Here is a 72089-nt window from a genome sequence, read left to right on the forward strand (position 1 = left end):
CATCTCCCCTGCACTCCCAAGGCACCCTTTGCTTCCCACTGCGGCAGCACTTGTCACCCTATATTGTAATTGCTTGTTTATTTGACTGTCTCCCCACCGAATCATGTGCTCCTAGAAGGTAGGAACTGTATTTTTTGTTTCTAAATCCCAAGCACTTAACCTATGCCCCCAAATAAGTGATAGTCAGCCTCTATGGGAAAATCCACAATAATATGGTAAATGATGTCCAAAAAATCCTATTGTGTAACGTGTAGTCCCTCTTTAGTAAAGTTAATGAAATGACCATGTGGACTTTGTCCATGGGACCCGTTTGAAATTCTGGAGGCATTCCAGGAATCTGGCTATGCGAGCCAAGTTCTTTCTGGTGGGCTGTGGGTGGATGACAGTTCTTCAGTCTGGCTTAAATGTTGATGGAGATGGTTTTGGGTCTGCAGACTGGAATTTCCAGGACCGTGGAAAGGATTCCAAGAACTCCCAGTGAGAGTCTGTCCAATGAGGGCAGCGTGGGCTGGGAGAGCGCTGAGGATGCGAGCACCCACCCCACCCCCAGCACGGGGCTGCAGACCATTTCCAGTGCTGCCTTATCCCCCACCTTTCGTATCATCCGTCTACGGCATCCTCCAAGAGGATCAGAACTTCAGCTCCTGGATTTCCCTGGCGGCACAGGGGTTAAGAATCCGCCCGCCCATGCAGGGGACACGGGTTTGATCCCTGGTCCGGGAAGATTCCATAGGCTGCCGAGCAACTAAGCCCATGCACCACAACGACTGAGCCTGCGCTCTAGAGCCCGCAAGTCACAACCACTGAGCCCGTGTGCCACACCTACTGAAGCCGGCATGCCTAGAGCCCATGCTCTGCAACAAGAGAAGCCCGCGCACTGCAACGAAGAGTAGCCCCTGCTCGCCATAACTAGAAAAAGCCCATGCGCAGCAACGAAGACCCAACGCAGTCAAAAAAAAAAAAAAAAAAGAACTTCAGCTCCATTTGAGACTGTGAGCCGGTCAGAGGACACAAGCTAATCACCAATCCCATCATGGCTAAATTTGCACATGGTATGGAGTTATTTACTCTGTTTGCAGAAAGCATGAAGGATTAGTCGAAGCAATTTAAGTCTTGTCCCCCTTGAAGAGAACATACAAGAACAGAGGAACAATCCCACTAGTCCCTGATTCTGAGCATCCCCCACGCACCCTTTCATGCTCACTGGGACCTCGAGCTGTGGGATGCACATTCTCGGCGACGCTAGCCCATAAAGCCAGCCTCTTGCATCATGTCTCATTCCAGAGACCTTAAGGCTCTGGCTTCTAAAGATTCCTAAAGCAAGGATGGTGTAGGTGTGGGGAAACTATTTACCTCCTTTGTTTACTGTACCAAGAACTTCAGGAACATTAGTTTACTTAATCCCTACAAAATCGTGTGAGTTAATGCCCATTTTGCAGATGATAAAGTGCAGGCTCATAAACATTAAAGAATTGGTCCTGTGCCAAGGACCGGAGATCAGGATCTGCATGGAGACCAGTCTGATGCCAAAGCCCATGATTTTCCAATATGCTCAGCAGGCGGGGTTCTGGAGTTAAGCTGGGAGACCCGCCAGCGACGTGCCCTTGGCCATCCTTCTTACCTGCTTGGTGACACCATCTAAAGCACTTAGAACACCCTGTCAGGGCTTAGTAAATGGGAGCCACTGTGGTGATTGTGATATATGCCTGATAACCTAGTGACCATATTTTCCAAAGCTTTGGACAAACAGTCTGGCAAGTAAAGATGAACTGAGGGGTTGGACTGGGTGACAGGCCAGCATATTAGATACCAGCATGGTTCAGAAAATGACAAGTATACCTCTGTTTTAGGCAACACTGACTGGCATTTTCCCTCCATTTGTGGCCCATACCATGTATTCACTTTTTAAGCTACAGAAAAGCATTAGGATAATAACTTGAAGAGTTTTTTTTTTTTTTTTTCCTACAGTAACCTCTAAATCCCACTCCTCATCAGCATGCTGGTAGACACATCTATTTAATATGGATTCTTTCTCTTTTTTCCTCCCAGTGCTTCTCCCCAACACTCAGACTTGATTATTCTGTGTTTTCATTAAGAACATTTTCCATTTGCCAGTCCCCAAAACAACTCTCAATGTGACGGCATCATTTCCTGCAGAGAGAAGTCTTTCCATTTGCAACCAATCACAAGGCTGGATTCACACAAGAATTAACTTCCAACCCTTATTCCTCAAATATAAATGGGAAGGTCAAAAGCCAACCCTAGAGATAGTCTCCTGCCCACTTCAGCATCTAAATTCCAGGGATTTTTATAATGTCCTGCTGGTGATTTTTTCCTCTGTTTCTGTGTTATTCCTCTCATGCTCTAATTTGGTAAAAAAAAAAAAAAAAAAAAATTCTAGCAGCTTGATAAATGTCTCTTGAGAATCTTGCAAGGATAACGTTAGCAGCCGTGCCTGAGAAAGCATGGTGTGATGATTAATTTTATTAGGATGCATTATTTTGATATAGAGAGATCTAACTTACTTAATAGAAGTTAGCTAGTTTATTAAGAACCAACAAAAAGCCACAGACTAGACAGATGATGAGTAAGGCTAGGTCCATGACTTTGAGAAGCTCAAATCAAAAGTCTGGGGAGTAAGTAGACACGTTCAATGTCCCGTGGAGAGAGCTACAGGAGAGGTAGAAACTGCAAGCTCTATGAGACAAAGGAGAGAGCCACTCAGCAACACCAGGAAAAGAAGGAAAGCTGCTGTGATGTAGAATAAGAAATATTTGGTCTTCCTCTCCTTCCTGGCTCGCAGCTCCTAACACCCTTGGGATTTCCTAAGCAGTAAGAACAATGGAAGCATCTTTTGTTTCAGACTTTTGTCCTTGTTTCTTGAAATAGCTCCAGAGCCATAAAAGTGACAGGAGGGTGTCGTTATTGATAACAAATCCATTTCAACCACACCTGAGTTCACGGTAACACGGTGACTTTTGGAAAGTCACCAGTGATGGGGGCTGGTTGCCAAGGGAGCCAACACTGATTAAAGAGCTGGAACTTTCAGCCCCGCCCTTGACCTCTAGGCAGGGAAGAGCCCTGGAGATTGAGTTCAATCACCAATGGCCAAAGGGTTAATCAATTATGCGTATGTAATGAAGTCTCCATAAAAACTCAAAGGGACAGGTTCAGAGAGCTGCCAGGTTGGTGAACCAGAACACATCCATGTGCCAGGAGGGTGATGTACCCCAAACTCCACATGGACAGAAACTCCTGTGTTGGGGACCCCTCCAGATCTCACCCTACGTATCTCTTCATCTGGCTGTTCATTCACATCCTTTAATACTCTTTGTAATAAACTGGTAATCTAGTAAGTAAACTGGATTTCTGAGTTCTGTACATCACTGTAGCAAATTAATCAAACCTGAGGAGAAGGTCTGGGAACCTCAGATCTATAGCCAGTCAGTCAGAAGCACAGGTGAAATCCTGGGCTTGTGATGACATCTGGAGTGAGGACAGTCTTGGACTTGAGCTCTTAACCTGTGGGGTCTGCATCTGTCTCCAGGTAGACGGTATCAGAATTGAGTTAAATGTGTGGGACACCCAGTCTGTGTCTGCTGATTGGAGAACTGCTTGGTGGCGTGGGGGAAAAAACACATCAGAGCTTCACAGAAGAGGCAACTTTCAATGAGCTGAGCTTGAAACAGGAGCAGGAATTTGCTCTGGTGGATGTAGGAAGACTGAGAGAAGCTGAGGAGTGGAGAAGCAAATGTAGGGAATGAGAAAGTGTAAGGACACCAAGCAGACTCTGTGATAACCTATATTTAGCTAAATAAGATGGCCGAGTTTTCTTGGGAAACACTATGGAGGTTCCAACACTGAGACAGACCCACAAACACTGAAGAATCATCTCTTTAAATGAGAGTGATGGACTAGATTAGGGTTACACAAAAACGTAAGTTACATATAAAGACTCCCCGTAATGGGAAAAATTTTTTTGCAGACACACTGTTGACCTAACATACTTTTACCATGTCTTGTACAAACATAAAATTAGGTACAATTTCTTATAAATATTAAACAACTATAAAGTCATATTCATAAAGTGAATAGAAATAAAACTCAAAAGGCGGGGCTTCCTAGGTGGCGCAGTGGTTGGGAATCCGCCTGCCAGTGCAGAGGTCATGGGTTCGATCCCAGCTCCGGGAGGATCCCACATGCCGCGAAGCAACTAAGCCCGTGTGCCCAAAAAACAAAAAACTCAAAAGGCAATAAAATTCATTAATTTAAAATAATAAGTAATGTTGTTTGGCAGAAACTAAATTGCTATCTCCAACACAAATAGAGTGCTGAAGGCTACAACCCACTTACTTTGGAGTTTGAGATGTCTATACCTCTGTGTGTTACGTGATGATGAAACTCTCATATCACTTTTCTCTTTTTAAATTATAGGAAACTTTTATTCATTCAGTGTGCCATGACAGTATTTCATCTTAACTTTATGAAATGCATAAATTCATCTATTAAACCTGACTCTGTTCTTTTTCATTAGCCATCTATTTTAGTATGTCATTTCCATGATGTCAAATCAAAGTCTTCATTTACTAAAAAACTTTAGAACAAAAATCATAGTCTCTCAAAGTGTCATTCAGTTGTAAGTTATCATTGGAAAATAAGTCTTGTGTTTATTACTGATGAAGGATTTAGTATGAGTACGGAAAGGATCCAGCTTGGTAGCTGTCATTGTGACATTAAGACTGAACCTACTCCCAGCCAGACAAGACCAAGTGCAAGTTTCCTTTGGGTGGTCCCTTCAGCCCCCATCCTGCAAATATAAACACAGTTCTAGGAGCACCTGGCTAAAGGTTTGCATCCAGATGCCCTGAATATTTTGCTAATATATTTATATCATCATCAAAATGAGAAGACAAAATTTTAAATCTCTTAAAAAACTTGTAGACTAAGAATATGTTTGTGGACCCCAGGAGACTGGTGAACACAGTCTGAGTAAAGCTGGACCAGATGATCTTGAAGATCCTTTCCACCTCTGATGTGCCCCGCCCCCCGCCCCGCCTCCCCATTATTCTAAAGGTCAGGAATGATAAACACCAACCTAGACAACTAGGATGAGCCCTTCACCCTCAGGTTATCCACATTTGTCTTCTGTGCTCTCCTCCTTCCTTTAATGCCCAGATCTTCCTTACTCCTGGGGATCTCAGAACTCTGTCCTCACTAAAACCTGCTCCTGGAAAAGAGAAGGATCTTGGCCCTTTCTTCATGTCTGAGTGTGGATTTAATACGCATAATTTCTTCCAAAAGTGATACACATTAAGCCCGAGCCCTGCGTTTTCAGGGTTTCCTTTTCACCTCTTTTATTTTTAAGCCCCTACACAGGCATTATTGAATATCAATAAATAAGTCTCAGGGAAAATTGTTTGGTGGGGGAAGAAAGAGAGGCTTGGAGGCATACCAGGGAGGTGGCGAGCCCTGGGGACATTTCAAACCTGAACATCTGGCGCTTGAATCACATGAGTGATGACAGTGAGAGTCGCACAATTATAAACTGGGCAGATTTGAAAATTGATCCTGAATCAAACAACCACTCATTTTCCTGGTCCCCTCTGGCAATCATCCTTTCAAACTATTCAGGGCTTTAAAATATGAAAATAATAAACTCCTGGCAACCCCCTCCTTTTCTCTTCTCTTTCCACCAGCTTCCCACCCCCACTCCCTGCAGAAGCCCTTCTGGTTGGCCATCCATATTCAAATTACACTTTTCAAGCTGTCCCCTCAGTAAGTTCAAGTAGAGTTGATTTCCACCCCACAACTGCTGCTAAACCATAATTGCCTGCTGTATCTTTTGCCCCCCTTTTGAATAAGTGGTGTTAGATTTGCCACTTTGGCTAATCCTCAGGAATCTGACCTGTCACTATACAAACTTCTAAAAATATCAGCTTGCACTTCACAGTTTCCGTTTTGGTTTCATGTAATACCTCTTCACTGTTTTATTTGAGCCTGCTAAGCTGCTTTGAAGGGGGAAAAGTTGCTAGCTAGCATTGCCTGTCATTTGCTGTGTTTGCTTCTTCTCGAAAGGCCTCAAATGAGAATGCGGGTCTCTTGGTAGTTGAATAAAAATGAGAAGAATGAAACAGAGGAAAAACTTATTGACACACACGTTTCCCTTTGGTCTCTGTGATCACAGCAGAGAACACATCTCCCTTCCATCTCTCAACTAGCACACTCTGGAAATATAACAGTAATAGAAAGAATCCAGCACCTACCTAAGAGCCAGGCACTGTGCTAATGGTACAAACTGTGCAAAAGGTGGCCGGTGCAGATGGTTAAGAGAGATTCTTGGTGGGGCTGAGGGTAGGTGGGAATGGCAGAGTTGCAAATAGGAGTCTGAAACCATGCTGGGCAACTAGGGCAGCTCTTTACGTGAAAACAACAGTCTGCCCAATTTGGCTGTCCATAGCGGGGATGAGGCATGCCCCTTCAGATTATGAGGTTGCTTCTGTGAAAGCAGATCTAAGCTGGTGAGGGGAGGCACTGCGAGACAGAAGCTGGCCATCGCCCTCCCCACGTATGTAGACTACCTATGGTCCTCTGTAGCCTCTTCCTGGTCTTAACTACTAAAGGGAAGAAATGGGGGTATTCCAGTCTGTCCCAAAGAAGCTCACTGAATGACTCCTAGACTGGACTCTGCTTTCTCAAATTATCTTTGCCAGACAACTTCCCATGTGGATTAATTCATTGCACCTCCACTGGTCTCCACGGCAGTGTGGAAAGAACAGTCCAAGGTGGGATCTGGAAGCATGCTGGCTCCCTAGGCTAGGTTAAACTCACACTGCAGGTTCTGTGCTGCATAATGGGCAAGACCACTGTGTCTCCCCAACCCACATCATGCCTGAAGATCCCACCACATCTCACAAGGTGTGACGATAGCTGGCATCCAGGGCCAGCCCTGGGAACGCCTCCCTGGTGACCTAAGTTCTGACCTGAAGGCCTTGCCATGGCTGCCTCCTTCTCTAGGCCCATCCCTTTTCAGTGAACTTACCCATGATGGGCTGCCCACATGGTTGGAAGGGTCCAGTGTTTTTGTCTTTTATATTCAGTTCAACAAATAATTTCTGGCAATCTCAACATGGACAAGCACCAGATAGGCTAAATATAAAAATATGATGAGTGATGGACATTATAACCAATTTTACAGAAATAAAAAGGGTTATCAGACAGTACTATTAAGAAGAACAAACAAACTGGATCACCTAGATAAAATGGACAAATTCCTAGAATTGCACAACCTATCAAGACTGGACCATAAAGAAACGGAACATTTAAACAAACCAATAATCAGTAAGATTGAATCAATAATAAAGAACCTTCTAACAAAGAAAGGCCGAGTACCCGATGGCTTCACTGGTGAATTCTAATAAGCATTAAAAGAAGAATTAACATCAATCTTCCTCAAACTCTTCCAAAAATTTGAAGAAGAAGAATCAATATCTACATTCATTCTATGAGGCCAGCATTACCCTCATACAAAAGTCAAACAAAGGCACTACAAGAAAACTATAGACCAATATCCCAATAGATAAATATTGATACAAAAATATTCAACAAAATACAGAAAAGAGAATTCAACAGCACCTTAAAAAGAACATAACCAGGACCAAGTGAGACTTATTCCTGGGATGCAAGGATGGTTCAACAGATGAAAATCAGTCAATGTAACATACCAGCCAAATTAGCAGAATGAAGGGAAAAAATGACTTGATCACCACAATTAATGCAGAAAAAAAATCTGACAAAATTCAACACCCTTTATGATAAAAATATTCAACAAACTAAGAACAGAAGGAAATTATGTCAACATAATAAAGATCATATATGAGAAGGCCAAAGCTAATATCATACTCAATGGTGAAAGTCTGAAAACCTTCCCTTTAAGATAAGACAAGGATGCCTGCTTTTGCCACTTCTATTCACATAGTACTATATGTCTTAGCCAGAGCAATTAGACAAGAAAAAGAAATTAAAAGCATCTAAATTGGAAAGGAATAAATAAAACTATCTCTGTTTTCAGATGACATAATTTTATATATATAAAACTCTAAACATTACACACACACACACATACACACACACACACGGTTATGACTAATAAATTCACCAAAGTTGAAGGATACAAAATCAACATACAAAAATCAGTTTCTAAACACTCACAATGAATAATTCAAAAAGAAAATAAAGAAAAGTAAATTTCCAATAACATTAAAAGACTAAAGTACTTAGGAATAAACTTAACCTAGGAGGCAAAATACTTATATACTGAAAACTACAAAACATTGTTTAAAAAATTAAAGAAGACATTTTAAATATTTAAAATGGATAACCAACAAGGACCTATTATATAGCACAGGAAACTCTGCTCAATATTATGTAACAACCTAACTGGGAAAATAAATTGAAAAAGAATAGATACGTGTATATGTATAACTGAATCATTTTGTTGTACAACTGAAACTAACACAACATGGTTAATCAACTATAGTCCAATATAAAATAAAAAGTTAAAAAATTAAAGATTACACAAATAAATGGAAAGACCTCACATATTAATGGATTGGTTAAGATGTCACTACTACCCAGAGTGATCTATAGATTTAATACATTCCTATCAAAATCCCAGTGGCAATTTTTGCAGAAATAGAAAAATCCTTCCTAAAATTCACATAGGATTTCAAGGAACCCTGAATAGACAAACAGTCTTGAAAAAAGAAAAACAAAGTTGTAGGTCTCACACTTCCTGATTTCAAAACTTATTACAAAACTACAGTAATCAAAACAGTATGTTACTGGCATAAAGATAGACATATGGACCAATGGAAAAGCACAGAGTCCAGGAATAAACCCCTGCATATATGGTCAAGTGGTTTTAAGGATGCCAAGACAATTCACTGGGGAAAGGCCAGTCTATTCAACAAATGATGTTGGGAACATAGGATATTCACATGCAAAAGAATGAAGTTGGAACCTTATCCTACACCATATACCAAAATTAATCAAAATGGGTTAAAGACCTAATTGTAAAACCCAACACTATAAAACTCATAGAAGAAAACAAAGGTGAAAACTTCATAACATCAGATTTGGCAATGATTTCTCAGATATGACACAAAAAGCACAGGCAGCAAAAGAAAACTAGACAAACTGGACAATATCAAACTTCAAAACTTTTGTGCAAATATGGGCACAATTATTTAAATGTAAAGGCAACCTAGAATGGGGGAAAATATTTGCAAACCATATATGTGATAAAGGGTTAATATTCAGCAATGAAAAATCAAATAATTTGATTTAAAATGGACAAAGGACTTGAATAGACATTTCTCCAAGGAAGATACACAAATAGCCAATAAGCAAAATGAAAAGATGCTCAACATCACTAATTAATAGTGAAATGCAAGTCAAAAGCACAGTGAGATACCACCTCTCACCCATTGATAGCTACTACAAAAAACAAAAACAAAAAAAACAAACAAATGAAAAAAAAAAAAACCAGAAAGTAAGTATTGGAAAGGATTTGGAAAAATTGGAATCTTTGTGCACTGATGGTGGAAATGTAAAGTGGTATAGTTGCTATTGAAAACACTACAGCAATTCCTCAATTCATTAAACATAGAATTATCATATGATCCAGCAATTCAACCTCTGGTATACATAAGAATTGAAAAGAACTGAAAGCAGGGTCTTGAAGACATATTTGTACACCTATGTTCACAGTAGCATTAGTAACAAAAGCCAAAAGGTGGAAGCAATCCAAGTATCCATCATTGGATGAACAGTTTAATAATATGTGCTATATACAAATAGTGGAATATTACTCCACCCTTAAAAAGAAGGAAATTCTGACACATGCTACAAACCTTGAGGATATTATGTTAAATGAATTAAGCCTATCACAAAATGACAAATACGGCATGATTCCACTTATATGAGGTACCTAGAATAGTCAAATTCGTGGAGACAGAAAATAGAATGGTGGTTGCCAAGGGGTATAGGGAGAAGAAATGAAAGTTGGTTAATAAGTACAGTACAGCATTTCAGCTGAGAAGATGAAAAGAATTCTGGAGATGGATGGTGGTGATGGCTGTACAACAATGTGAATATACTTAATGCCACTTAACTGTATGCTTAAAATGGTTAAGATGGTAAATTTTATGTTATGTGTATTTTATCACACTTACAAAAATTTAAGAAGTCTATACTCATAAAAATATAAGACATAAGCTGTGTCCTTGAGAAGCTTATGATAGAGGATATAGATGAAAAAAACAGAAAATTCCAATAAGATGAAGTAACGAGTTGTTAAGAGGGGATTTTTTTCTAATGTCCTGCAGTTGTGGGCTAGGCCCTCTAGACACAATCAAAGGCACCAGGATTCCCAGACCCTAAAGAGATCCACTGGGGGATGCCCATGGCTGGGACCAGCCACTACCCCATAGAGCTCATCAATCAAGAGGTGTCAGAGCAACTCACCTCCCACCCTACTCCTGTTGAGGAAAGGGAAGGAGCAGTGGTCAGCCTTGTGAGGAGAGTGGGGTTTGTGGAGAGTTCTTCCGTCCCCTTTGGAGAAGAAAGTGGTACTTGCCCTCCTGTAGGCTAGACCTACCTGATCCTGAACAGCATCAGGTGCGTACACTGAGAAAGCTTGCAAAGCAAAGGAGTCCTGCCTCTTGCATCCCAGCTGGGGTTCCTGCAAGTCCTCTCTGGAGCTCCCATATGAGCAGAATACGGAGAGAGCTGTATCTGGGTTCTCTAAAGTTTAGAGCATATGGAAATGCTTCTCATCCTGAAATTTTGAAGGTAGGAGGTCCCTTCAAGACACCTGAGCCATCAGGGTTTGAATGTGATGTCATGTGCCCAGAAAGAACATGGAGCAAATTCCTCCTCCTCTCAGTTCTCATAGAGACTTGGAGGTGAGGAAGAGGGTGCAGTGGTACCCATAGCTCCAGGTGAAGAAGCTGAGAGCTTAGCAGAGAGGCAGAAGTGATGGGCAGCCCAGGCTCTACTGGGCCAACCCACAGAACAGGTGGGGTGTGCAATGCTAGTAGGGCTGATAGCCAACACGGAAGTCCTCAGCAATAGAAGGCGGCTGGGGTGAGCATCCCCCAGAAAAGAAATGTTGCCATCCACTATTCCAAGAGCACAACTTCAGCAGAGGCATGTAGCAGGAGACTGAAGCAGATCAAAGCAGAGCAAGGCAAGAGACACGTTTGTACCGTGCCTGAGAGGAGGCTCTTTCAGAGCAGTCTGCTTGCTCCCTCTCTCCTCCTCCCTTGCCCATGCTGTCAGGGAAAATGCACCTCAGGGAAAACGCACCTTGATGAGTGCAGAGGGGGCGAGTAAAGAGCAGCGCAACCCTGTTGCCACCCATGGTCCCCAAGCCACAAGCCTCACCTCTCCGTGTTGGTGGGGAGTCAATGGGGGGGATGGGAGGACCTTTGGACCATATGTGAGGCTGAAGTTTTAAATGGAACCAGACTAAGTCTTCATAACTAAAAAGGATTAGGTTATTGTGATAATTTTAGACAAAATGCCATTAAAGGACCCATTTCTCAGTGAGAAGAGGCATGGGCATTCAGTACAGAATATTTGAGAGCAGCCAGTGGGGAAAGGTAACATTATGCTAGGTCTCTCCTCAGGGGAAGAACTTACTTCGCTGACCAGTTATACTAAGATAGTGTAATGCACAGCGTGCTGTAGGATGCAGAGGAGAGTTACTTAGGATGCCTGGAGTAGCAAGAGAGGCATTGTAGAGGAGCTAGTGCTCAGACCCTGAAGTGTTTGGCTCAGCGCAGTCTGCCTGGGTCTGTCAGAGCCCCTCTTCTTTTCCAGCACCTCGTACCTTGTGCTTCGGGTCCCCTCGACAAAAGGGGTGCACCCCTCATTCTCTCTGCAAGAGCCTTTACTATGCCTAGTGCGGGAGTAAGGCTGCCCACACCAACCACACTACTCATAGCACCTTAATCGTAAGCACTCTGCCAGCAGTATTACCCCCTCTCGCATTTTCTCTATGGCTCCCTGCCATGTCCCAAGTCACAAAGACATAATAACCCCTCCGCACCCCCTCTTCCAGCTCAGGCAGCCTTTCTTAGTTATACTCACAAGTATGCACAACACCTAATGCTTAGAGCAGCAGAAGGAGCCCTCTTGAAGGTGCACATCCTGTCAAGCTCCTGGATGATGCACAAATACAATAAAATACAGCATCATGTGGTCAGTGAACAAAGCACTTGTTGGGGCTGGGGAGTGAGAGAGAGCTCATATTTGAATGAGATCCTGAAGGACAGTAATCAACACAGGAGTTATCATAGTAGTAGAAACAATAATAATATTAATCTTAGTCGCTCATCTTTATTGAGAGCGTCAACGTGCCAGGCATGGTGCTAAGTACGCGTATTTTCAACATATCATTTCTCATTTCTCAGAACAATTAGCTCCCTAATAGAGACTATGCAAGTAACTGCAGATTATTTATACATAGCGTTCACAGGTCCTCTTTCCTGGTCTAATGTTAAGTATTTTATTAAAGGTTTTTCCTGATGAAGAAATTTAAATTTAGAGTGATTGAATAACTTGACCAAACATTACCTAGATAAAAGAAGCAACTTGTCCTGGATTACAAGGCATTAACATATCATAGTATTTTGACTGAAAGGAGGAAGTCATTTATAACCAAATATTTAAATTCTACCATGTAAACCCCAAATTAACAACATTGGTTGAGGAAGACATTTTCACTTATCTGCAAAACCGAAAATCCTACAACGTTTTCTAGGATGTTCTCTGGAAAAGGAATTTGCAAACATTTGCTTCAGTTTCAAATGAACTTACATGTAATATCAATGTAATGTAAGTACATGTAATATGAATCTTCTGCATTACTTTTACGATAATTTTTAAAGCACTGATATATATTTTAAACCTTTTACTTTTTCAGAAATGCTCTGACTAGGAAAAAATTAACACACAAAAATGGACTTTACAAATTCCAGTTTAATCACAATGTTCTATAACTGAGAACTAGGATCACTGAAAAGAAAAACAGGCATTACTGTTATAATCTAGCTTGTGTATAGGGGGTTTTAAAAGTTTCACACTCGTATACTTTGTTCTTTGGGCATTTTCATATCTCACAATCAAGATTTTTGTACCAATTAAATAAAATTAAAATTCAGAATACCAGCCCTACCTATTTTATGGTGTGGTTTGGGAAATAATAATACGAATAATAGTTACAATGAACATTTGTTTAGTGCTTGCTATGTGCAATGTATATATCTTAAATTCATTTGATACTCAAAAAAATCCTATGACGCAGGTACTATTATTATCCCCCTTTTACAAATAAAGAAAGCAGGTTCCAAGAAGCTAACTTGAGCTAAGTAAGCAATGGAGACATTTGAAATGCAGGCAGGCTGGCTGCCAAGCCCAGGTTCTTAACTATTAACCATAAAATATGATAGTATATTTTTAAAAAATCAAGAGTTTCTTGACCAGTTCTCAGCCAATCAAGGCACCAAGAAAATATCTGAAATATTAAAGTCCCTCTCTTTAACAACACCTGAAGGGGTTAAAAGTCACTGCAATCAAATATTGCCTCATTGGAACTTGGTAACCACTACATATGGGTTCCAAAGGCCCTCTGAAAAGTTAAAAGCATTGCACAAACGTTAGTATTACTAATTTTATTGGCTTGAAATACCAGTCTTTTTTAATAGTCCCTGAATAAGATGATATTGATACTCCAAATTCAGAACTGAGTTTAGATTGTCCAAATATCATTCAGTGTAAAATTCTTTTGGAACGCCTTACATTATTTCTCCTTATCCTTCCAAAACTAAAATTCTTAGACTCTATGATGTAAGTCAGAGAGATGATACCATGGCGGGGGTGGGGGGAGGTTTTATAATTATTTTCTCCAAAAACTATGATTCTCTGCCAAATCACCTACCATTCAAGATTGAGGTCATTATGATTTTTGGCTCTTTCCTCAAATCCAATACATCCTCCCAGAATGAAGACTCACCATTGATGATATGCAAAGGAATGTGACAAGTCCCCCAAGACCATTTTCCAAAGAAAGCACGGTCAATGTTAAGATCAAGATGGTGTCAGCATATAGCTGGTCTCTGTAAGTAAGTACATTGAAGTCAGCGGTATTCATCCAAAATCTTCTGTTATTTTATTTTGTAAAAAGAATTCATAGTACTTAGCATACACACCTCATATATTTGTCCCCACATAGCCCCATTAATAATCCAGAGTCATGCCACCTTCTTGTACCAAACCTCTTGGCAAACGATCAACAGTATGCTATGCTCAGAGTCAGAGCAGCAGGCTGACCTGGTGAACCCCCACCCTACCCCCAGCTCCTCGACATTTAATATCCCGAGCTACAAGACAGCTAATGGTGCTTGTGTTAAAAACAGCCAGGACAAAGGTCAGCTAGTGAAGAATGTCCCTAGGACCCTACTTAGCACAGCTTAGTGTGCTGATGCAGAAGGGCGTGATGATGAGAAAGTAAGACCACAACTGTTTGAGCCCTGTTATCTGAGCCAATGTAAACACCCAACCACAAATACTTCCCCTTCCTCCTCCAGGATCCAAATGTCAATTGCTTCCAGCTTCAAAGTTCTGAATTTCTACCACACCTCCCTTTGATTCGGGCCTGCTTGGAAAGTGAACAACATGCCTGACTCCATCTGTGTGGCAAAACTGAGTCTCTCTAGCTAAGTTGTTAGGAGGTACTTCGCGTGCCCCAAACCTGGATCCCCGCAATATAATGCACCCTAGAGAAAATTCTGGCCATCTATCAAACGACCACACAAACAACAGGTCAGCCTCTGAACAGGCCATCCTCTAGGTGGGCGGGACCCAGGACAGATCAGACCAAGTCCCGGGGTCTGACTAGGTGGGCTCCAAGGAACACAAAAGATGCCACTCTGCTGAACTTAGCAGTTACTCACACAAGGGCTTTACCTGGGAACTGTGACAAAGATAAAAAAATACCAGCTTTTCCCTGTTCCCTTCCCAGCCCCACATTCAATTGGCCAATAATATTGAACAGTGTTATATTTCCATCTCCTTTCATTAGTAAACGTACCCCCAGACCTTTAGCTTACAAAGCAATTGAACTAATGATCCATTATAACCAGCTTGCTGAAAAGTCCACCAGCTCTGAGTGCTTTTTCATGGGTATAGGTGCTCCAGAAATTTTTTGGCCATCTTTTTTTTGGCATTTTAAGGACTTTTATATCACTCCATTTGTTACCAGTGCTGCAACACTTCAGTCCAGCACTTGAGTTTGTTTTCGGTGTAAGGTATCTCCCTTTCCCTTCCCTGCTCCAGAAAAGTTGCTCTGTTCCCAGGCTCTGCCGGTGAGGACACCCATGAGATTTTTCTGGTGGGTGCTAGGTTTGGACGGTTCCTCCCAGGTGTTTAACAGATTGTTAAAGCGGTAATGAGGGTGGAGGGGAAGAAAGCTGGAGGTGGAAGTGGAGGCAGAGCCCTTTAAATTAACGATACTGGGCTGACTCATGACTCTCCTGGGTGGCACCTTCCAAGTTGAGACTGAATTCTTCACCTTGTCCACCTCTCCTCCACCCAGATACAGCCTGTCTCCAGCCCCATCCTTCTTTCCACTGCTCTAATTTTTGTTTCCATAACAGGCTTTTTCTTTTTCTTTTTTTTTTTTGGTTCCAGCTCTCAGGCCATATTTTCATGATACATAATTCCCCTTGGGTTCATAGGTTGGAATTTGACCTCTGGATTCAGAGGGCTCTGGTTCCTGGCAAGTACGAGAACGCTTCTTGTGAGAGCAACTTAGTGAGAATTCACGGTGCTGTGGCCGACCGTTCCCAGAATTCCTGCAGATCTGCATGTTAACTCCATGTGTTCTCATTTTCAGAAGTGAGAAACTGGCTGACCACAGCCTACTTTCACAGGCAAATGGAAAGCAGCACAAGAGGAAAGGATTTAGGTTTTAGAGTCTGTTGGGCTGGGATCCCAATTCTGTTTGAACCACCAATTAGCTGTGTGCCACTGGGAGCATGGTTTCTATTTCCTCATCCCTGTGCCACTGGGAACACGGTCTTCATTTTCTCATCCACAAAGTGGGATGAATCACAGCCTCTTCAAGAGCTGCTCTGGAGAAAGAGTGGGATAGTGGACATATGACATTGGGCTTGTTTACTTTTCTCCAATGGAACATGCTTTTCTCTGGTAGCATGTGGATCATCCCACATGCTACCCCTTTGTCTAGAACGTTCTCAGCTTGCTCCCAACTCAGAACCCACTCCTGTACTGACTTTTAGTCACCTTTTAGGCTTTAGTTTATATACTGCTTTGTCAAAGAAGCCTCTCCTCCCCCACTCACCAGACTAAGTCAAGTATCTCTTGTTCTATTCCTAGAGTCATCTACATATTCTATATTTTATTCAGATTTCCCTAATTTTCACCTTATGCCCTTTTTCTGTCCCAGGATCCCACCTGGCAAACCATATTACATTTGGTCGTCACATTTCCTTAGGCTCCTCTGGACTGTGATGGTTTCTCAGACTTTCCTTGTTGTTCATGACCTTGACAGTTTTCAGGAGCACTGGTTAGCTATTTTATAAACTACTCGTTAATATGAGTGTGCCTGATGTTTTAATCATGGCTAGACTGGGGTTATGGGTTTGGGGGAGGAATTCTCATCACATCTTCTCAAGGGGACATGCTATCAATATAACTTACCGCTCTTGAGGTTGACCCTCACCACCTGGCTGCAGTAGTCTTTGTCAAATTTCTCCATTGTAAAGTTGTTTTCCCCCTTTCCATACTCTGTTCTTTGTAAGGAAGTCACCATGTGCAGCCCACATTGAAGGATTGAGGAGCTATGCTCCACCTCCTCAAGAGGCGAATTTCTACGTAAATTATCTGGAAATCTTTTGCACAAGAGAACTGTCTCTTCTCCTCCATCTATTAATTTATTCAATCATTTGTTTTTGTCCTTATGAACTCGTGAATATTTATCTTATGCTTTATGTTATAATCTAATACTATGTTATTTATTTGGGTGCTCAAATTGTTCCAGCTTTGGCCCAAGAGAATCCTTTTGGGTTGGCTGCTATGTCCCTTTAACAAGTCCTTATCCTTTTGTGTGTGTGTCTGTGTGTGTGTGTGTGTGCACGCGCGCGCGCGTGCATGCATTTCATTATTTACTGGCACTACTACATACTTCAGGCTACATATTTCTAGAATCTGCCATTTATCCAAAGAGCTCCGACTCCTCTTGTTTGAGAAGGTATCAGATACCATGGTCTGTGTGCTGAATGTGTTCATTGCTTACAGAGCAAGGAAATATACATGTGTACCCTAACCCATGTGTATACATAAGCTGTAAATATTTCTATATTTATAGACATCCATTCCTACTTATGTGAAACTAACATGAGTTTGTACTGATGTCTCCAACTCAAATTCAGTACCACATAGATCATTCTAATCTCCTCCTTCCTTGCTTTTTTGAACCTTCCAACAGTCAGAACCTGGATCACATTACCTGCCATATATTCACTTAACTGTTCAATTCCAGAGTACGATGTATAGTGGTTTCAGAATTGTTAACCCATACCCCTGTGGGAAACAACTTTATCAAACAGATGCCAGTGCTTACATGCTGTTCCTTAGTCTTACAGTGTCCACTCACTTCCAAAGCTACTTAGGTCAGCACTTCCCCACCCCACTTCCTTCAGTGAGGTTATCTTATACATTTATAATATCGTTAGACCCTTTTGTCCTCACTTGCATTCCATCCTAGGACCCCTTGACCCCCTAAGTAATTTTTTAAAATTTGCATATATTAAGGTTCACTGTACTCTAAAGCTCTATGGGTTTTAACAAATGCATACTGTCACACGTTCACCATTACAGTATCACGTAGGATAGTTTCACATCCTAAAGAATCTCCTCCCATGTTTGCCTATTCAACCTTTCCCCTTCCCCAAGTCCCTGGCAACCACTGATGCGCTTACCCTCTCTTTACTTTTGCTTTTTCTAGAATATCACATCAGTGAAATAATACAGTAGTTAGCCTTTTCATACCAGCTTCTTTCACTTAGCAGTATGTGATTCTCTAACTGTTTTTAACAGCTCACCATTGAGGGCCATCTAGGTGTCAGCTAACGCTCTTGGCAGATTGACTATACATTCACAGTTTGCCTCGGGTAATCCATGTTTATACCTGTTACCCTTGTATCCTATCCATCTTAGTATTTTAGTGCAAAACAAGTGTCCCAGTTTGGAAAATAAATTACATTGTCACTCTAGTTCTAGGTTACGAGAATATGTCAATGAACAACATAGTCTCTGCCCTAAGGAACTTGCATTCTAATGGGTGGAGACAAATAGTAAATAAAGAAGCAAATAAATAATTTCATATAATATTATGAAGGGAAAAAAGCAAAATATTTACTGAACTAAATAATCTGGGGGATACTTTACCTAGTGTGGTCAGAGAAAACATCTCTGACAATGGTATAGTTGAGTCAAGACCTTGCAAAGAGCCAGGAAAAGAACCTCCCAGGCAGAAGGAACAGCAGATACAAAGGATCTCAGGCAGAAAAAAACCTGCCATGTTTAAGGACTAGGAAAGAACTAGGGGAGAATGGAATAAGATGATGTTGGTGAAATAAGCCATGTTAAGAGGAGCTATGTTACATGCTTTTTTCTAAAGGCACTGAGAAGTCATGATGGGTCTTAAGCCAGGAAATAATATGATATGATTCATATTCTAAAAGATCACTTTGTCTGCCATGTGAAGAAGAGACTGGAGTGAAGCAGGCATGAAATCCTGGAGACCAGTGAGAATTTGCTGTGGGAAAGGCAAGAAGTGATGGTGGCTGAGACTTCAGTGGTGGCAGTGGGGATGGAGAAAAGTGGGTGGATTCAAAGTTTACGTTTTTAGGTACTCTGATGGATTGGATATTGGGGTTAAGGAAAAGTGAGAAAATATTCCTAGACTTTTATTAGTTTAGCAACCGGCTGGTAGAATCATTTAGTGAGGTAAGGGAACAATTGAGAAGGGACAGTTCGGTTGGTAGGCAAGGATTCATAGTTTGTTTGAGTTGTCTATTATATGTCCATATCAAGTGGATATGTTGTCAAGGAGGCAATTAGACATACGAGTTTGGAGCTTAAAAGAGGATTCAGAGCTGAGGATTAGCTTTGAGAATCCTCACTGTACATTATTTAAAGGTATGGGACTGGATAAGGTTTCATAAGGAGAGAGTATTGGTAGAAATGGAGACTCAGGAACAAGCCCTGGGAACTCCAATATTTATTAGTCAGATTACAGAAGAGCAGCCAGGAAAATAGGAGGAAAACTAGGAGTTTTGTTTCATCAAAACCAGAAGAGAAAAGTGATTTCAGAAAGATAGGTAGTTAAGTTTCTTGAATGTTGCAAGAAGTAAAATATGGTGAAAAGTCTATTGGATTTGGCAACATGGAAGCCATGAGGGTCTCTGACAAGAGCTATGGAGATGAAAGACAGGATAAAATGTGTTGAAGGTGAACTTGAAGAGGAACTGCAGATGATTAAGTTTATTTAACAAGACCATAAATTCCATGATGGTGTAGACCATTAGGTTTTGGTGTCTGCTCTATTTCTAATGCCTGCAAATGTATTTAAATATCTCCACATCCTCATGAGTGTTTCCAATTATCACTGGGTAAGCTATTCATAATAAAGATATAAGCTAAATGCTGCTCTGAAAGTTAACTATTAGAATGATCTACAAAGGGCCTCTATTTTAGTTACACTGCTTTTATTTCCTTTTTTTTTTTTTTGGTAATGTCACCCAGGTAGAAGAAAATTGGCAATCCCCCAAAATCTTCATTTCCTTCATAATCTCCAGTGCTCCATTTAAGGAAGTCTAGAAAATCATGGGTGTTCTTATTCTATTACACTGGAGCATTCCAGTTTAAGAGAGAGGCTGGCTATTTAAAATAATAAATTGAGAGTAATAATCCTGATTTAAAATCCCAAGTCATATCAGCAAAACCAAGAAGTAAAAGAGGAGGAATTTATATCCTAAATTCCTCATCTAAAGTGGGAGGAGACAAGTGATCATATTTCACTTTTAACCTCACATTTAAGAAAGTACAAAATAAAATAAACTTTTGGGTTGACTTTCAGGCCTCCTGACTGTTGTTGCCAAATGTTTCCTGGGCTAAGGAAGGTAAGAGAAAGCAGAGCTTTAAGACCAAGAAAAGAACCAAGCCAGGCTGAAGCTGTGACATCTCCAGTTTCACTGCAGAGTAGAAGTTCTAGGCCTCCAAAATAAGACATGGTTCTGGGTGGCCTAGGGACAATTATTTCAAGGCCACTAAATGGAGAATAAGCCCAAAGAAAAACAGTGAGAAAAATATCCACTCATTCAAAATGAGCCTAAATATATAATTTCCAAAAATATTCACAAAAGATAGGAAAAAAGTCAACAAAATCAACAATCAGAATATGAATTCACTACAGATAGAAATAAATAACAGAAAAATCTGCAATAGACTTCAAAATAAGTATGTTGAGTCTTCAAAGAGATAAATGAAGAAATATCTACAAATAAGAACAAAATTATGAAATATAAAAAGAACAAGTGGATTTTTTTAAAAAAATGAAATCATTAAGTTGAAAAATACAGTTTAATAAATTCAATAATGGGATAATCTCTTGACTGGACATAATCAAATGAGAATTAGTGAATTGGAATAAAGTACAAAAACATTTTCTCTAAATACACATAGAAAACTAGAGAAATTTTAAGAAAGAAAGAACTGTTGAAAGATAGATAACATATTAAGAATTCTCAACTTCCATTAACTAGGAGATCTATAAGGAGAAATTAGAGGAATAGATGGAGAAGCAATATTTGCAAAAACAATTGTTGAGAGTTTTCCAGCAGTGAAGAAGGACATGAGTCCCTGGACCAATGCACCAATACTGAGTAAAATAAAGAAAATAAAACCAGTGAAACTGGAGAGTCCAAAAATAAAATTTCTAAGAATATAAATGTCAAAAGTGAACCTTTAAACTTTTAGAAAGAAAGTGTAGATGAATGTCTTTCCGGCCTTGTGGTAGAGTATGATTTCTTAAATAATACACTAAAAGCACCAACTTTAAAAAGAAAAAATTGAGAGACTCAACTACATTAAGACTGTTAAAACTTATGCTCAGAAAGAGACACTTTAAAAAAGTGAAAAATCAAACTACAAACTCGTAGAAAATACTCATATAGCCAACAAAATATTCCAACCGAGAATATATCTTTAAATTTCTGCAAGTAAATAAGAAACAAACAACTCAATAGGGGGAAAAAGATTTCCTGAATTCCATCAAAAAGGAAATCATATGGCAGTAAAAAAGTAAAGAGATGTCCAACCACACTAGTAATCAGGGAAATGCAAATTAAGACAAACTGAGATGCCATTTTTTACTAATTCCACTTGTAAAAATTAAAGAAATCTGATTATACTGAGTTTCAGCAAGACTATGTATCAATGGCATCCCCATGTGTAATTTTGGGGAGTGTAAATTGATAGTTATTTTAAAAATTAATTTGACATTGTCATGTAAAATTGAACAACCTTATCCCCTGCAACTCAGCAATTCTACCCCCAGATATCCAAGAAAAAGCTTTAGTACATGTGTCTCAAGAACATGTACAAAAATGTCACAGCAGCTCTATTCATGATATCAAAAAATTAAAACATCCTAAATGTCCATTGATAGGGAAAGTTAAATTGTGTAAATTTATACCATGGAATATTTCATAGCAAGGAAAATGAAAAAACTACAACCACATACAATGGCCTGGATGAATCTTAAAATATTATATGCAAAAACCAAGTTCCAGAGAACTATATACGAGGGTGAGTCAAAAATTATCTGCACTTTGGCTGTAGAATTTATTTTAATTAATTTTTGGAAAAAACAAATACATCAACTACCTCATCTTTTGACATAATCTCCTTGCTTTTCAATACACTGTGTCCATCTGTCAACAAGCTTTTGTATTCCCTCATTAAAAAATGTTTTAGGCTGACCTGTGAGCCATGAATGTACTGCTGTCTTCACTTCTTCATCAGAAGTGAATCTTCATCCTCGTAGGACTGCTTTCAGGGGACCAAACAGGTGAAAGTCTGATGGAGCAAGATCAGGACTATGGGGAGGATGCTTTAACACCTCAAAACGAAGTTTCTGCAGAGTGTTGACACTGTGGGCAGAAGTTTTCGGACCTGCACACCCTCAGACCACAAAAAGCGAATCACTGCTCTTCTTCCATGCAAGTCATAAGTGGGGCATCCATTTTTGCTCACACCGCAGTTACAAATGAACTGATGTAACATGTTCACACCTACACAGCAGTGACTAGGGAGACTAGCCTTGAACAGAAAGTGCTAATAGACAGTGCAGCCGACAGAAGTTTTAATATAACTGGAGTGTGGATAATTTTTGACTCACCCTCGTATATTAAGATACCCATTTTATAAAATTTAAAATCAAGCTACATCAAGCAATACATTGTAGAGGCCTAGATAAATAGATGACAAAACATGTTGTAAAGCAAGGGAAAAGTAAACACAAAATTCATATTAGGGATTATTTCTGGGAGGGAGGGAGATGGAGGGATAGGATGGGGAAAAGCCCATTAAAAGATGTATTTTTTTTGTAATAATTTAGTTTTTCATTCTTAAAGATTCCTCAGATATTAGATATTAAGTACTATATATCTATATCAACTATATCTATAAATCTATTTCTGCACTGATATTGTTATACACTGATATTTATCTTTATAGAGATGGGGAAATGATAGGTAGGTAGATAGACAGATAGATAGATAGATAGATAGATAGATAGATAGATAGATAGATAGATGATAGTTGATAGATGATAGATGGATAGATAGATGATGATTAGATGATAGATAGATAGATAGATAGATAGATAGATAGATAGATAGATAGATAAAAATATATAGCACTTAGGAGTTATGAACCATGAATGATGATCACTCCAAATCGCTATCCCAGAGATCCAAAAAGAGGGGAAAAAAAAGAGTAAAAAGCTTTCGGAGAAAAGTGAGGAGGAAATAAGACATTTCCAGCCATACAGAGACTCAAATTATTTTCATCTCTCAACCTATGTTGAAGGAACCACCAAAGAGTGACAAGTGACCCTAGAGAAAAGGAGTGAGTTATAAGGAACAGTGGTGAGGCCAGAAATTGATGAAGTATGTTTATAAGCTTAATAAAATAATTGACTTAATTTTTAGTATTTTTTTTTAAAGGTCAACCTAAAACCGCAGACAGTAATAACAAGGGAGATGGTGGGAAAAGTGCGCTGAGTGGATAACTCCAGCAATCTAAAACCCTTCCAGCTAAAGATTCCTGAAGAGTTTTCATTAGAAAAAGAATAGGTATACATATTTAAAACAACAGCTACTAAAAGGTTATATATAAAAATTATAATCTCCAAGTCAGAAAGGAGCTGAGATGAGGGGAAGAGAACATATAAAGGCCAAGAAAGAAAGTTATAAAGAAAGATTAGTAATGTATAAACAGGAGATAGCTATATATAATAAAGCTTTTAAACATCATGAGAACATTATTAACAGTTTAACCAATAAACTGTGAAAAAGAGGAAATGAATAATTTTCTAGAAAAATCTAAATACTCAAAATTATCTCACGAAGAAATTTTAAAACCTTTTAATATCTTTTAAAGTAATTTAACTGCTAAACTGTTTCTTCCCCCTCACAAAATATTCCCAATCTAAATAGTTTTACTGCCTAGTTTTTCTAGTTTGAAGTAATAGGTATTCCCTATCTTATATAAGGAAGTAATCCAACTCATTTTTTAAGATTAATATAAAATTGACCCAAACTGGGCAAAAATAAAACAAGAAAAAAACTATATAACACAATGTCATTTATGAGCATAGATGCAAAAGTTTTGACTATTAGCAAGTCAAATCCAAGCATATATTATTCCAAGAACACAGGGATGTTTCAATATTAGAAAATCCACTGATGTATTCCTGCCACATTAATTAACAGATTAAAGAAAGAAAACCAAAAAAAAAAAAAAAAAAAAAAAGGAAAGAATGAGAAAAAAAGAAAAGGAAAAGAGAAAAAAGGAAAACATACGATCTTTGTAATAAATGCAGGAAAAGCATTCAACAGCATTCATGATTTAAACAAAAACTAAAAACTCTCCTAGTTTTGAAACTAAGGATAGAAGGAAACTTTCTTAAGCTGATAAAGGACATCTATCCCAAACCTAAAGCAAATATTATTTGTATTAATGTCAAGAGCAAGTCAATGATTCTCAATGTCAGTTTTACTGTTAATATTGTATTAGAGAACCTAACAAATACAATAAGACAAGAAAAAAATAGTTTAATAATTGCAAAGGGAGATGCATCACTGACATTATTTCTACACAGACATAATTCTCTACATAGAACATTTAATCTACAAACTAATAAAGATTCGCCATGAACACTAGGTAAAAGATCAATATATAAAAATCATAGCAGACAGGATAACAACACTAAGAAGCATTGCTGGCCTCCTCTTGTGAATGCATATGCCATAGAAGGTAGGAGGAGATTGATGAATCAAGGTAGTTAATATTAAAAACAAGCAAACAAGGACAAAAACAAAGAAAACCAAAAAATCCTTCTGGGCCACAGTATGTGATTGGGTCCTGATGATATGAGAACAGGCAATTAACATGAAAAGAGAGCTAGGTGCCACAGATAGAATTAGGGAAAGGATTTTTTTAGCTTCTCTCTCTCTTTTTTTTTTTTTCTCTCCAGTGTTAGTCTCTTCACTTCTGCAAGGCAGAATGTCATATATGATGCCATATTTAACAACAAATACAGCCGCATCAGTCAAGCACTGGCTCCAGCAATGAGGGGACAGATTAAAATCAAGGTAGTGCATCTACCTGCCTGGAGTGGAGTGCAGCTAACAACTAAGGCTTGTTGTACATTAGAATTAGATCTCCAGAATTGATTCATCCTGCATGACTGAAATCCTGTACTCTTTAACCAACATTTCCCCATTTCCCCGTCTCCCAGTGCCTGTCAGGCACCATTCTACTCTCTGCTTTTGAATTCGACTTTTGTAGATTCCATATATAAGTGAGATCATGCAGTATCTGTCCTTCTGCATCTGGCTTATTTTGTTTTAACATAATGTCCTCCAGGTTCGTCCATGTTGTAGCAAATGGCAAGATTTCCTTCTTTTCTAAGGCGGAATAATATTCCATTGAAATTTGCTAAGAGGGCTGATCTTAAGTGTTCTCCCCATGCACCCCAAAATTTAAACTATGTGAGGTGATGGATGTGTTAATTGACTTGATTGTGATCATCTCACACTGTATATGTATATCAAACCATCACATTGTATACCTTAAATATATACAATCTTCATTTGTCAGTTACACTTCAATAAATCTGAAAAACAAAAACAACTAAGGTTTGTTCCTGAGTGTTCCTGCCCCAATACTCATCCCCATCTCAATAGCTAGGTGATTACAGCTCCTGAAAAGGCTGAGTGGGGCAAAGATAGAGACAACCTAGAGCTGAAGCATTTTCTCGGCAGGAAGGGCACAGGCTGGGACCTGAGCTTTAATCACAAACCAAGGTGGTTGAATCAGAGCCTTTAGGAGACTGAGAGGCGGCTAGATGCCAATAACATGCCATCTCCACAACCTTTATGAAAAGGAGTGCAGCCCGAATGAATTAAACTGAAGAGAAAGTTATGGGACAGAGCAAGAATTTAAAGGCATCAATTATCATCAGTGAGATAAGGGAGGTTGTTCACAACATAAAAGAGGAACATAAAAGAGAGACATGTTCAACACTGAAGGAGGAAGAAGTCATAAAGAAAAATTATCTAGACATATTAGGTATGAAAAATAAAATGGAAAGAGTTCAATTGATACCCTGAATAGCAAAATGGTTATTATTTTAAGGAGACTGTATTAAACAACTCTCCCAGATGATACCAAGAATGTATTAAGAAAACAAAAAATATATATATAAAAGATACTTAGAAATGCCAGAAGAAGAGATTAAAAGTTGAGAGGAAATAATTAAATGACTGTGAATTTTCCATATTTCAAAAAATATAACTTTAGATTAAAAAGAAGTGCAGAGCAAACATAAAAAAACCCCACACCAAGGACCCACATCTTAAATTATAAAAATTTTAAACATCAAAACCAAAGAGTTATTTCCAAAAGCTTCCAGAACAAAGAAGCAGATCACTTACAGAGGGATAAGAATCAGTTTGACATCAGATTTCTTAATTGTAGCACCAGAGGCAGATGGCAACAGAGAAATATTTTCAAAATGTTAAAAGGAATTATTTTCAAGCCTAGAATTTTATACCTACAGAAACCATCATTTTTAATAAACATGTACTAACAATATTTTTATGCATGAAGCATTTTGCTGCAAATATCTTTTTGTAAACTCTCTTAGAGAAAATATTTCATCAAGAAAAAAAAGTTCAAGAAGATAGTGTAAAATAAATGAAGGATTTACTGAAATAGGCTTACCATATATCCATTAAAGCCCAGGATTAAAATTCTAGATAATGCAAACAAAATGAAGAGGGGAATGGTCTAAGGAAAGAAAGAAAAAAATTATAAACAATTTTACATGTAAGCATATATGCACAAACTCTAAAGGAAATATTAGCTACCTAAACCCACAAGTATGCAACCTAATCAGTAGAGTTCATCCTAAGTAAGGGTGATTTAACATCAGAAAGTCTATCAATGTAATTTACCACTTTAAAAGTAGATGCAGAGAAAGTCCTTTATAAGGTTAAATTCAAATATTTATTTATGATTTTTTTAAAAGCCTCTTAGAGGACTGAGAATAAAAGGGAACATCCTTAACTTGATAAAGATTTTATGCCAAAACCAAACATCAAATATTTTATGCCAAAAGCAAACATCAAACTCAATGGAGATTCTTAGGAACATATTCCCTTTAAGACTAGGAATAAAAACAAACATTTTCTTCAGCACTACTACTTCTAACATAGCACTGAATGTAAAAGGTAGCAGATTAGGAAGGGAAAAATTAAAACTGTTATTCTTTTCCTTCGATATGATCATCTACATGGAAAATCTAATAGGAACTGTTAGAACTAACAAGATAATTCAGCCAGAGTTACAATATTCCTCTATGACACCAATAACCAATCTGAAAATAAATTAGAAAATAAGGTATCATTCGTAGCAGCACCAAATTTTATAAAGTATCTAGAATGCACACAACTTTTAGAAATTTACAACTCTCAGGATATAATGGAAGATTTTAATAAAATAGAAAGACAACACACTCATAGATGATACAGTATTCCATGATATAAAGATTTTAATCTGACCAAATCAGTCTATATATTCAATGCAAGGCCAGTAAAATTCCAGCAGGACTTTTTTTAGAAGCTCAACAAGCATTTTAAAAATTATATGGAAGAATGAAAGTTCTTGAATAGCTAAATTTTGAAAAATATAAAGGGTCATGAGGGAATTTACTTTATCAGATATCAAGGCAAAGAGATATAAGTAGAAAATAAAGCGCTCAAAATTTTACTCTTGTATACATGTTTTTGATTTATCAAAGAGGTGATACCACAAACTGATATCGAAAGGATGGATTATTTAAGCACTGAATGGTGTTAGAAAACTGGTTTACAATATGGAGGAATCCTACCTCATTCTGTTTGCAAAAATATATTCCAAATGGATTAAACGTCAAAATGTAAAATGTGAAACTATAAAGTTAATAAAGAACATCTTGGAGTAAATTTTACCTACCGGTGGGGAAAAGCATCTTAAATGGGACCCCCAAACTACAAACTTTAAGGTGAAATTTTGATGACTTTGTATCAAAATGAAAGGATTCTGTTAAGTGAAGTACACCGTGCATGCAGTTAATTGCTGAGTGACAACTGGAAGAAGTTCAAAATCCAAAAGATCAATATCTAGTATTTTAAAAAGGACTCCTAAAAATCAGAAAGAGAACAGCAAATACTTGTAGACGATATATAATACTTAAGAATGCTGAGAAGTAAGTGCCTTATGTCTTACAGGAGAGTTCACCAAATTGGCCAGTTACAAAATAAATATACACTATGTCAGCAATATTCTGTTAGAAAATATAATGAATTGAGTCCATCCATGATATCAACAACAACAAAACAAGATTCCTATACATGAGTGTAATAAGCAAATTGCTTGATGCATAAAGAAAACAACTGATGAAAGAACAGTTGGAATAAAATCATGTCTCATTGGGTAGACGGGATTTTGCAAGTTGTCAGTTCACCATTATTTAATTTAAGAATCTTATTGAGACACCAATCAAATCCTAAGAGGACTTTTTTGGGACTTGAGTAAATCCTTTAAAAAGTTTATCTGGAAAAGTAAATAGATGAGAAGAGCCAATAAAATGTCTAAAAAGAAAAAGAAGAATATGTCTTCAGTATAAACTATGAATTGACTGAAAGATTAAAATTTTAAAAATGAAATAAAAATCAAATAAAATATTAAAAAATGAAATATAAGCAGAAGCACATTAATCTGTATATATGTAAAGGCAGAATTCATAAAGGAAAAGAATGACATTTTGACAACATGGAATGGAAGCATTCTATACGTAAAAAATCAACATAAAGTTCAAGGACATACAAAACTGGGAAATAATTATTGTAATATATGACAAAAGATTCACATTTTTTAATACATAAATAGCTCTTACAAACATTAATACAATAAAAGGACAAAGGATATAAATGGTCAAGAGGCAAAAAAAGAAATTAAAAGGGCTTAATAAGGGAATTCCCTGGCAGTCCAGTGGTTAGGACTCAGCACTTTCATTGCTGTGGCCCAGGTTCAATCCCTGGTCAGGGAACTGAGATTCTGCAAGTCATGCGGCAGAGCCAAAAAATAAAAGGGGGCGGGGGGTCACTTATATAAGATGGAAGAAAATTTAACAAATGTTCTCAGATAAATGTAAACAATGATGTATAACTTTTTATCTATAAAACTGGTGAAAAGGGTAGGGAGGAATAGAAATGTTCACAGTATTAATAAGGGTATAAATGTATTAAAAAATAAAACAAAAAACCTTCTGGTAATATGTGTTTGAAAATCATGAGACTGTGCACACCCACACTCTTTGACCGGGTAATCCCATGGCTAGAGTTTACCAAACTACTGATATAATGAGAGAGATGCTAAAGCTTTGGCTACAGGGCTGTTTATCACAGAGTCATGTGTAATTATGAAATGTTCAAAACAAGCTAGATGCCCAACAATAACAAACTGACTCATAATAGGTGGATGTGATAGAAGATGTACAACCATCAAAAGTTATGTTCTATTAAAAATGCTTAATTACATAGGAAATACTCTAAGCATATTAAGAGAAAGAAACCAAATTAAAGATGGTATTATCCTATACTTAGGAAAAAGAACCCATAAGAATATATACCAATATATTAATGGATTTATACTACAGGATGAAGCTTATATGTGATTTTAATTTCACCTTTGTGCTTCTCTGCACTTCACAAATTTTCTATAAGGAATATATTTATTCTGCAATCAGAAATTTGTAATAAAAGTTAGTTTTATAAATTACATTGGAGCAACGGAAATATAAATGTATTTTCTGCTTCCATCAATATATTCACATTTAAATATACTCAAGGAAAATGTAGTATCAGGAAGCATTAATAATTTATTATGTAGTGAACCTGGAGAAGTATGAACATTTCACTTGGCTTCTATTTTTATTGTTTATTCTACTAATTGGCACAGAAGTTCTACCTGGGACCAACAGCCACAAACTCCAAGCTATGGATTAATTAGCCCAAACTTTGAAAGTTCTTTGGACAAGCTGATTCTTAGCCTCTTATTGTCCCTTGAACACATGCTTCATTGTGTTGGCACATTCGGTATAGTTACAAAGGATTTACTGAAGGGTATGTGTAAAAGCAACTGGAAAAGAGTTATTCTCAACCACTTTATACATTCATTCATTCTTGCCTTCAGTTATTCATTCATCTCTATCCTATTGTTTCATTTTATAATAACTTATTACACATTTATTATATGTCATATGATGGGCTTGGAACATGGAAGGACTGAAAATATAAGTGAAACACAATCTCTACCCTCTTAAAGCTTTAGCTCTCGTAGGTGTAATAAAACATATATGTGAATAGCTACAACACAAGTAAGAAGGAATGTTATATGATCAGTACATATAACAGATTGATATGTCCTTAGAGGTACAAGTTTTTCTGTCTGGGTAATCGGAGAAACAATTCTAATTGCACAAAATGCTATTTGAGTTGAGTCTTAAAGCATGGATGGGATTTTGACTGGTAGACTGGAGAAGGAGTACATTCCAGATGGAAGGAATGGCTCAGTAGGTGGGACTGTCTGATGCATGCCCAGGAGATGAATAGCAGATGTTTGGTAAAAGGGAAGGATGTGAGATCATTTTGGAAAGCTAAGTAGTGGCCAGCTTGTGGAGGATCTTAAATTCCAGGATAGTGTTTGACACAGATTTGGTCAACAGTAATGAACCCATGAAGGTTTTTGAACAAGGAAGTCATGTCATGATCAAACTGTATTTTAGGACATTTACTCTGTTATCAGTATGCAGTTGGGATTTCAAACTCAACATGCTTAAAATTGCATGTAGTAATTCTTTTTCTTCTTCCTCCTCTCCCACATGCTCTTCTTTCTCCATTTCCTATCTCAGTTAACAATCTTCATCTCTGCAGTAGCCAAAATAATAAGTTAGGGGTCATCCTTGTACTTAAAACCTACCCACCAATAACATCTAATAAATCACCAAATTTCACACCCACCATATGTCAGACACTATGCTTGACACTGTGCTAGGCTCTTGGAGATACAATGGTAAAGTTTATAGCCTTTAAATGAGTTGGGCTTCAAAGGCAGACTTACTGATCAAAAATAAAAGCAGTTTGAAATGGCAGGACTAGAGTTCTAGAATGAGGGCAAGGTGTGAAGATGTAGATTTAAATTTCCATATAGAAGTGATAGTTTAAGTTAGGGGATTATATATGAGATTAGCCTGGTAATGAATATACAGAAAGAAGAGAAAATGGCCAAGAACTAGATTTACTTAGTGAGAAAGAGGAAGCAAAAACATAAAGGGGTCAGAGAAGAATTAACTGGAGAAACAAAAGAACTAGGTCTGTGTGGTGTTGGACTGAGAAAAAAGCTTCAAGAAAAGGGAAACAAGCAACAGTGTGAAACACTCCCAAAAGTTCAAGGAGAACAAAGAAATAACAAAAAGTTCATTCAATGTAAAATAGGAGGGCACAGACTGTCATCCACCAAGAGCACGGTTTCTCTACAGGAGCAGCTGCAGAAGTCATGTTGGAAGGGACAAAATGATGACTATGAGGAAGCAGACGAGTCACATGTCTGTTAAGCTGGTGGTGTTCTTCCTAATACAACTCTAAAAGATTATGGCTTTCCTATGAATTTGATTGGAATTCACTGAATGCCCCCAAAGCTATACCTGAAATTTTGAGTCCTCTCTGTATTTTGGGCCATTGTTGGGCTGCTTTGGGGACAAGGCTCTCATGGTTCTTAAAAGTCCTTTGTCAAGGTGAGAGGGTCTTGAGACTTCCCTGGTGGCGCAGTGGTTAAGAATCCACCTGTCAATGCAGGGGACACAGTTTTGATCCCTGGTCCAGGAAGATCCCACATGCCACAGAGCAACTGAGCCCATGCGTCACAACTACTGAGCCTGTGCTTTAGGGCCCGCAAGCCACAACTACTGAAGCCCACGCACCTAGAGCCCATGTCCTGAACAAGAGAAGCCACTGCAATGAGAAGCCCACGCCCCACAACGAAGAAAGAGTAGCCCCCACTCACCATAACTAGAGGAAGCCCGTGCACAGCAACAAAAGACACAATGCAGCTACAAAAAAAAAAAAAAAAAAAAAAAAAAAAAAAAAAAAAAAAGGTGAGCGGGTTTTCTAGGCACCACTTTAGATTGTCCTGAGCTCTAAAAAAACTGTCTTATAGCCACACCAATAGTTTGATTTTTACCTAATTTCCTACTTTAAGATTTTTTACTGGAAAAGACTGGGGATAAAAAATAGTTTTATTTAAGTTAGTTTTATTTCCAAGTTAGTTTTATTTTCCATTACTGAGCTGAATTTTCCATTACATGCCCTAATTTCTCCTTGAAAGCCAAGCAGTTCCTTCCTCAGTTCATTTATCACTCTATGTATCTTATATATAGCTAAAAATTGGCATTGATACTTTCAGCATTCTGCCTGGAAATCTCTTTGTTCACACCCACAAGTTAATTAAATACATTTCTAGCTTCTAAATTGCTACAGGTATGAAATTTGCCAGTCTTTCCACTATTAGCTAACATGAATCTTTCTCCAGCCTCCAACAGAACTTTCCTGTGATCGTCAGTCTTCATTATCTGTTCCTTTCTACAACCTTCCTGCCTCCTTCTGCCACCTGGTCCCCAAGCTATTGGCACACGTTTAAGGTTTTTGTTATACAGCACCCCACCTCCAGGTAGCAATTTCTCTTTCATTTAGCCTTTGCTGTATTACAAAGCACCCCAAAGGTTTATGGCTTAAAACAATGATGATTTATCCTTTCTCACAATTGTATGGTTTGTCTGAGCATCCCCTCTTTGGTTTAGTCTGGGATTATTCATGAGGCTTGATTCAGCTGGAGGGTCGACTGGGCTGGGAGGTTCAAAATGTCCTCACTCACAAGTGTGGAAGTTGGCTCTGGTATTTGCAAATATCACTTCTGCCACATTCTCTTGGTCCAAGCAAGTCACAAGACCAGGCTTTATTCAAGGGAATGAGAAAAAGGCTGTCTCTGGATGTCAGGAATGGCAAAGTAACATTGTAAAGGGGTAGGCATATTAGGATGAGAGGAATCAATCACATTTTTGAAAAACAATTTTGAATTGTGATAAAGTCCTATTTATTTATTTTTATCCCTAGTGAATGCTTTTTGTGTTATGTCAAAAATACTTTGCCTGTCCCAAGGTCAAAAGATTTATTTTTCTAAAAGTTTTATAGGTTTCACTTTTATGTTCAGGTCTATGAACTACAAGCGAATTAATTTTTCTGTACTGTGTGAAGAACAGATCAAGGTTCATTTTTTCATGTGAGTATTCAATTGATCCAACACAATTCGTTAAAAAGATCATCCTTTCCTCATTCAATTAACCTGGCAGCTTTGTCAGAAATCAATTGCCTGTACATGTGTGGACCTATTTCTGGACTCTCTATTCATTTCCATTGATCTATTTATCTGTCCTCCTGCCAATACCACACTGTCTTGATGGTTATAGCTTTGTAATAGGGCTTAAAATCAGGTAGAGTAAATCTTCCAATTGTGTTTTTTTTTTCTTCTGTTTTTTGGCATGTTTAAATCCTTTACATGTCCATATAAATTTTAGATTCATACTGCCTAGTGCTATATAAAAATACTGTTAAGACTTCATTGGAAATACGCTAAATCTGTATGATCAATTTGGAAAGAATTGAAATTATAACAAAACTAAATCTTCCAATTTACAAATGTAGTATATCTCCCCATTCATTTAGGTTTCTTTTTGTTTCTCTCTGCACATTTTTTTGTTTTATTTTCAGTAAGGAGGTCTTGCACCCTCTGCATTAAATTTATTCCTAAGTATTTTATGTTTTCTTCCATGCTATTGAAAGTGATTTTTAAAATATTTCATCTTCCAATTGTTTGTTGCTCACATGTGGAAAAGACAATTAATCTTTGTATACTGCATTCATATATACAAAGAGAGAATATGCTAAACTCACTTATTAATTATATTCAATTTATGTAGCTTCTTTAGAATTTTCTACACAAATACAGCTTATTTTCTTTGTAGACAAATAAATACAGTTTTATCTCTTCTGTTCTAATGTGCATACTGTTTATTTCTATTTCATGTCTTAATGCACTGGCTATGACCTCCAGAACAATTTTGAATTGAAGTAGTGAGTTCATACATCCTGGCTATGTTTCCAATACGAGCGGAAAAAAACCTTCAATACAACACAAGTATGTGATAGCTACAGGCTTTTTATAGCTTTCATAGGTGCCCTTGATCAGGTTGAGAAAATGTCTTTCCCTCTCTAGTTTTCTGAGAGTATTTATCATGAATGGGTGCTTTTCTGAATCAATTTAAATTATTACATAATTTTCTCCTTTATTCTCCTAATGTGGTAAATTATATATCAATTGATTTTTTTAAAAAAGCTGAACCAAGGTAACATTTGTGATGTAATTCCCACTGTTTCATATTGCCTTATCATTTTTGTATATTGATGGATTAGATTTGCTAACATTTTTTAAAGGATTTGCCCATCTATGGTCACGGGGCACAATGGCCTGAAATTTTCTTTCTCACATCTTGTCTGGATTTGATATTAAGATAATCCTGGACTCAATAAATAAGTTGAAAATTGTTCTCTCTTCTATTTTTGGAAAGAGCTTGATTAGGATTTATATTATTTTTCTCAAATGTTTATACAATTTACCAGTGAAACCATCTGTTCTTGAAGCATCTTTGTGGAAAATTCTGGGTGTAAAGAATTGATAAATTACATCTAAGTCATCACAATTTTTGACCCATAGTTGTATATAGTATCCGTTTATTTTGTAATCTGAGCATCTGTAAAGCTATCCTATTTAAAAAATTCCTGGTATTTTTCTCTTTTTTTTCTCATCAGTTTAGCTAAAAGTTTATTAGTTTCATCAAAGGCAACTTTGGTTTTGTTTATTCACTCTATTATTTTTGCCCTTTATATTTATATCTGTTTTCAACTTAATTACTTTTTTCTACTTATTTTGAACTTAATTTGTTTTTTATCCAATTACTCATAGCAGAGGCTTAGGCAATTGATTTTATCACATTCATTTCTAATATGACTATGTATTAAAGCTATACATTTCCCCTAAGAATTATTTTAGTTGCATTCCACACATTATGATATGCTTTCATAATTTTTCAGTTCAAAATATTTTCCAATTTCTCTTTTAATCTTTTTTTTAGAATGGGTTTTAAGATTTTATGAAATGAAATATTTCATTTCCAAATTTTGATGAACTTTCGAGATAGTTTATTTTTCTGGATTTCTAGCTTAATTATTTCAGGTTCTAGAAACATACTCTGCATGATTTTAATCCTTTAAAATGTATTAGACATGGCATGGCCCTGTATATGTTCTACTACTGAGAATTCCATATGCATTTGAAAAAAATGTGTATTATGTGGTTATTGGATATAATGATCTCTAAATTTCAACTAGGTCAAGATGGTTGATGATGTTGTTCAAATTTCCCATACTCTCACTGATTTTTTTCTACTTGTTCTAGCAATTACTGATAGAGGGATACTAAAATATTTAACTGTAATTGTAACATTTTCTATTTTTTCTTTTAGTTCTGTCAATTTTTGTTTTTTACATTTTGAAACTGTTATTAAGTGTGTACAGGCTAGGATTGTTATGTCTTTTTTTCCTCCTATGGTAAGAATTTTTTAATTTAATCAAGATTGTAATATGACAAAATATAAAGGTGAACATATTTTGTTACTTTTCAAACATATTATAAAGATGAACATGATATTATATGAACAAAACTATTTAAAATACCATATATAGTATAACTTAGATAAAGAGATAAGTGAAAAATGAATAGATGAATAGACACATAACATCAGCATGGTCATCTCTTAAAGACTGATGCCTCTAGAAATAAACACTTGACTATATATGAGCTTTTGACTAATTTAATTGAACACATTCCACGACTAACAGAAAAACAATGGCTCAACCAATAGGACTGTGATATAGTGTATTAATCAATGAAAATCATTTCAATAAACTTCTTTTTAATAGCTTTATTGAGATATAATTTATCTACCATATAACTCTCACATTTAAAGTATACAATTTAATAGGTTTTAGTACATTCACATAGTTGTGCCAGGATTGTGTCTTTTTCTCTTCATAAAATTACCCTCTCTATCTCTGGTAATGCTCCTTGTCTTTAAGTCAATTTTATCTGATATTCATATAGCCAAACCAACTTTCTTATTCTTAGTATTTGCCTGGTATATCTTTTATCAACCTTTACTTTCAGCCTTTCTGTGTCTTTAAAGTGCCTCTTATGTAAACAATATAGTTGGGCCTTCTTTAAGCAGCCTGAAAATATTTTCCTTTTAATTGGAGTTTTTCATTTAATGTATTTATCAATATGGCTAGGTTTAATTCTACAATTATTCTAATTTGCTTTATTTGTCCCTTGTGTTCTTTGTTCCTTTTCTCATCCTTTCCTGTCTTCTTTTGGGCTAACCAGTTTTAGTCCAATTAATCAGTATTCCATTCTATCACTTCTACTGGCTTTTCAGCTATACTCCTTTGTATTTTTTTAGAGCTGTTGTTTTAGACTTTATACTATGCATCCTTAACTTGTCACAGTCTATTTTAAATTAATGACATTCTACTTCCCTTATAATACAAGAATTTTACAGCAGTATAATTTTAAATGTATACCCTCATCCTTTTTAATAGTGTTGTAATATATTTTCCTCTTTTGATACTTTACAAATCCATAATATGTTATTATATTTCCTTTAAATGCTAAACTAAATTTTAAAGAAATTTAAATTCCTGTTTGAAAATTACCCCATGGCTTGGCTATTTTGGTTTATCTTTGCTTTGCATTCCTGTAGTCTGGCAAAAAGCGTAGAAGAAATCAAAGCAATTACAGGTGCTTTATAAATATTGGAGCATAACAAAGACAGCTGGTGGGAGGTGGGGAAAGATGTTTTTAAGACATCAGTTATTTATAAAGTTTTTGAAATTCAAGATTTAGCTTATTCCAGGTTCATCAGTCAGTCTAATTAGGAACAAAGATATTTTGAGTTTCCAAATTCTCATTGAGGGTCCTTCCCGGAGCCCTCAGTGGGCATTCTTTGTCCCCCAAGCTTTCCTACTGTATCCCTTATTCCTTGTCTAGTGGAATTTGAAGCGGTAACATAAAACCCAGGGAAAGGAACCCGTTTTTTAATACCCAAACCACCAAGTCTGAATCTGGATTTGTAAGCCTCCAAGGCTTCGTAAAATTGGAGGATAACGTCAGCTTAGGACTTACCTCAAACCACGAGACATTTAAATTCTGATTTATGATTTAGGTTCCACCAGCACAAACTATCAAGAAATCTCATGTTCCACCGCTGGTTTTTTAAATGTAAAGTAGAAGTAAAAGGACTGACCTTGCTCAGTTCCTTCCTGCTTGGGTAATGGAATTGATTGTGGAGTTGGCAGAGATAGAGGTCAAAGGAATAGACCAGAACAACTTGTGTTCCTTCTCAGATCTGCTGTCAATTGACCAATTGATCACAGTCAAATTCCTCTTACTCCCTGGGAGTCCCACCTTCAGCCCCAGTCAGGAGAAGACTCTGCCCTGGACTCTGCACTTAGAGGGACATGTTCTGGCCCTCCTCCTATGGATAAAGGGGATATGCCCACCTGGAACCCATGCCTGCCCTCTAGACATTTCTCCATAGAACCCTGGAATTCCTTGCACAAATACCGCCTGGGCCATTTTCAGGTTTTGCACAGAGTTCTGTTCCAATACTGTCCTCCCAAATGTTGACTGGGCCACAAGTATGCTTACCATTTTCCCAGCCATTGACCACCTGTAAGGCACCTGTATTTAGAGCATGCAAGTGGAGCTTGTCATGGGGCTATAGTGTCTATGTATCTATGTGTGTGCCAGCTAAATGTCTCAAAGACAAGACAGATCTGGTTAAAGGTAAGAAGATGAGAGACAAGCTGAAGACTGACTCCTCCTGAGCTGCTAAGAAATCCCAGAATTTAAATGCAACCTAGCCTTCCAGCTCCTGATGAAAGTATACTTGTTAAGGTACGTGGCTAGAGAATATTTTATGCAACATGTTTAAAGGTTGAGTTACAAATTTTAAATATTTAGACATATGTGTGTGGGCCATCATTTATATTCTTGTCTTGGGCCTCACAAATGTTAAAGGAGGGCCTGTCTCCACAACATTTCCTTTTCCTTGATTATAAATATGCTGCCTATAATAACAATGGATGTTTAAAGGTCTTTAGAAACCTCAAGAACCTCAAAGTTTTTATTTCGCTCCTTTCAAGTTTCAAGTAGTTGCGGATAGCAGTCTTGAATTTGTTCGGGTTCATAACAAAGCCATTCATTACAAAGAGTTAAAAAATGTACAGCAAATTGTAAGCTCTCTAAAGTAGAGATATGTTTTCAGAAAACCAGCACAATTTTAGCTGTTATCACTTTTTCGGATCCATATTACATACTATGCTTCTATGTCCATGCTGCCAGAAGATCACAAGTAATTTTTGTTTTCAATTATACAACAAAAACCAGTGGAGCTTCCATAACGCGGCATGTTATGCTTGTGCTACAGATGTACACAACTAACCGTAAAACAATGTGAGAAGAGCTGTCATAGAAATGTGTCCGTAGAGCTGTCAAGGAGGGACATTAAAGTACTCAGTTAAAAAAACAGCCAAGAAGAAGAGGCTCACTAAATCTCAGGACTGGAGAACGTAAGAACCATCTGGTCTACTGCCCAGCACTAGCACAATAAATGAAAATAGACCCAGGCACATCGCCATGAAATTCTGGAACACAAAGGGAAAGAGAGGATTATAAAAGTTTCTCAAAAGAAAAATCAAGAGTATACAAAGGATCAGAACAGCCCCAGTCATTTTAATGTGATACTAGAGCAATGCCATCAAAATTATAAAGTTATGGAAAATTATTTTCAACTTAAATTCCAAACCTGGTCAAACTATTAACATAGCATAAGGATAGACTAAATATATTTCCAGGCAGGTACATTCTCAAAATGTACATATTTCAGAGAAAGTTACCGGAGAAGGTGCTCCATTTTAAAAACAGGGAAAGAAGCCTATAAGGATGTAGACATGGGGCCTAAGTGATAGGGAAATCAGTGTGAGAGAGGTCAAAGAAATCTCCAGAATGATGACAAAGAGTAATCCCAGGATGGTATCAGGCAGTAGGGCTTAGCGACCCACAAAACCAGATCTTTTGATCAGAAGGTTCTCTCTGTGATGTCTCCAAAAAGATAAAATTGGTAAAAATACTTAATGCACTGAGACAGTGAGAGAGAATTTGGGGCTGAGTTAGAAATAAGGCCATAGAAAATGTAGCAGATAAACAAAACAACTATTAAATCTAGGGGAAAAAAATACTTGTATATGGCTCAGCTATGAATAGGATTTACGTACTCACTTTAATTTAAGGACTGATGATAGAACTAACCAAAATTATATGATGATATGTTTGTACTGGGAGAATGGAAGTATTAATATTGTGCATGTATTTGCTGGTGCTAAAACAACAGGGATGAAAATTGGCTAAATCCACATATCCCATAATTGGTAGATCATTATTATGTCTAAAACTTAAAAAATCCAAAAAATGGCACTATGCACAGATTATTTAGATACATGGAGGTGAATATTTTAAAAAACAGAAACTTAAGAGTTGAAAGTGGTTGCCTCTGGGGAACAGGACAGCTGTGATAGTAGGGAGAAAGGGCATGGATCTGTGTTACATAATACTTTCTGTAGAGGTAGTTGACGCTCTAAACTATGAACTGACACAACTTTGATTAAAACTACATTTTTTTAAAACCTGGATTTTAAAAGCCCTTTGTTGGAGGGAAAAATAAGCGAATGGGATTTACTTGATGAGAGTCAAAATATTTATGTATACAGGGTTTCACAGTGTAAAAAGTTTTACTTCCACACACACAATCTAATAAAATTCTACTAACCTTTCTCTGTGGAAGTCTATTATTATCATCATTTTATAGACGAAGAAATTCAAGTTTAGGGATGTTAAACTCCTTGCCAAAGTCCATACAGCAAGGATGTGGCTGAAGTGAGACTAGACTGCAGGTCTTCTGACTCAAGGTCCTTTCTCTGTGCCACGGGTACCTTCTAAAGCAGCTCTCTGAGCCTGGGATATTTTGTGAATGCAAGCCTGCTTTATTCCTAGGATATTAGTGGAAGTGCAGTTATTTGGTGTTATAGATGGGAAGGACTTTAGAGATCATCTAGCTTAACCCTCTCTTTGTACCTATAAGAAATGTGAGGCTCACAAAAGATTTTTCAGGTCACCAAAGTATTAAGTGTACAGGAGAAGAATTTGATCAATAGAAAGCATAGCTTAAATTTTCTTCAGTTTGCTGAGGTCCAGAAGTCCTTATATCATTCTGACAAGGTAGGATTTATTTTTATCTTACAGATGAGGAAACTGGGGCTCATTGAGACAAAGTGCATAGTCTGATTCTACGAAGAAATGGAATTTTTCTTTGAGCACTCACTTCTAGTCCACTCCTTCGAGGTAGGGTCCTCATGAATTATACAATATAAGGGAGGTAAACTTTTTTCTGCATGAATCTGGTCCTATGCTACTTTGCCCCTCCTGAGCATGGTTGCAATGGAATCCCTCCCGGTAACTGATCCAATTCAGCTTCTGGAATGAGCAAGCCCAACGAAAGGAAATCCTTACCACATTTTATAGTTTCTCTCATTATCTCAGTATCATAGACTTGTCTCACAAGCATTTACAGCATGGTGACCTGACAGCTTTCTACTCAGAAATGACCATGTGAGACAATCCAGCAAAGTTCCCCACACAGCAAGAACCGAGGAAAGTTTATTTTGCTGGCAGTACACACAGCTTTTCAAACAAGTAACTTCTTTTTCAGGTCAATTAAACCTGTGTTCAATAAAATCACATGGGAGACAAGAGGGCTGGGAATGTCAGTTATTGATTACATCTAGGTTACACCTGGAGAGAGGCACTCCTGGCTGAACTTGATTAAAAATCATTTCCAAAATCTAAATTTCCACAACATCACATCATCTTCCATTATTTCCATCCATCTTATCTCCTCCCTCTCCCCCACCCCTCTGAGCTCGCAGACTGTGGGTTCTGTGGAAGTCATGTGTGCTTCTCAAATTGTACATCATTTAGTTGAAAGACAGCCTGACCCTGGGATGAGCCAAGGCACCACTGGGGAAAGTAATAGATGCTTTTCTCGTCAAGATAAACAGAAAATTGAGGCAAAAACTTTAACACTTCATTTACTAGCATCATCATGGAATGAGATTCTCAATACAAGTGCATTTTCCAGGGCTCAAAACCTAGCTTTATTTCCTACTTTATTTAAGTTGCTTAAGCTCACATAGCCTCACTTCCTCAGCTATAAGATGGAGATGATAATGTTTGTCTCACCGACTGTTATGAATATTAAATGAAAGAATGCATGCAATGTCTCTACCTATAGTTCCTGCCACATTGTAAATACACTTTGATTATTAATTCACTTAAATTCTCAAAGTGCCAAAACTCCAAAGGAAAAAATATTCATCTCTTACTTCTCTGATTTGTCAGTAAATATGTAGTACTGATGCCTTAGCCATGGGCTGGCCTCATTTGCTAGTAAGACGATATCTTATATCTAATGGTAGAACATTCCAATCACTTATATAGATAAACTCACTAAAATAGAGTTAGATGCCAAAACTGGGCAAAAATGAAATTATACCCCTAGATGCTGATGTTTTCCCAGAGAATAAGAATTTTAAAAATTTGATTATGGGTTCAGTTATATTTGTGAGCAAATAATGTGCCTATTTGCAGCCATAGTCTATTTCTGTCACCATAAGATACAAAAATGACAAATATTTGTGGTGAGGGAGGGCCCAGGTTCAAATGCTTGCCCGTCCACTCGTTAGTTGTGTAACCTTGAGGAAATAACCTCCCAATTCTGAGCCCCACTTTCCTCCTCTGTAAGATGTATTGTATATTACCTTTTTTAAGGGATACGCACCTGGTTCATACTAAGTCAACAAGTGATAGCATTTATTTTTATCAATAATAATATAATTAATCATCATAACACAGGTGGGGTCTTTATTGTGCTCATCAAAATTAAAATCACCAAGTGTTAACACAATTCAGTCATTTTTGCTCCTCTCAAGAGCAGATGCTTCTTCAAATTGATTTACAGTAGTGAAAATGAGATGAATTCCACTGATACATTCTTCCAACAGGTTCCATTATTTACTTGTATTGATCATCTATGATTATCAAGTTCACATTATTGGAGAGATCTAAAGGAAAAAGAGAAGGGGCTCTAACATTTATTTTCTACTCTGTACAAGGCATTGTGCTACAAGCTCTAGTACACATCAATTATGTTATTTGTTCCTACTAAAAACTGTATGAGGGGAGAACTAGTTTGCCCATTTTATTAACACCTAAGGAAACTGAGGTTTGCAGAAGTTAAATGCATTGCCAGTGGTAAGCGGCAGAGCGTGGATTAAAGTCAGGACATGTCAGATTTCAAAGCCCACATCCCCCAGTTCATCAGAGATGGAGGTATTCCCTAGGGATTACAGAGGATGGGAAGCAATCTGCATTTTAAGAGCATTTCTTTTCAGAATCCTGTGAGAAGCAAAGAATCTCTGTGTGTATTCTAATGAGAGCAATATTTCCCCCAATTTATTGGTTCCCTTTTATTTAGCATTTTCCAAATCCTTGAAAAAATGAATAAGGGTAAGAATTTTTTTCTAGTTGACTGTGAAAAATGAGTTCATCAAAATGTACGAATGTTTCTTGATTACAATGGGATTTTCCCTAAGTCTTTTGTTTTACATACTATCTGAACACATCACCTTCACTAAGCTGTGGTTCTTCTCTCTCATTTTTTTCTTTCTTTTTATTCAAATTGTACCCGGGGTGGGGGGGTTAAAAGATGTACCTACTCGTAAAGAGAGAAAATCAAAAGTAATATTTTTATGAAAACATTTCCGTTGATCAGAAGGGGAAAATGCATGCTGCTTTCCCAAGAGATCAAAACAAGCACTCTTTTGAGCTAAAGTGAGCCCTTCACACCAGGGTAATACCTATTGCAAGTTCTGTTCTTTGAAAAAGCAACACATCAGGTAAAGTTCAGACATGTCCAGCAGAGTATGTCTTTGTCCAGAAGATGGAAGAGAAAGAAGGTTTGTTGAGAGCATGTGCAACTGTCTTATACCCTGTCTGATGCTGTAGTCTTCCCAGGACTCGTACAAGATATGGACCTTTGTCCCCATTCTACAGATAAGGAATTTTAGGCTGAAAATTGGTTATGGAGAGTTCCTTTTAAAAAGTCCTAGGACACAGAAGAAGGCAACGCAACCACTGTAGCAAGATGCTGTGCTACTGCCTTTGAATACGGAGGAGAGGTCCACAAGCCAAGGAATGTGGAATGCATGGAATGCCATCAAGCAGATGGAAAAGGAAGAGTAGCCCTGCCCACACCTTGATTTCAGTCCAGTGAAATTGATTTCAGACTTTGGAACTTCAGAAGTAGTCTGAACTGAAGATACTTCACTCTAAAAACATACTGTGCATCCTCGGCTTCTCCTCTGTCATCGCTGTGGTAGCACTGCTCGCTCTGGGGCTGACCCAGAACAAACCATGCCAGAAAATATTAAGTTCGGAATTGTGCTGGATGCGGGCTCTTCTCACACGAGTTTGTACATCTATAAATGGCCAGCAGAAAAGGAGAATGACATAGAGGTGGTGACTCAGAGAGAACAGTGCAAGGTTAAAGGTCCCAGAATCTCAGAATTTGCTCAGCAAGTAAGTGAAATAGGCATTTATCTGACTGCATGCATGGAAAGAGCCGGGAAAGTGATTCCAACATGCCAGCACACAGAGACACCTGTTTTCTTGGGAGCCACGGCAAGCATGCAGTTGCTCAGGATGGAAAATGAACAGTCGGCAGACAAGATGCTGGCTGCGGTGGCAAACAGCATCAGCAGCTACCCCTTTGACTTCCAGGGTGCCAGCATCATCACTGGCCAAGAGGAAGGTGCCTATGGCTGGACTACTACTATCTGCTGGGCAGATTCACTCAGAAATTGAGTTGGTTTAACCTGAAGCCAAGTGAAGGCAATACTCAGGAAACCTATGGAGCTTTAGACCTTGGGGGAGCCTCTACACAAATCACATCTGTGCCCCAAAATGAAACGACTGAGTGTCCAAACAACACCCTGCACTTTCGCTTCTATGGCAAGAACTACAGTGTATACACACACAGCTTCTTGTGCTACAGGAAGGATCAAGCACTCTTGCAGAAACTGTCCAAGGACCTTCAGGATACAAATGGAACCATCTATGACCCATGCTTTCACTCTGGATACCAGAGGATAATGAACATGAGTGACGTTTACAAGGGCCCCTGCCCCAGGAGATCTGAGGCGAATTTTCCATTTCTTCCAATCCCTGAAATTGAAATCCGTGGCTCTGGAAACTATCGACAGTGCCGGCAAAGCATCCTTCAACTCTTTAACACCAGTTACTGCCCTTACTCCAGCTGTTCCTTCAATGGGATTTTCTCGCTACCACTCCACGGAGATTTGGGGGGCATTTTCAGCTTTCTACCATGTGATGGAGTTTTTAAACCTTACATCAGAGGAACACTCATCTCAGAAAAAGATGATGAACACGTTGGAAAAGTTCTGCTCTCTGCCTTGGGAAGAGCTGCAGATGCCTTTTGGTGAAGGAGAAGTACCTGCGTGAATACTGCTTTTCTGGCACCCACATCCTCACTCTTCTTCTGAATGGCTATAATTTTACAGCTGAGTCCTGGAAGAACATTCACTTCATGAGCAAGGTCCAGAGCACCAGCATCCGGTGGACTTTGGGCTACATGCTGAACCTGACCAGCATGATCCCATCTGAAGAGCCAGTGTCCATACCGCTCTCCCACTCCACCTGTGTCTTCCTCATGGTCCTCTTCTCCCTGATCCTGGTCATAGTGGTCATCATAGGCATAGTTATCTTTCACAAGCCTTCGTATTTCTGGAAAGACATGGTATCTGCTGGCTGGAGGGAGAAGAAAACTTGCTCAGGGAGCACTTTCCTCCACAGTGGTGTACAAGGCCAGGGTTGACCAGCATGAAGCTTCCTTGGCTTTTGCCGAAGCCTTTCTGTGGGAGGTAATCACCACCTTCTGCCTCAAGGATTTCCTGGCAGACCTTGTCTCTTTTGTGAGTCTTTCCAAATCTCCCCTCTTTCTCTTTTGTACTCTGTGCTTGTGTAGGTCTTAAAGACCTACCTCCTTTCATGATCGTTGCCTTATAAAAGAACAATAGTGACTTTGTCCAGAAAAAAATAAAAAAATAAAGTCCTAGGAAGTGAAAGCACTGGGATCTGAATCCCATATTTGACTGACTCAAAGTAAAAGTAATTTTCATTTATTGTATCCCTAGCACATGTTAGGTAATTTACATAATGACCTCTAATGCTCACAACAACATTACAAGGTTAGTGTTGTTTTCTTCATTTTTAACCATCAGGTGACTGAGATTTAGGTAGGCTAAGAAACTTTCTCAAGGCTACATGGCTAGGAAGAGACAGAGCCAAAATTTTAACCTTGGCTTACCTTTTTCCAAAGCCATCCCTTTTCATAGCACCATGCAATCTCCTGGCAGAGTTAATGACCACACTGACAAATTGGTAGTGGTTGTGGAAGCAAGGAAAACCTACAGGGGAATGCCACCGTCATCTTAGAATTCATGCCAGTTAGGAAGCAAATGAAAGGCATGGTGAGTATGTGCCATGCAATTTGAGAAACAGATTTCTGAAAATGGAAAAAAAAAAAAAAAAGGAAAAAAGGGGTCAACCCATGAGACAGAGAAAAAGAACTACAAGTTCCCAAAGCAAAGTTGTGACAATACAGTCATAGCTAATGTCAGACAGAAATATAAGTGCAGTGATCTAAAGAAATCCATAACCCAGGAAGGTCTCTGATATTAAAAGAATAGGAATAAATGAGGGGAAAGGTCTCTCTGAGAACCTAGGACATGTTTTTACTGATTAAAAGAAAGGTACTCAAAATAACAAAACAATCTTTTTATAGGTAACTTTCGGTAAACATTCAAAAAATAAAATATAAAGAGTATGAAATATAAAAAATAAATAATAATAATGTAACAGTCAGCAGACACACCTGCCTTAGTTGCATCTACACCTGTATATTGTCATTCTGGGAAAAAACAGATTCTCTAGTGATTGGTTCTTAAGAGCCCCACAGAGTTGTGTGGGAGAATATGTAGGATCTCCAAAGTAACCACCCTTCAAGTCCTGAGTTAAATGTTAAAATATCTTATGGAAGGAAATTTGGTGAATAGAATTAAAAAGATGCAGAAAGGGGAGGAGGATGGCAAGAGAATCTAAGAATCATGGAAAAAAAGACAAGAAGTGTAAAGTAAACTGCATCTGTATATACATATGGTTGAAACTGGAGCTAGATTAGAAATTACTCAGATGCTAATTAGTGCTCAGAGAGAATGCCTTTGTCACTAGCTTGATCTAAGTACTTTGTTATATCCCTGAACAATGAGGGTTGGGGCTGTGCTGCCTTAGGGCAGTGAGTAATGGCTTGCACCATCTGTGGCTGTTTTCAGGCACCTGAACCCAGGAGGATCCACCCTCTGCAGGAACCATCCCACAGTGGGTATTGAGTGTGTGCTGTCTTCACTGCCTGGGCAGAGCCCTTGCAAGAGTAAGGAGCCCTGATCTTGGAATAAGGAAGACTGTCACTGAGAATAACCTGAAGTCACTGTCTTGGAAAGGTTCTCTTCTCTAATGTGTCCTTGTCTCTTTTCCTCCTTGTTTTTCCTTTTCCTTGTCTCTTCTTTTCCTCCTTTTCTTTTTAAAATGGTGTAAGGGTAATAGATGCTGTACTACTGGTCTTCAAAGAAGGAAAAGGAGAAGGAAATGCAGAGTGGAACTGCCTGTGATAGAGAAGAAAGAAGATGAGGAAAAGTGACCATAGATGAGAAATATGGAGGAGAAGGAGGAGAAAAAGAGGAAGACAAGGAAAAGGGGGAGGGAGAAGCAGCAGCAACAGGACTCAGAAAAGTAGGTAAAAAGAGAAAAATGTTTTTGAGAACATTAAAGGTAAGAACGAGAGACCATGGATTATTGTTAGGTGTTGGTGTCATACCTGAGAATCACATTTTCTCATTTATAAAATGAAGGTAAATGTACACAATCCTTATGTGCTTTTCTCAGATTAATAATACCACAATTATTTCATAAAGCGTTGTCAGAATTGAGTTAATGCAAGTGCTAAAAACATGTTCAGCACATAGAAAACGTTCAATATTATTAGCAATCATTGTCATTGTTGATGTTGTTAGTAACAACATTAGCACTATTGAAAAGTGTGTAAAGTGCTGAACAATGCTGGGTGCACGTAAGTTTTTAATAAATGACTATTATGACAATAATAGAGTTATTGTTACTATTGTTATTACTATTTGAATAAAAATGGAACACAAACTAAGCTAAAACATTAATGAAGAAAAAACAAAGAAAATGTACTACAAATGAAAAGATAGAAAACAAGGAGACAATGGAAAAGCACAAAACAAGATCAAAGTAACAATAATTAAGACAAAAGTTCAACTTTCATATGATATAGCTATATATCACAAATTAAAAACAGAAAGTGAAAAAAGAAAAGGAAAGAAATTAATCTCATGTTAGAAACATAACTTGCAGATACTATGATTGTATGATAGGAAAACACGAGTATCAACTGAGATATTATTAAAACTGATAAGAAAGTTCAGAGAGGTGATAGGTTAAAAAATAAGATGGCAAAAATCAAGATTGTTTATACAAAAAGCTATAAAGAAAATGTAAACAAATAAAATCTCATACACAATAGTGTGTAAAATAGAACTAGATTTAGAGCAAGAATAAGAGTGAGAGATGTAGATATACTGATACACATGATATCTAAGTAATAAACAAAACAAGAAGTGTTTGATAAAGTCTTTGATAAAGCCATAGTCTCTGCTCTTGGACAAAAGGCTTAAATAAGTTCAGAAATAAAATACATTTCTTGTGGGGAGGATAAAATGATTCTTAAATGTATTTAGAAGGAAAAAACCTCATGAAATTTAGCACACACACACACAAAATAGAAGAGCAATGAGAGCTAATCTGCCCAACCTGTATTAAACACAATTTAAATCTGTACTAAGTGGAACACAAAGCACTACTGTTGAGTGCTTTACATGCATTAACTAAATTTTATCTCATACATAACATTGCTGTGAGGTAGGTAATATTTTTATCTCTGCCCAAGAAGAAAGCAGAGCAGTCAGATTAAGTAACAACCATCTCCATTCACACAGCTGGTAAGTGTGGGACTGTATTCAAATCTCGGCTTCCCATCCCCAGAGCTTGTAAAGGATGTTTTAGAACTTAATATATGAAAAAGTTTTAATTATGTACTAGCTTAAAATGTCAAATAATACCTCAAAGCTTCAAATGAAACCCAATGTCTCACTCTTACACATACACACACCCAATTCCCACACCCCAGAGGCTGCCACTTTCAATTATTTTACTGTTGCTATTACTGTCTAACCTTATATTTCTAAATGTAAAGCTTACATTGCTATTTCTTGATATTTTCAATTTTAGACCTCTATTGACTTCAGACAATTGAAGTCTGAAAGATTAAGAATTTATCTTTCTTTGGCACAATAGTTTCCTATCCTCACCTTATGGTAATTAAACAATAATTGGTTAAAACAATACTTACTATTACATTATAACAATATAAATATTATTTGCAAAGTCAGGTGTGGACAATGATCATATTTTCCTTCTTTTAATAATGCCCCACCCCTTCTTGGAGTTAATTCTTGTCCCATTTTCTTAGTTGCTTTGTCTTCCATGTCCCTATGACTAATTAAGTCCCCCAAATCTCCTCTACAATTATAAATGTCCTCTTGATGTAAATCAAACACATCAGTCAATTCTATTAGTTTCATTTTCTTCCCTTGGAAATATCTTGATGTGTGCCATCTTCCTGCTTCCATCCAGAAAGAATGGTCTCTAGATAAGCTTCACAGATGCCATCTGGCTAAATCATCATAATTCCAAGACTTTTCTTCACTTTTCTCTTGCGTTCAGTTTCTTCTTCCTGGATCTTGTGTTTTTCTTTCTTTCTTTTTCTTTCTTTTCTTTAAATTTAACCCCCTCATGTTGGTGACACATATCCTCAAGTGGCTTCCTGAGAAGTGTAGAAGGGATGGATGTACAAGTTTAAAAACTTGCTTCCTCTGAAATGTCCTTATTCTACTCTTGCAATTAAGTAAAGGATAGTTTGCACGAGTATGAAATTCCAGGCTGCAAATAATTTTACCTCAGAAATTTGAGGACATTGCTTCTAGCTTCCAGTGCTGCTGTGGAGATGCCCAAATGAATTCTGATTCCTGGTCTTTTATGTGTGATCTGTTTGTTTGTTTTTCTCCTCATTGGAAACTTTTAGGTTCTTTTTGACTATAGTATCTTGAAATTTCACAGTCAAGTATTTTGGTGTGGCTATTTTTTTTATCCCATTTGCTGGCATTTGATGGGAAGTTTCAAACAGGGAATTCATGTCCTCAGATTTGAGTAATTTTCTTACACTATTTCTTTGATGGTTTCCTTGTTATATTTTCTTTATTCTCTCTTCTTCGAACTTCCATTAGTCAGATGTTGGGCACTGTGTGTTGGTCATCTAATAGCCTCTCTTTCCATTTTTGTCTTTTGACTAAATTTCTTTCTGAGAGATCTCCTCAGTGTTACCTTCCTAATTTTCTACCAACATTACTTATTTATACTATCACATTTTAATCTGATGTTTATAATAAAGAGTTTTGTTTTGTAAATGTTATATATATACATACATAAACACATATTACATTCCCATTTTGTTAACACCATATATTATCTTCTCTTTTTAAGGATATTACTTTTATTTTGTTTTGAAGTTTTCTCCTACTTGTCTTGGCTCCCTCTGAGTTCCCTTTTTCTGTTTGTCTATTGATGTCTCTTTTTCACGTTAAAGACTTTTTTCATATGTTTGTTGAAACTTGGACTGTGTTCTTATTTGAAAGTGTGGCATTTAAAGCCTTAGACACAAGAAAAAAAAACCAGGATAATCCTCAAAAATTGAAACTGTTCTTGGAGCCAACAGAGTACTGAGGTCACATAGCAACCAACTAGCCTGAAATTGAAGGAAATGCAAGCACTTCCAAGGAGAGAGGGACATGAATACTGGTTCACCTATAGCAGAGCACAGGGGGCAAAGAGCACTACCATACAAGTGAGTAAGAAGAATTCAGCTAAAATTTTTTAATGAAATGCTAAAGGCTAGCAAGAGAGACCAGAACCCCTGGATGCTAAAGATAAAAGAGAAGTCTGCACTCAGTCCCACATCCTTCTCTATGGACGTCCTCACAGTTTATATGGAAAAGGCTGGAGGAAAGGTGGGAGATTGGAGAAAACCTCCCTTGGTGATGGAAGACTGGAGTAGGGTAGTGGGTGCACTTCAGAAAAGGCACAAAGCCTTTCCCTGACACTTCTCTCCAAGGAAGAAAAGCCTTAAGTCTATGGAGGCAGGGCAGCAAACCCTGTTAACCCAGGGTCCAGTAGAAAATCCACTGCACTGGAAGAAAGGGAAAAGGAAAAAAAGCCTCTAACCCTAGGATGGGGCAGGAGGCTATCCTGGGCTCCATAAGAGGTCGACCACTGGAGAAAGGCAATGATCACTGAGAACTGTGTCCCCCAGAAGATATGTTGAAACCCTAAGCCTGCCCCCCACCCCCAATAACTCAGAATATGACCTTGTTTGGAAATAAGGTCATTGTAGATGTAACTAATTATATTAAGATGTATTCGTTCTTAGTATTATATCAGTGTATTATAGTGTATGTTATATGGTATTATATACTAATATAGTACTATATTATACTGGTATTATAATATTAGTAGCAATATTATGTATTAGTATTAGTTAACATGAGTACTGGAGTATGGTGGGAACTTAATCCAGGATAACTGGTGTCCTCATAAAAAGAGGGAAATACAGACACAGAGACACTGGGAGAATACCATGTGAAAATGAAGGCAGAGATTGAAATGATGCATCTAAAAGGCAAAGAACACCAAGGATTGCCAGAAAACCATCAGAAATTAGAAAAGAGGCATGGAACAGATTCTCCCTCAGAGTCCTCAGAAGGAGCCAAACCAGCTGACACACTGATTTCACATTTATAGCCTCTGGAACTGTAAGAAAATAAATTTCTGTAGTTTTAAGCCATATGATTCTTTATTATAGCCTTGGGAAACTAATACACCTGGAAAAAAGAAAGATGAGACATTTTCTCTGAGGCACAGACACATAAAGAAGGCTTAAAGCTGAGGATGCAGCAGAAATATTGAGAGGAAAAAGAAAAATAGACAAATGAGCCTCCATCCTAAACATAAGGTAATACTAGAAGAATTTGAAGCTTTGATTCACTGAAGATAAAAACAATAAAATGAAGAACTAGCTCAGTTACTGTTTAGATTGACACAGTCCCCTATATATTGACCTCATACAAGAGTATGCCTATTTCCAGACACAAATACTATTCACCTGAGACTTTACTGTTCTAGACACGATAAAATAAGAAAAAACAACCCACTGAAAAGAGACAAAACAATCAAGATAATCAGATTCAAATACAACAGATATCAGAACCATAAGATAAGGAATTAAAAATAACTATGATTAATATGTTAAAGATTGCCATGGAAAAGATGAACAACATGAATGAACAGATGAGGAATTTCAACAGAGAGATGGAAACCATAAGAGTCAAATATGAATGCTAGAAATACACACACACACACACAGTAATAGAGATGAACAACGTCTTTGACAGACTCATCAGTAGACTCAATAAAAGTGAGGAAAGAATAATGAACTTGAAAGTAGGTCAACAGGAATTACCCAAACTGAAATACAGGAGATAAATCAGAGTGAAAAGAAGGAAAAAACCCCAAGAGAAAAGACTATCGAGTAACTATGGGGCAATATCCAAAGATTTAAGATTTTAATCCCAGAAGGAGAAAAGAAAGAAAAAATGTTTTAAAAGATAATAAACAAGAATTATCCAAGAATAATAAATGACATCTTCACAGATCCAAGAGACTCAGAGAACCTCAAGCAGGGTAAATTCTCTCTCCTCATTTCCCAAAGACAGATTACTGCATATTCAAACTGCTGAAAATCAAATTTAAAAAGAAAATCATTAGAGCAATAGTGAAAAAAAGACATATTACATACTTACACAAAGGCAAGAATCACAACAAACTTCTTGTCAGAAAATATGCAAGCCAGAGACAAGAGTAACATATTTAAAGTGCTACAAGAAACAAAACAAAACACCTGTCAACCCAGAATTCTATATCTAGTGGAAATAAAAGTGAGGTAAAGATTTTTCCAACAAACAAAAACTGAGAGAATAAATGACAAGACCTGTCTGACCAAAAAAAAAAAAATGTTAAAGGAAATTATTCAGAGAGAACTTGTATCTGAACAAACAAAAAAAAGAGAGAGAAAACTTGCTTCTGAACAAAGAAAGAACGATCTCCAGAAAGGGCATTTTCTTATTATTAATAGCTTTAAAGAAAACCGACTATTCACAGGAAAAAAATAGCAAGATTCTAGACTTTCATTCAAACGTATAAATAATTACATTAACTGCAAATGGTCTAAGCTCATAAATTAAAACACAGAGCTTGTAGAATTGGATTTTTAAAAAAACAAGATCCAGCTATATGCTTTCTACAGGAAACACACTTTATACAGACATTAAAAGGAAGAAAAATGATATATCATAAAAATTTTAATTTGAAAGATGCTAGAATGGCTATATTAATATCAGACAAAATAGACTTCATAACAAGGAATATTACTTATAATAAAGAAAGACATTACATAAAGATAAAGGGGTAAATTCACCAAGAACACATAAGATAATTGTCTATGCACCAAAAACACAGAGCTTCATAATACGTGAAACAAAAACTGACAGAACTGAAAAAAAAATAGACAAATCCATGATTGTTGGTGGAGACTTCCACATTGTTCTATCAGTAACAGATGGAATATGTAGATAGAAAATTGGTAAGGATGTAGAAGATCTGAATAGCATTAACAACAGGTTTACTCTTGGACTGATGAAAGAAATCAAAGACGACTTAATAGAGAGATATACCACTGTTCATGGATTGGGAGACTTACTATTGTTAAGATATTATTTCTCTCCAAATTGATCTATGGACATGAAGCAGTCTCAGTCAAAATCCCAGTAAGATTTTTTTGTTTTTATAGAAATTAACAAGCTAATTCTAGAATTTACATGGAAAGACAAAGGAACTAAGATAGCAAAAATAATTTTGAAAAAAAAGAATAAAGTTGGAGGACTCATACTACTTTAAGACTTACTATAAAGCTACAAAAATTAGCATGACATGTTATTAGTGAAAAAACAGACAGGTAGGTAAATAGAATGAAACAGAAGAGACTCCTAAAACAGCTCCCCTCCCAATCAACGTAAATGTAGTCAATTTTCAACAAAGGTGCAAAGACAAGCCAATGAAGAATGGAGACTCTTTTCAACAAATAATGCTGGAACAACTGAAAATTTATATGCAAAAAAATGAACCTCAACCCATAGCCTACATCTGACACAAATATTAATTTTTAAAAATTGGAGACTTAAATGTAAAACATAAAGACATAAAACTTCTGGAACAAAATATGGAAGAAATTCTTTGTGATTTGGGATTAGGCAAGGATTTCTCAGTTATGATACCAAAAGCATGATCCCAAAATTACATACTGATAAGCTGGGCTTCATAAAAATTAAAAACGTTTCTTCTTTGAAAGGCACTGTTAAGAAAATGAAAAGGCAAGCAACAGATTGAGGGGAAATAGAAAACAACTCAAATATTCATCAACCAATAAATGGATAAAATTAACTGTAGTGCATCCAAATACTGGAATTCTACTCTGCAATAAGAAGGTTAAGAGCTGATAATGATATTCCCAACAATATGGATGAATCTCAAAGAAGTCAGATCAAAAAAATCTACTTATTATATAACTACATTTACATGACACAACATCTAAAGGCAAAACTTTGGAGACACAAAATAAATCAGTCGCTGCCAGGGACTGGAAGGTTGGCTATACAAGAGTCAAAAAATAATTTTAGTGCTTGATTAAATTGTTCTTATATTTTTGACTGCGATGGTAGTTACACAAGTATATTTTCAAAATGCACAGAACTGTATCTCTAAAAGGGTATATTTTTGTGTGTAAATCACACTTCAATGAACCTGATTTTTCAGAAATACTAATTGGAAGCTCCATGTGCATGTGTAAATTGTAAGCTTCCCTGGTTGACTTTTCTCAACTCCTATAACTTTCCCTGCCCAATTTTTTGTGGGTTTAAGCCTTTGTATTCTTTTATTGCCATTTTAATTGGGCTTTTAAGAGAAAGGGGTGATAACCATGTGTGTTCAATTTGCCATGTTTATTCAAAAGCTCAGAGGTGGTATTTCAAATCAGTGAGAAAGGCTAGATTACTCAGTAAGTGGAGATTAGATCTTAAATGTTGTGTGTATCAACACACACACACACACACACAAGGTAACTATGTGAGGTGATGAATGTTAACTAACCTTATGGTGGTAATCATTTCATAATATATACATATATCAAATCATCACGTTACAAACCTTAAACTTACACAATGTTATTTGTCAATTATATCTCAATAAAGCTAGGAAGAAAGTGTGAAATTTCTGAATGACAAAATTAAGACCTACAAAATAAGAAAAAATACTAGAAATATATTTCTAGTATACAAGGTAGATGCAGATTAATGTCCTTAAAGCACAAAATACTTCCGTGAATAGAGAAAAAAGATAAGAACCTAATTTTAAAATAGTCAAAAGACATGAAAGAGTGGTTCACAGTAAGAAATATAAATGGTAAATAAAATTATTGTAAATCCTCGACCTTTTTTGTAACTAATAAATTCGAATTAAACCTATATACTTTTGTTCTATAAACTGGCTAATTCTCTTTTCCTTAAGAACAATACCCAGTGACTAACAACTGGCTATTCTCATGCAAATGAAAATTTGGTTCAACTTTCTTTAGGGCAATTTAGCAATCTGTATATAAATGACAATTTAGCAAGACTGTATATTAAACCTTAAATGAATAATATACCCTATAACCAGCAATTCAATTTCTGGGACTCTTTCCTAAGGAAATTATTAAAAATGTGTACAAAGATTTTTGTTACAAGAATATTAATCACAATATTATTTATAATATAAAAGTAAAAAATGTGAGCAATTGCAAGTTGATATAACACAGTCTTTTAAGAATAATGTAGTTGAGTATCATTTTTCCATGGAGAAATATTGGTTATAGATTTCAAGTAAAACCAAAAATTACAAAAATTTACATAGAGCATGAAATCACTGTGTGGGGAATAAAAGTGTGTATAAATATGCACATAGAGGAAATTATCTGTAAAGAAACACATACAGGAACTCTCAGGAATTATCTGAGTGTTGAGATTATGAATGTTTTATTTTTCTTTAATTTAGCACTGTTTTGTATTTTCTATGATGAATGTGTATGACTTTTTTAATTAATAGAAAAGATTTTTTTTTTTTTAAAGAGCAGATTCCATCCAGACTAGTAACAGAAGTGTAAAACATTTAGGAATAAACTTAAAAAGAAATGTAAAGGGCATTGGCATAAAAACAGACACAGAGCTCAATGGAACAGAATAGAGAGCCAAGATATAAACCCACACTAGTATATTAATTAATTAATTAAGACAAAGAAGCCAAGGATGTACAATGGGCAAAGGACAGTCTCTTCAATAAATGGTGTTGGGAAAACTGCACACCTACATGCAAAAGAATGAAACTGGACCACTATCTTACATCATGCACAAAAATCAAGACAAAATGGATTAAAGACTTGAATATAGGGACTTCCCTGGTGGTTCAGCAGTAAAGACTCTGCTTTCCAATGCAGGGGACAAGGGTTCGATCCCTGCTCAGGGAACTAAGATCCCACATGCCGCAGGGCAACTAATCCCACGCACCACAACTACTGAGCCTCACGTGCCTCAACTAGAGAGCCTGGGTGCCGCAAACTGCAGAGCACATGTGCTCTGGAGCCCACACGTCACATCTAGAGAAGAGAAAACCTGCAAGCCACAACTAGAGAGAAGCCCATGCACCGCAACAAAGAGCCCGCATGCCACAATGAAAGATCCCGCATGCCGCAACTAAGACCCAATGCAACCATAAAAAATGACTAAATAAATAAATAATTTTTAAAAAGACAAATACATATACATATAATGGTAAGTCCCAAACTTCCTTTCCCCACTTGGGTTGCAGCAAAACTTCTTGGGGACTAGACCTCAGCTCAAGGGGTGTGCTTTGGCATAAGGATAATCAATCTCCACTCATTTGCTGGTGACGGGTTCAAGAATCATATGTGACTCAATTAGGTTGGAGAAATTGTGGCAGATCTCTTATTACTCATAATACTCACTGCCTTCTCTGTGGAGCTCACTGATTCCCTGGCCCCACTGATGTCATGCTTGGTCATGAGGCTCATTTTGACGAATAAAAGTGAGCCCAGATGTGGTTCTGGCAACGTCCCAGATGAGGGCTGCTCCTCATTCTGGATCCCAGAGTGAGGATGATAGGAAGCAGAACTGCATTCAAACCATATCGGACATGTGCAATGAGTAAGAAATAAACCCTTGTTGTAAGCCACGGTGAATTTAACATGATAAGGAGATGAAAGGAAAGATCTGCTGGATGCTTTTGGAAAAGTTTTTCTCTATCCTTAAAAAAAGTCTCAAGGAGTAAATCTCCCATTGGGAGTTACTTAGGGCACATGTGGCCCTGGATGCCACCGCCAGGCAACCTAAATCACGAGAAAGACTAGGCTTGGCATGAAACCAATGCTGGCAAGACGGAAAGAAACTAGATCCTTAAGATCCTGAGCCACCGGATCCCACTTCTGAACTCCAGATTTTCTTATTTAACCAGTACAAGGTTCGTTTTACTTGTCGTTGAAAGCATCCCCACTGATTCACAAAACTAGAGACTGAGATCTGATCCTGGGGTTACTGGCCACTGAAGAATTTTGAGACAGCAGTGATGAAATAAAGACAATGTATTAAAAAGACACATCTGGCATTTCTGAAGAAGAGTTCAAAATGGATTGGAAGAGAAGAGGAGGAAGCAAGAATACCAATTCTAGGAAAAGTACAAGAATCCACAGATAGTTGAATGGGAGTGAGAACTAGGGAGTATAATGAACAGGTGAGAGACTTTTGAAGAACTGATGAGACTCAGTGTCTGAAAGAGAAGCAGGTGTCAAATGTTACACACTATGCAGGACTGTGAGAGTGGTGAAGTCTTTAATGGAACAGGGAAGAGGGAAGGAGAAACTAGTTAGTGATGGAGATGATGATATTTTGGTTTGGGACATAATGAGTTTGAGGTGGAAGCAGGAAAATAATGCAGTTAAACACACTTGTAGGCAATCGACTACATGCCAGACACTAAAGATATTGAGACCAATAAAAACTAGTCCATTTCCAGTGGGACCCTCACAGCCCAGAAGGGAGGGAGTGGCAAACAAATGCATCGCAGGTGAGAACTGCAACGTTTAGAGGTGGCACAGAGGTAGAAGATCCAAGGAGACATTTATCTACGCTTTTACAGAGATCTGATGGGAGTCTGTGAGAAGTAAGAACTGTTGAAACAGATGTAGGCATTGTCTGCAGAGAGGTGATAAAGCCACAGAGGATAAATCTTCATGAGCAACAAGATGCAGAGAGAGTGGCATAGAGCAAAAATGAAGTTAGATTTGGGTTGGTGACTTGTTCCTGTACTTACTGGCTATATGAACTCGGGCTACTTATTTAGACGCATGAAGCTTTAGTTTCCTTGTCTATAAAAGGGAATGGTAAGAGTGGCTACCTCCTTGCTTTGTTATGAAAATTAAATGATATAACTCATGTAAAGCACTTTGTACCATATCTAGAACTTGAGAAATGCACACGAAATGTTATCTTTTTTGTCTTTATTATCATCATTACTATGAGTAGTATTTATTGCCGCATAACAAACTGCCTCAATGCAACTATCCATTTACTCACAAATCTGTGATTCGCTCAGGAGATGGTTGATTCATTTCTGTTCCATTCGATGTTAGCTAGAATAGCTGAAATGGGGCTGGAGGATTTACTTCCAAGATGGTGCACTTCCACGACTGGCAAGTTGGTGTTGGATTTGGATCCGTACTCAGCTGGGGGGCCTCAGTTTCTCTCTGTGTGGGCACCTCCAGGAGGCTGTTTTGTCTTCCTCACAGCATAATGGCTGAGCACTCCAGAGACAGGAAGAGGAAGTTGCCAAATTCTTAAGGCCAAGACCCAGAAACTAGCCCAGCATTGCTTCTGCCATATTCTATAGGTCAGGCAGTCATGAGTGTACCCAGCTCCAAGTGGATGGGACACAGACCCCAACTCGTGGTAAGGAGGATTTGCAGCTGTCTTTCATCTACTATGTAATAGAATCAAAAGACCAACTTAGGGAAGCCTGCTATGAGGAAACAGAGTTGAAGACATACTCCTTTGAAGAAGTATTTGATTGAGCAAAGCTTTTATAACACACTTATAAGGAACTCTGCTGTAACATTCTATTAATAAAGCTTAAATGTAATCAAAAGTTGATGACTACTGTCTTGTAAGTTTAACAAAGAGCTAGGAGGTCTGAAGGAAAACTTCAACTTATAGAACCAGAGAATATTAGATCTGAAAGGACCTTTGAGACCTTCTAATGCACACCTCTGTGATGTGTGGGTTGCAAAACACACTCTTGAGAGAAAGATATGTTAGAGATCCCACAGCAGAAGTATGGGCAGTATTTTCAGAGGGGCATTTTTGTAGACTCACACATATAGCAACATGCATTCACATAACAGTCTTTCTCAGGTTATCCTCTCATGCTTGTTTAGCAGTAAGAGGGAATAAGTGAGAAGTATCATATTTCCTTAAATGAAGACATCAACTACCGTTTAATTCATCCAAACATATTAACCTAAAATGTCTCTCTGTTTCTATTCCTCACCAAATACTCCTTTGTGTGAAACACAGTATTTCAAAAATAGCTTGTCGGTCTGATGTAGAGAGGTCCTTTTTAGGCTGGTTTGCCAAAGCCGCAGGATTTTGCAGCCAGGTGATCTGTAATTCTGTCCTATTGCTCAGATCTGGCTTTATAGCCCAGTGAAAGAATGAAATTGGAATTTTGGTGGACAATTATCTAGAGAGCCTTGAGTAGGCAGTGGGGAGACCAAGGTTCTGACCCAGGACTTAACCCCTGACTAACTCTGTCTTGGGTGTATTTGCCTTACCTCTGTACCTACGTGCCCTCACCGGCAAGGAAAACAGTCCTCTATAAATGTGTCCTAAGATTCTTCCCAGTTCTCCAGGTCAAAGATGATGTGATTGAGGTTGCTGGGAGGAGGTGAAGAATCACAACAGATCCTGCTTACTGAAAGACCCACTAGTCACAAGGGAAGCACATTTATTGAATCAACCCAAACTGCCAAGAGTTCCTGAAATTCCATAAAGCTTTTCCGAGGACAGTACAGGAGAAATAAGCTCCTTGATTTTAATTGTGACGTGACAAAAAGTCTAAGATATCAACATGCATAAAAGGAAAGGCCTCCACGCATCTCCTCGGGCAGTTCAGACCCTTTGTTTGTTGTTTTTCAAATAATGTTGTGCCGCTGACTCATGTTTGCCTTGTGCCCTGCTGTGACCCCTCAATATTCGGGGCCTCAATCACGCTCCTCATTATTATTAATAATCAGTGCCTATGAAATTATACTACACTCTGGCTTGTTATCAAGTCCTGGAAGTATGCAAATAGATTAATCAAGCAGCTCCCGTGCTTAAAACCTTGAATGGAAGTTTAAGTATGGTGGAAGTATCTGCCCTGGCTCTCGGCTGTCTCCTCCAATCAAGCCTGAGGTGTGTTCTCCTCCTAACTTTTAATTGCATGACCTCTGAGAACCTAATTTCCAGAAAACCCATTTATTATTTTAATGCTCATTTGGCATTATTATTTTCCCAAAGCAATCTTTTTGTCTCTGAATCTCTTAGGAGAGTTAAGAAGCAAGCCAAGAAAAGCTTCATTTTCTCCTCCTGGCCCTCAAAGGAAGCAGAAATGAAACATTAAAAATCTTAGCTTCTAACTGGGGATGGGAGGAGGGAGGGAGGAAGGAAGGAAGGGGCGAGTGGGGAGAAAGAGAGATTGGAAGGCACTTGCCTTGGTCCCAGATGGAAAGCAATCCAGCAAATTGCCTTTAAACAGCAGTGTCCCTGCAAATAGGGCACTCTAACTGTTTCGTGTCACTTGAAAGCATCTTGTTGATATTTTTATAGATTTTATGATACATTCTAAAGCACGCGTCAGGAACAGCCACTTGGAGTTCTGGCAGTAATGAACACTGTTACACTCACAGTCTGAGTAGTCTTTACTTCAAAGGGAGGCGTTGATCTGATCTTTCATCTTCTCAGCTGTTGCTTACCAGCTTCCTTCAGATACTGTTTGAACTAAAAACCCCACATTTCCTGGTTTGAGTGAGCAATTCCCATGACACTTCTAATCCTCTCACTTGGAAGCTACTAAACTGTGATTGAATGATGCCATTAACGAGAAGGAAGTAAATACATTTAAACACACAGCCTTAGACTTTACTCAAATAAGAACTGGCTTATGTCTTCAGGAGTCTTATTTGTTTACCAAAACAGGAGGCTTGAGGAGGGAGAAAGAAAAATCAAATGATGAATGAATGAATGAAAAATGAATATCATAACAGGTACCTGAGTTTTGTGACATTAAAAAGGCTTCTTGTCTAAGTAGAAAGACAAGACAAGGAAAGAAAAGCACATAATCTACCCTTTGGAGATGTTGAACTGGATTTTCCACACGGCAAGTAACTTAAAGTCTCTGGTCAGCCTTATTCTTGGCTACTTTCTATTAAGAAGCATTTACTTAAGCCATGCCAACTTGCTCATTGATATTTGAACTTTACTTATTTTCTCCCACCACTGAAAACTGTACTGTGTGGATGCTTAAATTTAAATATAAATTTAAATTAATACTGAAAATTTACTCAGCTGCACTAGCCACATTTCAAGTATTCAGTGTAGGCTAGTGACTACTGTATTAGACAACACAGACATTGAACATTTCCAACATCTCAGAGAGTTCTATGGACAGAGCTCCTCCAGAGACCTATAAAGTGTTCCTTGTTTTTCCCTAATTATGATTAACTGGCTCAATCATAATCTTATTTCATAACATATTTTCTTCATTGATCTATGCAGGACCCAACATTTGTTGGTTTGTTTTAATTCCATAATAAATATCCATGAAACCACAATTCAAAATGAAAGTCAGAGACTCCCCTGGTGGCACAATGGTTGAGAATCCGCCTGCCAATGCAGGGGACATGGGTTTGATCCCTGGTGCAGGAAGATCCCACATGCTGCAGAGCAACTAAGCCTGTGTGCCACAACTGCTGAGCCTTGCTCTAGGCCCTGAGTGCCACAACTACTGAGCCTGCATGCTGCAACTACTGCAGCCTGCGTGCCGAGAGCCTGTGCTCTGCAACAAGAGAAGCCCCTGCTTGCTGCAACTAGAGAATGCCAGAGAGCAGCAACAAAGATCCAACGCAGCCGAAAAAAAAAAAAAAATTAGTTAGGACCTTGAAAATAACTCACATATCACATGTCAGCCTCCACATACCATTCTACTGTCTTCTCCCACCTGAAATTACCATCATTGTGATTCCTGTGTGGATCATGCCCTTGCTTTCCTTTTCATGTACTTCATGTATTTCCTTTTCATATTTGTGTGTGCATAATTTTGTGGTTTTAACTTTAAGAAAATATGTTCAGTGTAATTTTGGAAGACTTTAAATTTAGCATAATATTGTTGATGGTTTAATAGTTTGTTTTTTCTGATATGTAACATGCTATTCATTGTGTGACTCTACCACAGGTTTTTTCATTTACTCTCCTGTTGATGGATTTTTGGATTACTCCAGGCTTCTGCTATTGTGAACAGTGCTCCTATTAACATTTTTATACATATTTCCCATTGTAAATGCGCAGGAGTTTCTCTTGGGTATATACCAAAGAGTAGAATTATTGCTCATGAGATGTGTGAATGACTTCAGAAGATAACGACAAACTGTTTTCCCAAGTGGTTTTGCCATTTTACTCCAACAGGCAATGCAGAAGAGATCCCATGGACTCACATCCTTCTCAGCACTTGGTATTGTTATTTTTAGCCAATTAAATAGGTGTAAGATGGTATCTCACTGTGGCCTTGACTCACATTTCCTAGACTGCTAATGGTGTTGAACATACCTTCAAGTGTTTACTGGTTACATGGGCTTCCTATTTTCAAATGCCTGTTCATGTCTTTTGCCCATTTTTATACTGGATTTTTTGTGCTTTTCTTATTGATTTATAGGAGTTCTTTGTATGGTCTTGGTAAGTTTCAAAATGTGGCCACATAGTTGTTTACAGGATTTTTACTATATGTGTGGTTATGTACTCTTTTGCAATTGATAACATTATTTATTTGTATTCCTTCTTACTCTCTTGAAGAGTTTTTCCAAAGATTTGTCTAGTTTTTTAAAGGATCAACTTTTGGCTCTGTTGACTATCTTTGACTTTTTGTTATAGATGTCCATTGCATTCATTTCTACTCCTGCTTTTATTATTACTTTCTGCTTTCTTTGAGTTTATTCTGTTGTTCATTTATATAACTTCTGAAGATGGACACTTAGGTCATTAATTTTGAAGCTACTTTTATTTGCGATGAAATTATGTAAGGCTACACAGTTCTTTTAAAGCACCACCTTCAATGAATTCCTTTTTTGTTTAGCCTAATCATATCCAACACCTTTGAAGGCTCAGGTCAAAATTTCCTTCCTTTATGAAGCTTTATTCCATTCCTTTACGAACCTTCCCATGCTAGTCCACAGCCATACGTTCAGTTTTACAACTCTCTATTACAATTAGAGTAAACATAGGCTTTGAAGTCACATAGACGCAAGTTAAATCCAAGCTCTGTAACTTAATACCTGGTTTACTTTAAGACAATATATGTCATTTTTCATCTTAAAAATGGAAAAGACAAAAGCCAACTTTTGTGAAATGTAAATGTGAGTTAACCTATGTGAAACTATCTGGTATCAGTTCCTGGTATATACTATATCAATTCACTCTCTTCCCTCCCTGCCTCCCTCTCTTCGTTCTTTCCTTCCTTCCTCCCTCCCTCCCTCCCTCTCTTCCTTCCTTCCATCCAAGGAATAAGATTCCATGGTTGGTTTTTCCCGATAGACACTGAAAATCATTTCTATATGAAAGCTCTGAAATGTAGAAGTTAACTACACTACTTTTCTTCTCTTTGTTTTCACTTTTCTTTTGTGGATATTCCCCACTCCATTTTCTCCTTGATGGAGAAAATGAGAGCATAATACCAGCTGAGTAGTTCTATCCATTTTTCTCCCCTGTGGTTAGTGTTATAGATTGCTTGGTCTTGACCATGAGACTTTATTCGGCTACATATTAACCTGCTGGACCAACTCATCAGGTTGCTGTACCAGAAGTCCTGTCAGTTTAGCTCATTTACCTAAGAAAACTTTCTTGTTGAAGGATCACAGTCACCAATTTAGCTTTCTTTGAAGCTCAAAGTTGTTGATTTCCTCTGTTAGAACCACCTCTTTTTTCACTGTCTTATCTAAGTCAATGAGGAGATGTTGTCCTGGCCTTAATGCATTAACTCAATGTTTTCACATCTCTCTAAGCAGCTGCCATTGACAGGCAATTCTTAACCTCTCACAGAGGTACAATGATCATCTCATGAACTGTAGGGCTTCAGCAAATATGGGCTACATATTTCATGGTTCCAAATGGAGAGATTTCTTTGATCCTGCTGTTATTTAACCATACACCCCTCTAACACTTGACCTTCACTCTTGGTACAAAAAGTATTAGGTCAGACAACTAGAATTAAATGTGGATTCATTCACCAGTAGAGAGTAACCAGGTTAGTAATTTACCAAGGAAAAGGCAAGATATGCCCATCAGCATCCACAGGTATTTCTGCATCCCCTTGTTCCACTGTGATGAGTATATTGCAACATGAGTTGTCAATCAAGAGCCCTTAGCACAGCATGAATTGAAACAACACATGTTCCTCTAAAGCAATGGGTATTTACACTATGTCAGAAATATCTCCCATAAACTCTGGTGGTATTTCTTCACTGTGAAAAAATACACAGCTCTAGATGCAAAATATCAACACTCAGGAGTCTTCCACTTATTCCTGAAAATCCTAATATTCCACCTCTGAAGTCTTAAGATGTGCTAATAACAATTTGCTTTTGTTCAACAGACACATTAGCAAGTGAACCTGAAATCAGACTTGGGCATTTATCATCAGTTCCTGAGCAAGCCCATTTGCTCACAGAGTTCAGTGATGAGCTATTACACTCCAGCTCTCAACATATGCTTCACTACAAATCACAAAGTCACTTCTGTAAGGGTGAATATGCGGTAGGGTTTATAAACAGGAGTTTACAAATATCCATATATGATAACTACAGAAATTAAAGCATAAAATCTTGCACAAATAATAAGCCACACAACTGACTTCTATTATGAGCTAGCAAGTATTCCTAGTAGAGCAGGATAGCATGCCCCAGCCCTTAACATTCTAAAGGCTCTCAGGTCTAGGGCCTTTAGAAACATCTCTGCCTTTTTTTCTGTTCACTAGTTCCAAACAATGCCAGTATGGGTCCTGAATTTTCAAGATTTGCTGTATCACACTTTACATCAAAGATTCCTGCCCATGAGTGATTACTGGGCTGAATGAAATTTTCTTACTGTTATTATCGTTACCTAGTCACCGTTTTAACCTAACACCACCTTTTCCCTTCTGTTCCCTCAGTTCTGGGGATGCTGGCCACTTCCTTCAGTTATTAAGGAAAGTCTGAGATTATCAGTGTTCCCTCATGCTGTAAATGAGAGTCAACATCAGCTTCTCGGTGTTGTTCTGAGGTTTAATGAGGTAATATGTGAAAGCACTTTATGAAATGTATTACTTCATACAAATGGACACACTACACATGGAGAATGAGGGCTAAAACTCAAATCCCCAGGCTTCCAGCCAGTGCTTGCTCTCTACACTATCCTGTCTCCCATTCCTCTGTCCTTTCATTCTTTCGCTGCCTTATTAGTCATTTGGCCACTTCCTGTCTGTGTATCTGAGTCTCAGCAAGACTTTGTTTCTTCAAGGTAGATAATACACCTTATACTTCCATTATTTCTTCACAGCACCCAAGCACAATACTACACAAATAGTATTTGAAAAATACTCAACAAAATGGAATTTACCTCCAAGCCAACCGAAAAAAGGTACTCAGTATAGAGAAAGTAAAGTTTTTTAGGAATGCACTCATTTCTTTGTATCTAACTGAATACTAAGAAAGAATTGAAGGTAATTCTTTGCCCTAAAAGAAATGTACTCATGCAGAGGGAGTTTCAAAGAAAATGAGATAGATAATTTAAAAGTTTGACCTGTGGAAAGAAGGTTTAGGAATTGAGAACTTTTTTAGTACTCAGTATGAAAAAATTCTAATTGTGTTTTATAATAAGTCCTTGCAATGTTAAGATTCTATATATAGTTTTGGAACACTTTAAATAAATTAACATGAGCTCATATGTGTTCCATTAATGACTAGTGCTGACAAGTACAAATTCTGGGGAAATTGGTAAAAATTGGGCTTTATTATTTCCGTTTATTTAAGAATGGGTGGAACATTCAGATTGTCCATGACTCTACAACCTCTTATGTTTAAAGCATCAGTTTCTAAATAAGTGGGAAATGTTTCAAACTCTGTAGAGAATAGCACTCATCAATGCCAGCTTCTTTTTTTCTTTCATAAATCATGATTAATGTTTGAAATAGAAAAAATTTTCGGCATTGCTATTGCAGGATTAAATTTTTAGTTTGCCTGCCTATATCCCTCAACAGACATTGATAGATAAAATTCTCTTTTGGAGCTGTCTTTAACAATTACACTTATTCTACTTGTTTGTGTAATATCTCCCTTCATACAATTCTTCATTAATATACCTAGGTAAATGAATTCACAGCATTCATAAGTGGCATATTCCCCATATCCTTTAACTAGAAATGCTGGAAATATTTAAAATAGAAGACATGCCATTTTACAACAAGCTTATATTTAGAATCGTAATTAGTCAAAACACTATGTAAGCACACGTATCAGTCAGGACAAGGTAAAGTATGCTACAGTAATAAACATCTCCTGAATCTTAGTTTATCGCTTTCTCTTATTACCTGTCCCACATGAGTAGTTAGGTGGCTCTACCATTGAATTATTCAGGGACAATCTGATGGAGGCAAATGCTTTCACACTCATCACATGAGTGACTGTAGAGAGCTGCAGTGTAATCACTGGCAACTAAATGCTTCTCTCCTTAGCAAAAACACACATCACTTCCACTTCCAGTTCATTGATTAAGAACATAATGTAGGGAATTTCCTGGTGGTCCAGTGGTTAAGACTTGGTTCTTTCACTGCCTTGGGCCTAGGTTTGATCCCGGGTCGGGGAACCAAGATCCCACAAGCCATGCAGCATGGCCAAAAAGTAAAAAACAAAACAAAACATAATGTAACTGCATCCAAGTAAATCCTGCCATATTACTGATTTTTTTGTTTGTTTGGCTGTTTCTGGCTTAACCTCTACTCCTGCACTGTCCAATATATCAATCACTAACCACATGTGCCTAAGGAGCTCTTGAAATGTGCTGGTCTAAATTGAGATGTGCTAGAAGTATAAATTACACACTGGATTTCTTGCTCAGTACAAACAAAAATGTAAAATATGTCAATCATTTTTAATATTGATTACATGTTGAAATGATAATAACATGTATACTGCATAAATAAAATGTATTACTAAAATTAATTTCACCTGTTTTTATTTTTTACTTTATTTAATGAGACTATTAGAAAATGTAAAAGTCCTTACATGCCTTGCATTGTATTTCTATTGGATAGCATTGCCCTGGTCAAGTCAGGATTTTGTCAGGCTACTCAAGAGTCTGTTCTTCACCTTGCCTAGAAACCATCTCCAGATGGGCTGAGCGTGCAGGACATTCAGAGGAAGGGGCTCATCAGGTACAGCTGCCCTCTGTTCTCCTCAAGCATCTATGGAAATGGATATCATCCCACCTGGTCTTTCTTGAGCAACCTCTAGACCTGCTGCATCCAGCTGAGGTCAGTACTTCCAGCAAGACTTATGGCTGATACAGCCCATGTCTGGAAAATGACAAATTCTCTCAATGAGACTAAGAGGCCTCTGCTTGTCTTCTATCCATCTCAGGTCCCTCTGCCTTTCGCAGCAATTGATGGTCCCTTGTTCTCTTACTGTGTTGGACTCAGGATTAAGTTGGATAAGGTTGACAGTCTTCTTGAGCAACACCCCCAAACTTATGTGCACTTTTTATTGTGGTAAAATACACACCACATAAAATTTACCATTTTAACATATTTTAACTGTACAGTTCATTGGCATTAGGTACATTCACACTGCTGTACAACCATCACCTTCCTCCATCTCCAGAACTTTTTCATCACCCCAAAATGAAACTCTGCACCCATCAAACAATGTGAATTTTTTTATCCACCCCAACTGAGCTCAACTCAGAGTAAGGCTATTGGGTTTTTTGTCCCTAGAAAACACATCGAGGATTCAGTCTTGACTGTTCTTCTCTCAAAAAATATCCTCCTTAAGATCTGCATAGGAAAACTGCCTAAACAGATACTCTATACCTGTCATTTGTAGATAGTGTCTGTACAGTTTTTATCCAAATTTTTAAGAAGAGGGATGCTTGTAATAACTATATTAACAGGACAACAAACATAAACTGGGACTATCCTAGGCAAATTGGGACGTGCGTTCACCCTATTTAGAAGTCAGTTGTTCTCAAAGTACAGCCCAGGGACCTCTGGGGGTTCCTGAGACTCTATCAGGAGGTCCACAAAATCAAAACTATTTCTAGAATAATACAAAGATGATACTTCTCTTTTTCATTCTCATTTTCTCATGAATGTACAATAGATTTTTCCAGATGATACTGCTTCCGCCAAAATGAGCTTCACTGAGACCAACTCACTCCCAACCTCCTGGCAGGGAGTTGGGCCAGTGCCATAGAGGGTCTGAAAGACCCCATGGACAACGATGTGAGACCAGTCAGTGCTCAGAATTCTACCACTCCTTGAACACTGTCATTTGGGAGACTCAGTATCCTTAGGGCCACCTATAAGATCAGGTCAGTTCTCCTAGTTGAAGACATATTTCTTCCCTCCCCTGTCACCCCACCGTTGTGATCCCCAAATTCCTAACTACCTAAGCGCATGGCACCTAATTTACTTCCTCTCCATATTCACTCAGCCTTTTCTAACCCCAGTCCTTCGGCACTCGCCAATGGAAAGGCCCAGATTCGATCGCTGTTGCTTCTTCACATGGTACCACCCACTGCCTAGGCCTCTCTAGGTGAGTGTTGGGCTCTAGCGTGGCCGCCATCATGCCTGCGTGGCAGGGGCCACAGAAGCCCCGGTGCCCAGCTGCACCCTGCCTATACCTACAGAGACTCTGCCTCCTCCCACCACTTCCAGATTCAGAGGAAGTACTATACCAGTGGGCATGGGATCGTCTTCCCCAGCTGTCACTCGATGAGGCCAAATAGGCAAAAGGCCTGAAGTGTAGAGGATGAACTTTCACTAACTAGAGACAGAACGAGAATATATCTACCTGCCTCTAACAAAAGGTTCCAAGGTACAGCATTTGGGATGGCCTGTCCAAAGATGGCCACATGACTGCATGACTGCTTTGGGTTCCTTCCTCTCTTATCCTGCCTCACCTCTCTGTTTCCCTAGTGCTGGCCACCCTACTCCCCCTTCCTCGATACGGCATGACCACATAAGCTTTGCCTCAAGTCCTGTTTTGATGTGATTTAGACACTGAAAGCCTCAGATCAGTTGTTCTTCTCAAGGGATAGAGAGAAAAAGATGTAGACGGAAAGGTGTCAGTAGCCACATTCAGTGTGCCGAGAGCAAAAGGAGGCAAAAGAACAAGTAGCCATCCTGAAACAAGTCACCTGTTTGGCAGCTGTTTGGCCCCTTGTAAACCCTGCACTCTTCTCATTTCTATTGTCCAGACCCACACTTGGTCTTGACTTTGGCTCCCAGCTCCCCAATCCCCATGCTTATCTTGGCTCATAGCAGTCTGTTTCACCTTCACTGTCTCTTGCCAGGCTCCAGACCTGACTTGCACCTGTGCTTTTCCAGTTCACATGGACTCCTTCGAACTTTTGCTTTCTCCTCCTCACATGTGGACTCTGTGCTCAGGCATGGGCTCGTCATGCCCCACTCCAGGGGCTCAGTGAGTCTCAGCATGTGGCTTAATATCCTGTGCCCTTTAGTAGGAAAAAAATACTTAGAAGCACTTGATTGGCAATGTGGGAAAATTTTTAATGAGAAGATATTACAGGGAATTAAACAATTAAACAACATACACATTAGTTTCTTATTGCAATATGCGGACCAGGTTAGAGAAATCAAAGTCCCAGAGGAAACCCATCTAGATTACACATTGTGGGCTAGAATTCGGTCAGTACACACACACCAACTGTTTGGGGGAGCAAGGAGACACCAAATTTTACAAATCAAGTGACAAGCTTTGTCCTCGCTGCACATTCTTTCACCAAAAATTTGTCAAGGAGGCACATTATTAATGAAACGTGACGAAACCAACTGGTTTTTGGTTAATCAGCTAAAGATCACAGCACATTTGGTGAGCAGAGTGATAGCTGGAGATGGGTCTAGCTTAGAATATTAGAGTTTAGGGGGAAAGATTCAAGAAACTGAAGGCCAAAAAACCAAAGGGTAAGCATGGTGGCCAATAATACTGCACTGTATATAGCTAACCCTTGAACAACAGGGTTTGAACTGCACAGGCCCGCTTGTATGCAGATTTTTTAAATAAGAACAGTCAGCCCTCCATATCTATGCGTTCCATATCTGTGGATTCAACCAACCTCAGATCCTGTACTATATTTATGATCTGTGGTTCCTACAGAATCCACAGATACAGGGGACACAGAGGGCCTACCATGGGACTTGAGCATCCCTGGATTTCGGTATCCTCGGCAGGTCTTGGAACCAATCACCCACAGATAGCGAGGGACAACTGCATTTGAAAGTTGCTAAGAACATTGTAAATCAACTATACTCCAATAAAAATTATTTTTTAGGGCTTCCCTGGTGGCACAGTGGTTAAGAATCCACCTACCAATGCAGGGGACACAGGTTCGAGCCCTGGTCCAGGAAGATCCCACATGCCATGGAGAAACTAAGCCCATACACCACAACTACTGAGCCTGCACTCTACAGCCCACGAGCCACAACTGTTGAGCCCATGTGCCACAACTAGTGAAGCCTGTGCACCACGGTCCTAGAGCCTGTGCTCCGCAACACGAGAAGCCACTGCAATGAGAAGCCCCCACTCTCTGCAACTAGAGAAAGCCCTTGCGCAGCAAGGAAGACCCAACACAGCCAATAAATAAATAAATTTATTTTTTTTAATTATTTTTTAAAAAAGCTGCTAAGAGCGTATCTTAAAAGTTCTCACCACAAGAGAGAAAACTGTAACTAAGAGTGGCGGTGGATATCAACTAGACTTGTGGTGATCATTTCATAACACATACAAATATAGAATCATTACATTGTATACGTGTAACTAATATAATATTATATGTCAATTACAACCTAATTTTTTAAAAACAAGGAACGGTGGTGACTGCTGAAGATCACATGACTATGCAGTGGCCAAGCCATGCCTAGACCCAGGCCTCCTGCCTCCCAGGGTAGAGGGTGAGGTTGATGATGGATTCTCTGAGAAGCCAAAAGCAAAGCCTCTCGTTCGATCGTAGAACATTGCGTTGTCCCCAGGCTATCTCAGCCTCCACTGCTCTTCTGTCAGCCTCCAAAAACGGGACATGAAAATGGATTTGTTCAAGTGGTAACCCACAGATTCCAAGCCTTAGCACCTTTTTAAATGAGCCAGTGACACAGTGCCAGGCAAGATGCAACCTCTGCGAATGAATTAATTAGACTTTTTAAAAGAGCAAGCAGACTTGCCGTGGTGTTTTATTACACAGTTTTCTAAGTGGTAATTGAAAAAGAAGCACTTGATTTTAAATTCCCTCCCTGAGGTGTTAATTGTGGCAGAGAGGGGCTGTGGAGAGTAAAAGGAATCGTTCTGTTGCTCCGGACATGCTGAGTCCAGAGCCCCTTCCACTGCTTTGGGAAATTGAAAGAGAAGGAGCAGGACGCAAGGTGGCAGCTTGGCTCAGAGAGCTCTAGCTGTTGTGATGATGGAGAAATTTAAAATACGCTCTTTTGGAGATTCCAAAGCATTACAGGTCAGAAAGTTAATATGAATTAAATTTAAGGAAAACGCTGAACTTGATCCTGGAATTGTCTTCCATGCAGCCTGTCACCTCCCTTCCATTTTTCCTCCTCCCTTTCCTTTCATCAAGAAAACTAAGTCTTTGGGCTACTATTCACCTCAATGCCATTCAAGTTTCTTAAGACTGGTTGAGCAGCTACGATATGTCAGGCATTGGAGATCTACAAAGGGGAATACACTATTCTGTCCTCATAGAGGATGTAGTAAGGGGGAAACA

At 38.0% G+C, this 72089-nt stretch overlaps 1 non-coding gene and 1 pseudogene across 1 annotated transcript; both read left to right on the top strand.

Annotated features, from left to right (window-relative positions):
- The first annotated feature begins 416 nt into the window (after nt 1–416).
- Nucleotides 417–45214, top strand: LOC130844349 (ectonucleoside triphosphate diphosphohydrolase 1-like; annotated as a pseudogene).
- On the top strand, nt 28958–29029 carry TRNAE-UUC (transfer RNA glutamic acid (anticodon UUC)). Its single transcript has one exon. It is a non-coding gene; the product is annotated as a tRNA-Glu (tRNA).
- Nucleotides 45215–72089: the final 26875 nt, after the last annotated feature.

The sequence above is a fragment of the Hippopotamus amphibius genome, chromosome 2 (assembly GCF_030028045.1).
Source record: "Hippopotamus amphibius kiboko isolate mHipAmp2 chromosome 2, mHipAmp2.hap2, whole genome shotgun sequence".
Lineage (NCBI taxonomy): Eukaryota > Metazoa > Chordata > Mammalia > Artiodactyla > Hippopotamidae > Hippopotamus > Hippopotamus amphibius.